This window comes from Astatotilapia calliptera, chromosome 22 (assembly GCF_964374335.1).
Source record: "Astatotilapia calliptera chromosome 22, fAstCal68.1, whole genome shotgun sequence".
Lineage (NCBI taxonomy): Eukaryota > Metazoa > Chordata > Actinopteri > Cichliformes > Cichlidae > Astatotilapia > Astatotilapia calliptera.
This window is the reverse complement of record NC_137442.1, coordinates 31,334,529-31,406,617: the sequence shown is the minus strand read 5'-3', so window position 1 is coordinate 31,406,617 and position 72,089 is coordinate 31,334,529. Positions and strand designations below refer to the sequence as shown.

General features: G+C 46.4%; 1 protein-coding gene and 1 long non-coding RNA gene across 2 annotated transcripts; one reads left to right on the top strand and one right to left on the bottom strand.

The window, feature by feature from the left end:
• Positions 1-20,173: 20,173 nt before the first annotated feature.
• On the bottom strand, positions 20,174-25,763 carry LOC145423729 (uncharacterized). The gene is made up of 3 exons (XR_013904767.1): positions 25,565-25,763; positions 21,433-21,522; positions 20,174-21,212 (listed from the first exon to the last, which is right to left on the bottom strand). It is a non-coding gene; the product is annotated as an uncharacterized LOC145423729 (long non-coding RNA).
• A 27,983-nt stretch (positions 25,764-53,746) lies between these two features.
• LOC113014096 (uncharacterized) lies at positions 53,747-55,711 on the top strand. The gene is made up of 3 exons (XM_026155396.2): positions 53,747-54,332; positions 54,431-54,713; positions 54,846-55,711. Exons 1-3 carry the CDS (start codon positions 54,070-54,072, stop codon positions 55,497-55,499), a joined length of 1,200 nt encoding a protein of 399 aa, XP_026011181.2. The 5' UTR covers positions 53,747-54,069; the 3' UTR covers positions 55,500-55,711.
• The last annotated feature ends 16,378 nt before the right edge of the window (positions 55,712-72,089 follow it).

Here is a 72,089-nt window from a genome sequence, read left to right as displayed (position 1 = left end):
CCATTCAAATGCATGTAACAGTGAGAAACGCATTGTCTTGGCGAAAGAAAGCTTTTTTGTACAACTTCATATAAATAGCTGTAACTTTTGATAGAAGACTCAGACAAACATGTTTATGGCTTTATGTTATAGAACTCAAGGTCCCCGTGCTGGGAAAACGGGTTTTGCAGCTGTTTGAACTAAGATTTCCAAGTTATTCACATAATGAAAACCTATACTTTGTTTCGGTCGAGTTCCCCATTCAAATGCATGTAACAGTGAGAAACGCACTATCTTGGCGAAAGAAAGCGTTTTTGTAAAACTTCATATAAATAGCTGTAACTTTTGATAGAAGACTCAGACACACATGTTTATGGCTTTATCTTATAGAACTCAAGGTCCCAGTGCTGGGAAAACAGGTTTTGCAGCTGTTTGAGCTAAGATATCCAAGTTATTTACATAATGAAAACCTATACTTTCTTTCGGTCGAGTTTCCCATTCAAATGCATGTAACAGTGAGAAACGCACTGTCTTGGTGAAAGAAAGCGTTTTTGTACAACTTCATATAAATAGCTGTAACTTTTGATAGAAGACTCAGACAAACATGTTTATGGCTTTATCATATAGAACTCAAGGTCCCCGTGCTGGGAAAACAGGTTTTGCAGCTGTTTGAGCTAAGATTTCCAAGTTATTTACATAATGAAAACCTATACTTTGTTTCGGTCGAGTTCCCCATTCAAATGCATGTAACAGTGAGAAACGCACTGTCTTGGCGAAAGAAAACGTTTTTGTACAACTTCATATAAATAGCTGTAACCTTTGATAGAAGACTCAGACAAACATGTTTATGGCTTTATCTTATAGAACTCAAGGTCCCCGTGCTGGGAAAACAGGTTTTGCAGCTGTTTGAGCTAAGATTTCCAAGTTATTTACATAATGAAAACCTATACTTTATTTCGGTCGAGTTCCCCATTCAAATGCATGTAACAGTGAGAAACGCACTGTCTTGGCGAAAGAAAGCTTTTTTGTACAACTTCATATAAATCGCTGTAACTTTTGATAGAAGACTCAGACACACATGTTTATGGCTTTATCTTATAGAACTCAAGGTCCCCGTGCTGGGCAAACAGGTTTTGCAGCTGTGTGAGCTAAGATGTTAAAGTTATTCACATAATGAAAACCTATACTTTGTGTCGGGCGAGAACTCCATTCAAATGCATGTAACAGTGAAGAACGCACTGTCTTGGCGAAATAAAGCGTTTTTGTACAACTTCATATGAATAGCTGTAACTTTTGATAGAAGATTCAGATATACGTATTCATGGCTTTATCTTATAGAATTCAATATCCCCGTGCTGGACAAACAGGTTTTGAAGCTGTGTGAGCTAAGATTTTGAAGTTATTCACAAAATGAAAACTACTTTATGTCCGGCGAGAACTCCATTCAAATGCATGTAATAGCGAGAAACGCACTAACGTGGTGAAATAAAGCGTTTCTCATGGTCTTCTTAAAGACAGCTGTAACTTTTGATAGAAGAATCAGAAATACATATTTATGGTTTTATCTTTTCTGACGCAACACAGGCCCTTGGGTAATGTGGAAGGCTAGCAGCACAGGCCCTTTTGTAATGTGGATAGTATCAGCCAGGACCACAGGCCCTGGTGTGGTGATGATGGCCTCACAGGAAGCACTGTCCCTGGTGTAATTTGGATGGCCTCAGCCAAGAACAGGCGAGATCTTGAACGCACACCTCCGGCAGAGCTTCAACAGCATTCTGAGGGAGACTGGGGACATTGAGTCCGAATGGTGAAATGTGGATTATATTGGCCAGCACCACAGGCTCTGGTGTAATGTGAATATCCTCAGCCAGTAGTAAAGGCCCTTGTGTTTTGTGGAACGCATCATCTAGCAACACAATCCCTGGTGAAATGTGGATGGCCTCATCCAGCACCACAGGCCAGGGTGTGTTGATGATGGCCTCAATCGAAGCACTGGCAGTGGTGTAAGGTGGATGGCCTCATCCAACAACACTGGCCCTGGTGAAATGTGGATGGTTTCGGACAGCACCACTTGCCCTGGTATAATGTGGATGGCATCAATGACTAGCACAGGCCCTGGTGAAATGTAGTTGGCCTAGGCCAGTAGTAGGCTCTGTTGTTATGTGGATGGTAGAAGCTGGCATCACAGGCCCTGGTGTAATGTGGATGGCCTCAACCAACAACACTGGCCCTGGTGAAATGTGGATGGTATTGGCCAGCACCACTGGCCCTGGTGTAATGTGGATGGCCTCAGCCAGTAGTACAGAAAGCTTGTATATTGTGGATCACATCAGAAAGCTACACAAGCCATGGTGTGGTGATGATGGCCTCACAGGAAGCACTGGAAGTGGTGTAATGTGGATGGCCTAAGCCAACAACACTGGCACTGGTGAAATGTGGATGGTATTGGCCAGCACCAAAGGCCCAGGTGTAATGTGAATGTCCTCAGCCAAAACCACTGGCCCTGGTTTAATGTGGATGGAATCAACCAGTATCACAGGTCCTGGTGTGGTGAAGATGGCCTCACAGGGAACATTAGCCCTGGTGCAATGTGAATGGCCTCAGCCAGCAACGCAGGCCCTGGTGTGGTGATGATGGCCTCACAGGAAGCACTGGAAGTGGTGTAATGTGGATGGTCTCATCCAGCAACACTGGCCCTGGTGTAAAGTGGATGGCATCAGCCAGTAGCACAGGCCTTTGCATATTGTGGATGGGATCAGCCACCAATACAGGCCTGGTGAAATGTACTTGGCCTCAGCCAAGACCACACACCCTGGTGTAATGTAAATGTCCTAAGCCAGTAGCAAAGGCCCTAGTGTAATGTGCATGACCTTAGCCAACACCACTGGCCCTGGTGAAATGTGCATGATATCGGTCAGCACCACAGGTCCAAGTGTAATGTGGATGGCATCAACGAGCAGCAGAGGCCCTGGTCGGGTGAAGATGGCCTCACAGGAAGCACTGTCCTTGGTGTAATGTGGATGGTAGAAGCCTGCATCACAGGCAGTGATGTAATGTGGATGGCCTCAGCCAAAAGCACAGACCCTGGTGTGGTGAAGATGGCCTCACAGGAAGCACTGTCCCTGGTGTAAAGTGTATGGCCTAAGCCAACAAGAGTGGCCCTGGTGAAATGTGGATGGCATCAGCCAGTATCACAGGCCCTTGTGTTTTGTGGATGTCATCAGCCAGCAACACAAGCCCTGGGGAAATGTGGATGGTTTCGGACATCACCACAGGCCCAGGGGTAATGTGGATGGCATCAACGAGCAGCACAGGCCCTGATGTAATGTGGATGGCATCAGCCAGCAACGCTGGCCCTGGTGAAATGAGGATGGTATCAGCCATTATCACAGGCCCTTGTGTTTTGTGGATGTCATCAGCCAGCAACACAAGCCCTGGGGAAATGTGGATGGTTTTGGACATCATCACAGGCCCAGGGGTAATGTGGATGGCATCAACGAGCCTTGAGGTGAAGATGCCCTCACAGGAAGCACTGTCCCTGATGTAAAGTTTATGGCCTCAGCCAACAACAGTGGCCCTGGTGAAATATCGATGGTATTGGCCAGCACTACAGGCCCTGGTGTAATGTGAATGTCTTCAGCCAGTAGCAGAGGCCCTTCTGTATTGTGGATCGCATCAGCCAGCAACACAAGCCCTGGTGAAATGTGGATGGTATCAAAGAGCAGCACAGGCCCTGATGTGGTGATGATGGCATCACAGGAAGCATTGGCAGTGGTGTAATCTGGATGGCCTGAGCCAACAACACTGGCCCTGGTGAAATGTGGATGGTATTGGCCAGCACCACAGGCCCTGGTGTAATGTGAATGGAATCAACGAGTAGCACAGGCACTGGTGTAATGTGGATGGCCTCATCCAACAACACTGGCCCTGGTGAAATGTGGATGGTCTTGGCACAGGCCCTGGTGTAATGTGAATGTCCTCAGCCAACACCACTGGCCCTGGTGTAATGTGGATGGCATCAGCCAGTATCAAAGGCCCTTGTGTTTTGTGAATGTCATCAGCCAGCAACACAAGCCCTGGTGAAATGTGGATGGTTTCGGACAGCAAAACAGGCCCGGGTGTAATGTGGATGCAATCAATGAGTAGCACAGTCCCTGGTCAAATGTAGTTGTCCTCATCCAGAAACGCAGGCCCTGGTGAAAGGAGGATGGTATAAGCCAGCAGCACAGGCCCTTGTGTGGTGAATATGGTCTCACAGGGAGCACTGGCCCAGGCTTAATGTGGATGGGATCAGCCAGTAGCACAGGCCTTTGTATATTGTGGATGGGATCAGCCACCAAGACAGGCACTGGTGAAATGTAGTTGGCCTCATCTAACAACACTGTCCTTTGTGAAATATGGATGGTTTTGGTCAGCATCACACACCCTGGTGTAGTGTGAATGGCCTTTGCCAACACCACTGGCCGTGGTGAAATGTGTATGATATCCAGCACCACACGCCCAGGTTTAATGTGGTTGGCATCACCGAGAAGGAGAGGCCCTGGTGGCGTGAAGATTGCCTCAAGGGAAGCACTGTCCCTGGTGTAACTTATCCACATTACACCAGGATACATTACACCAGGCTTCTACCGGCCTGTGATACCGGTAGAAGCTGGCATCAAAGGCCCAGGTGTAATGTGGGTGGCATCAACGAGCAGCAGAGGCCCTGGTTGGGTGAAGATGGCCTCACAGGAAGCACTGTCCCTGGTGTAATGTGGATGGCCTCATCAAAAAACACTGGCCCTGGTGAAATATGGATGGTATTGGCCAGCACCACAGGCCCTGGTGTAATGTGAATCTCCTCGGCCAACACCACTGTTGGATGGCCCTGGTGAAATGTGGATGGTATCAACAAGTAGCACAGGCCCTGGTGTAATGTGGATGGCCTCATCCAGCACCACAGGCCCTGGTGTGTTGATGATGGCCTCAATGGAAGCACTGGCAGTGGTGTAATGTGGATGGCCTCAGCCAACAACACTGGCCCTGGTGAAATGTGAATGGAATCAACGAGTAGCACAGGCACTGGTGTAATGTGGATGGCCTCATCCAACAACACTGGCACTGGTGAAATGTGGATGGCATCAGCCAGTATCAAAGACCCTGTTGTAATGTTGATGGCCTCATCTAACAACACTGTCCTTGGTGAAATATGGATGGTATTGGTCAGCATCACACACCCTGGTGTAGTGTGAATGGCCTTTGCCAACACCACTGGCCCTGGTGAAATGTGCATGATATCCAGCACCACACGCCCAGGTTTAATGTGGTTGGCATCAACGAGAAGGAGAGGCCCTGGTGGAGTGAAGATTGCCTCAAGGGAAGCACTGTCCCTGGTGTAACTTATCCACATTACACCAGGATACATTACGCCAGGCTTCTACCGGCCTGTGATACCGGTAGAAGCCGGCATCAAAGGCCCAGGTGTAATGTGGATGGCATCAACGAGCAGCAGAGGCCCTGGTTGGGTGAAGATGGCCTCACAGGAAGCACTGTCCCTCGTGTAATGCGGATGGTAGATGCCGGGATCACAAGCCCTGGTGTAATGTGGATGGCCTTACCCACAGCAAAGGCCCTGGTTTGGTGAAGATGGCCTCACTGTCCCTGGTGTAATGTGGATGGTAGAAGCCGGCATCACAGGCCCTGGTGTAATGTGGATGGCCTCATCCAACAACACTGGCCCTGGTGAAATGTGGATGGTATTTGCCGGCACCACAGGCCCTGGTGTAATGTGAATGTCCTCGGCCAACACCACTGTTGGATGGCCCTGGTGAAATGTGGATGGTATCAACAAGTAGCACAGGCCCTGGTGTAATGCGGATGGTAGAAGCCTGGATCACAAGCCCTGGTGTAATGTGGATGGCCTCAGTCCACAGCAAAGGCCCTGGTGTGGTGAAGATGGCCTCACTGTCCCTGGTGTGATGTGAATGGTAGAAGCCGGCATCACAGGCCCTGGTGTAATGTGGATGGCCTCATCCAACAACACTGGCCCTGGTGAAATGTGGATGGTATTGGCCAGCACCACAGACCCTGGTGTAATGTGAATGTCCTCGGCAAACACCACTGTTGGATGGCCCTGGTGAAATGTGGATGGTATCAACAAGTACCACAGGCCCTGGTGTAATGTGGATTGCCTCATCCAGCACCACAGGCCCTGGTGTGTTGATGATGGCCTCAATGGAAGCACTGGCAGTGGTGTAATGTGGATGGCCTCATTCAACAACACAACCCCTGTGAAATGTGGATGGTTTCGGACATCACCACAGGCCCGGGGGTAATGTGGATGGCATCAACGAGCAGCAAAGGCCCTGATGTAATGTGGATGGCATGAGCCAGCAAGGCAGGGCCTGGTGAAATGAGAATGGCATCAGCCAGCAGCACAGGCCCTGGTGTGATGAATATGGCCTCACAGGGAGCACTGGCCCAGGTGTAATGTGGATGGGATCAGCCAATAGCACTAGCCTTTGTATATTGTGGATGGGATCAGCCACCAAGACAGGCACTGGTGAAATGTATTTGGCCTCAGCCAGTAGAAAAGGCCCTGTTGTAATGTTGATGGCCTCATCTAACAACACTGTCCTTGGTGAAATATGGATGATATTGGTCAGCATCACACACCCTGGTGTACTGTGAATGGCCTTTGCCAACACCACTGGCCCTGGTGAAATGTGCATGATATCCAGCACCACACGCCCAGGTTTAATGTGGTTGGCATCAACGAGAAGGAGAGGCCCTGGTGGCGTGAAGATTGCCTGAAGGGAAGCACTGTCCCTGGTGTAACTTATCCACATTACACCAGGATACATTACACCAGGCTTCTACCGGCCTGTGATACCGGTAGAAGCCGGCATCAAAGGCCCAGGTGTAATGTGGATGACATCAACGAGCAGCAGAGGCCCTGGTTGGGTGAAGATGGCCTCACAGGAAGCACTGTCCCTGGTGTAATGTGGATTTTAGAAGCCGGGATCACAAGCCCTGGTGTAATGTGGATTGCCTCATCCAACAACACTGGCCCTGGTGAAATGTGGATGGTATTTGCCGGCACCACAGGCGCTGGTGTAATGTGAATGTCCTCGGCCAACACCACTGTTGGATGGCCCTGGTGAAATGTGGATGGTATCAACAAGTAGCACAGGCCCTGGTGTAATGCGGATGGAAGAAGCCTGGATCACAAGCCCTGGTGTAATGTGGATGGCCTCAGTCCACAGCAAAGGCCCTGGTGTGGTGAAGATGGCCTCACTGTCCCTGGTGTGATGTGGATGGTAGAAGCCGGCATCAAAGGCCCTGGTGTAATGTGGATGGCCTCATTCAACAACACTGGCACTGGTGAAATGTGGATGGCATCAGCCAGTATCAAAGACCCTGTTGTAATGTTGATGGCCTCATCTAACAACACTGTCCTTGGTGAAATATGGATGGTATTGGTCAGCATCACACACCCTGGTGTAGTGTGAATGGCCTTTGCCAACACCACTGGCCCTGGTGAAATGTGCATGATATCCAGCATCACACACCCTGGTGTAGTGTGAATGGCCTTTGCCAACACCACTGGCCCTGGTGAAATGTGCATGATATCCAGCACCACACGCCCAGGTTTAATGTGGTTGGCATCAACGAGAAGGAGAGGCCCTGGTGGAGTGAAGATTGCCTCAAGGGAAGCACTGTCCCTGGTGTAACTTATCCACATTACACCAGGATACATTACGCCAGGCTTCTACCGGCCTGTGATACCGGTAGAAGCCGGCATCAAAGGCCCAGGTATAATGTGGATGGCATCAACGAGCAGCAGAGGCCCTGGTTGGGTGAAGATGGCCTCACAGGAAGCACTGTCCCTCGTGTAATGCGGATGGTAGATGCCGGGATCACAAGCCCTGGTGTAATGTGGATGGCCTTACCCACAGCAAAGGCCCTGGTTTGGTGAAGATGGCCTCACTGTCCCTGGTGTAATGTGGATGGTAGAAGCCGGCATCACAGGCCCTGGTGTAATGTGGATGGCCTCATCCAACAACACTGGCCCTGGTGAAATGTGGATGGTATTTGCCGGCACCACAGGCCCTGGTGTAATGTGAATGTCCTCGGCCAACACCACTGTTGGATGGCCCTGGTGAAATGTGGATGGTATCAACAAGTAGCACAGGCCCTGGTGTAATGCGGATGGTAGAAGCCTGGATCACAAGCCCTGGTGTAATGTGGATGGCCTCAGTCCACAGCAAAGGCCCTGGTGTGGTGAAGATGGCCTCACTGTCCCTGGTGTGATGTGAATGGTAGAAGCCGGCATCACAGGCCCTGGTGTAATGTGGATGGCCTCATCCAACAACACTGGCCCTGGTGAAATGTGGATGGTATTGGCCAGCACCACAGACCCTGGTGTAATGTGAATGTCCTCGGCAAACACCACTGTTGGATGGCCCTGGTGAAATGTGGATGGTATCAACAAGTACCACAGGCCCTGGTGTAATGTGGATTGCCTCATCCAGCACCACAGGCCCTGGTGTGTTGATGATGGCCTCAATGGAAGCACTGGCAGTGGTGTAATGTGGATGGCCTCATTCAACAACACAACCCCTGTGAAATGTGGATGGTTTCGGACATCACCACAGGCCCGGGGGTAATGTGGATGGCATCAACGAGCAGCAAAGGCCCTGATGTAATGTGGATGGCATGAGCCAGCAAGGCAGGGCCTGGTGAAATGAGAATGGCATCAGCCAGCAGCACAGGCCCTGGTGTGGTGAATATGGCCTCACAGGGAGCACTGGCCCAGGTGTAATGTGGATGGGATCAGCCAATAGCACTAGCCTTTGTATATTGTGGATGGGATCAGCCACCAAGACAGGCACTGGTGAAATGTATTTGGCCTCAGCCAGTAGAAAAGGCCCTGTTGTAATGTTGATGGCCTCATCTAACAACACTGTCCTTGGTGAAATATGGATGATATTGGTCAGCATCACACACCCTGGTGTACTGTGAATGGCCTTTGCCAACACCACTGGCCCTGGTGAAATGTGCATGATATCCAGCACCACACGCCCAGGTTTAATGTGGTTGGCATCAACGAGAAGGAGAGGCCCTGGTGGCGAGAAGATTGCCTCAAGGGAAGCACTGTCCCTGGTGTAATGTGGATTTTAGAAGCCGGGATCACAAGCCCTGGTGTAATGTGGATTGCCTCATCCAACAACACTGGCCCTGGTGAAATGTGGATGGTATTTGCCGGCACCACAGGCGCTGGTGTAATGTGAATGTCCTCGGCCAACACCACTGTTGGATGGCCCTGGTGAAATGTGGATGGTATCAACAAGTAGCACAGGCCCTGGTGTAATGCGGATGGTAGAAGCCTGGATCACAAGCCCTGGTGTAATGTGGATGGCCTCAGTCCACAGCAAAGGCCCTGGTGTGGTGAAGATGGCCTCACTGTCCCTGGTGTGATGTGGATGGTAGAAGCCGGCATCAAAGGCCCTGGTGTAATGTGGATGGCCTCATTCAACAACACTGGCCCTGGTGAAATGTGGATGGTTTCGGACATCACCACAGGCCCGGGGGTAATGTGGATTGCATCAACGAGCAGCACAGGGCCTGATATAATGTGGATGGCAATGGGCCAGCAACGCGGGGCCTGGTGAAATGAGGATGGTATCAGCCAGCAGCATAGGCCCTGGTGTGGTGAATATGGCCTCACAGGAAGCCCTGTCCCTGGTGTAATGTGTATGGCCTCAGCCAACAACAGTGGCCCTGGTGAAATATGGATGGTACTGGTCAGCACCACACTCCCTGGTGTAATGTGAATGGCCTTAGCCAGTAGCACAGGCCCTTGTGTATTGTGGATCGCATCAGCCAGCAAGGCAGGCCCTGGTGAAATGAGGATGGCCTCAGCCAGCAACGCAGGCCCTGGTGTGGTGAGTATGGCCTCACAGGGAGCACTGGCCCTGGTGTAATGTGGATGGCATCAGCCAGTAGCACATGATCTGGAGTAATGTGGATGGCATGAGACAGCAACGCAGGCCCTGTTGCAATGTGGATGGCATCATCCAGTAGAACAGGCCTTTTTATATTGTGGATGAGATCAGCCACCAACACAGGCCCTGGTGAAATGTAGTTGACCTCAGCCATCACCACAGGCCGTGGTGAAATGTAAATGTCCTCACCCAGTAGGACAGGCCCTGTTGTAATATGGATGGCCTCAGCGAACAGCAAAGAACCTTGTGTGGTGAAGATCGCCTCACAGGAAGCACTCTCCCTGGTGTAGAATGTACGGCCTCAGCCAACAACAGTGGCCCTGGTGAAATGTGGATGGTATTGGCCAGCACCAAAGGCCCTGGTGTAATGTGAATGTCTTCAGCCAGTAGCAGAGGCCCTTGTGTATTGTGGATCGCATCAGCCAGCAACACAAGCCCTGATGAAATGTGAATGGTATCAACGATCAGCACAGGCCCTGATGTGGTGATGATGGCATCACAGGAAGCACTGGCAGTGGTGTAATGTGGATGGCCTCAGCCAACAGCACTGGCCCTGGTGAAATGTGGATTGTATTGGTGAGCACCACGGGCCCTGGTGTAATGTGAATGGAATCAACAAGTAGCACAGGCACTGGTGTAATGTGGATGGCCTCATCCAACAACACTGGCCCTGGTGAAATGTGGATGGTATTGGCACAGGCCCTGGTTAAATGTACTTGGCCTCAGCCAAGACCACACACCCTGGTGTAATGTAAATGTCCTAAGCCAGTAGCAAAGGACCTGGTGTAATGTGAACGGCCTTAGCCAACACCACTTGCCCTTTTGAAATGTGCATGATATCGGTCAGAACCACAGGCCCTGGTGTAATGTGGATGGCATCAACGAGCAGCAGAGGCCCTGGTCTTGTGAAGATGGCCTCACAGGAAGCACTGTCCCTGGTGTAACGTGTATGGCCTAAGCCAACAACAGTGGCCCTGGTGAAATGTGGATGGCATCAGCCAGTATCACAGGCCCGTGTGTTTTGCGGATGTCATCAGCCAGCAACACAAGCCCTGGGGAAATGTGGATGGTTTCGGACATCACCACAGGCCCGGGGATAATGTGGATGGCATCAATGAGCAGCACAGGCCCTGATGTAATGTGGATGGCATGAGCCAGCAATGCAGGGCCTGGTGAAACGAGGATGGTATCAGCCAGCAACACAGGCCCTGGTGTGGTGAATATGGCCTCACGGGGAGCAATGTCCCTGGTGTAATTTCCATGGCCTCATCCTACAGTACAGTCCCTGGTGTGGTGAAGATGGCCTCACAGGAAGCCCTGTGCCTGGTGTAATGTGTATGGACTCAGCCACCAACACAGGCCCTAGTGAAATGTAAATGTCCTCACCCAGTAGGATAGGCCCTGTTGTAATATGGATGGCCTCAGCGAACAGCAAAGAACCTTGTGTGGTGAAGATCGCCTCACAGGAAGCACTCTCCCTGGTGTAAAATGTACGGCCTCAGCCAACAACAGTGGCCCTGGTGAAATGTGGATGGTATTGGCCAGCACCAAAGGCCCTGGTGAAATGTGGATGGTATTGGCACAGCAAAACAGGCCCGGGTGTAATGTGGATGCAATCAACGAGTTGCACAGTCACTGGTCAAATGTAGTTTGCCTCAGCCAGCAATGCAGGCCTTGGTGAAAGGAGAATGTTATAAGCCAGCAGCACAGGCCCTGGTGTGGTGAATATGGTCTTACAGGGAGCACTGGCCCAGGTGGAATGTGGATTGGATCAGCCAGAAGCACAGGCCTTTGTATATTGTCGATGGGATCAGCCACCAAGACAGGGACTGGTGAAATGTAGTTGGCCTCAGCTAGTAGAAAAGGCCCTGTTGTAATGTTGATGCCCTCATCTAACAACACTATCCTTGGTGAAATATGGATGGTTTTGGTCAGCATCACACACCCTGGTGTAGTGTGAATGGCCTTTGCCAACACCACTGGCCCTGGTGAAATGTGCAAGATATCCAGCACCACACGCCCAGGTTTAATGTGGTTGGCATCAACGAGAAGGAGAGGCCCTGGTGGCGTGAAGATTGCCTCAAGGGAAGCACTGTCCCTGGTGTAACTTATCCACATTACACCAGGATACATTACAAAAGGCTTCTACCGGCCTGTGATACCGGTAGAAGCCGGCATCAAAGGCCCAGGTGTAATGTGGATGGTAGAAGCCGGGATCACAAGCCCTGGTGTAATGTGGATGGCCTCAGCCCACAGCAAAGGCCCTGGTGTGGTGAAGATGGCCTCACTGTCCCTGGTGTAATGTGGATGGCCTCATCCAACAACACTGGCCCTGGTGAAATGTGGATGGTATCAACAAGTAGCACAGGCCCTGGTATAATGTGGATGGCCTCATCCAGCACCACAGGCCCTGGTGTGTTGATGATGGCCTCAATGGAAGCACTGGCAGTGGTGTAATGTGGATGGCCTCATCCAACAACACAAGCCTTGGGGAAATGTGGATGGTTTCGGACATAACCACAGGCCCGGGGGTAATGTGGATGGCATCAATGAGCAGCAAAGGCCTTGATGTAATGTGGATGGCATGAGCCAGCAACACAAGCCCTGGTGAAATGTGGATGGTATCAACGAGCAGCACAGGCCCTGATGTGGTGATGATGGCCTCACAGGGAGCACTGGCCCAGGTGTAATGTGGATGGCATGAGCCAGCAACGCAGGCCCTGGTGAAATGAGGATGGTATCAGCAAGCAGCACAGGCCCTGGTGTTGTGAATATGGCCTAACAGGGAGCCGTGGCCCTGTTGCAATGTGGATGGCATCATCCAGTAGCACAGGCCTTTTTATATTGTGGATGGGATCAGCCACCAACACAGGCCCTGGTGAAATGTAAATGTCCTCACCCAATAGGATAGGCCCTGTTGTAATATGGATGGCCTCAGCAAACAGCAAAGAACCTTGTGTGGTGAAGATCGCCTCACAGGAAGCACTCTCCCTGGTGTAAAATGTACGGCCTTAGCCAACAACAGTGGCCCTGGTGAAATGTGGATGGTATTGGCCAGCACCAAAGGCCCTGGTGTGATGTGGATGGCCTCAGCCAACAGTACAGGCCCTGGTGTGGTGAAGATGCCCTCACAGGAAGCACTGTCCCTGATGTAAAGTTTATGGCCTCAGCCAACGACAGTGGCCCTGGTGAAATATCGATGGTATTGGCCAGCACCACAGGCCCTGGTGTAATGTGAATGTCTTCAGCCAGTAGCAGAGGCCCTTGTGTATTGTGGATCGCATCAGCCAGCAACACAAGCCCTGGTGAAATGTGGATGGTATCAACGAGCAGCACAGGCCCTGATGTGGTGATGATGGCATCACAGGAAGCACTGGCAGTGGTGTAATCTGGATGGCCTCATCCAACAACACTGTCCCTGGTGAAATGTGGATGGTATTGGCACAGGCCCTGTTGTAATGTGAATGTGCTCAACCAACACCACTGGCCCTGGTGTAATGTGGATGGCATCAGCCAGTATCAAAGGCCCTTGTGTTTTGTGAATGTCATCAGCCAGCAACACAAGCCCTGGTGAAATGTGAATGGTTTCGGACAGCAAAACAGGCCCGGGTGTAATGTGGATGGAATCAACGAGTTGCAGAGTCCCTGGTCAAATGTAGTTGGCCTCAGCCGGCAACGCAGGCCCTGGTGAAAGGAGGATGGTATAAGCCAGCAGCACAGGCCCTGGTGTGGTGAATATGGTCTCACAAGGAGCACTGGCCCAGGTGTAATGTGGATGGGATCAGCCAGTAGCACAAGCCTTTGTATATTGTGGATGGGATCAGCCACCAAGACAGGCACTGGTGAAATGTAGTTGGCCTCATCTAACAACACTGTCCTTGGTGAAATATGGATGGTATTGGTCAGCATCACACACCCTGGTGTAGTGTGAATGGCCTTTGCCAACACCACTGTCCCTGGTGTAATGTGGATGGTAGAAGCCGGGATCACAAGCCCTGGTGTAATGTGGATGGCCTCAGCCCACAGCAAAGGCCCTGGTGTGGTGAAGATGGCCTCACTGTCCCTGGTGTAATGTGGATGTTAGAAGCCGGCATCACAGGCCCTGGTGTAATGTGGATGGCCTCATCCAACAACACTGGCCCTGGTGAAATGTGGATGGTATTGGCCAGCACCACAGGCCCTGGTGTAATGTGAATGTCCTCGGCCAACACCACTGTTGGATGGCCCTGGTGAAATGTGGATGGTATCAACAAGTAGCACAGGCCCTAGTGTAATGTTGATGGCCTCATCCAGCACCACAGGCCCTGGTGTGTTGATGATGGCCTCAATGGAAGCACTGGCAGTGGTGTAATGTGGATGGCCTCATCCAACAACACAAGCCCTAGGGAAATGTGGATGGTTTCGGACATCACCACAGGCCCGGGGTTAATGTGGATGGCAACAACGAGCAGCAGAGGCCCTGATGTAATGTGGATGGCATGAGCCAGCAACGCAGGGCCTGGTGAAATGTAGTTGACCTCAGCCATCACCACAGGCCGTGGTGAAATGTAAATGTCCTCACCCAGTAGGACAGGCCCTGTTGTAATATGGATGGCCTCAGCGAACAGCAAAGAACCTTGTGTGGTGAAGATCGACGGGCGACCGTGGCTCAGGGGGTTTGGAATTGCATCTGTAACCGGAAGGTCGCCGGTTCAATCCCTGGGCTCTCTGTCCTGGTCGTTGTGTCCCTGGGCAGGACACTTTACCCTACTTGCCTACTGGTGTTGGCCAGAGGGGCCGATGGCGCGATATGGCAGTCTCGCTTCTGTCAGTCTGCCCCAGGGCAGCTGTGGCTACAACCGTAGCTTGCCTCCACCAGTGTGTGAATGTGAGAGTGAATGAATAGTGGCATTGTAAAGCGCTTTGGGTGCCTTGAAAAGCGCTATATAAATCCAATCCATTATTATTATTATTATCGCCTCACAGGAAGCACTGTCCCTGATGTAAAGTTTATGGCCTCAGCCAACAACAGTGGCCCTGGTGAAATATCAATGATATTGGCCAGCACCACAGGCCCTGGTGTAATGTGAATGTCTTCAGCCAGTAGCAGAGGCCCTTGTGTATTGTGGATCGCATCAGCCAGCAACACAAGCCCTGGTGAAATGTGGATGGTATCATCGAGTAGCACAGGCCCAGTTGTAATCTGGATGGCATCAACGAGCAGCAGAGGCCCTGGTGTGGTGAAGATGGCCTCACAGGAAGCACTGTCCCTTGTGTAATGTGTATGGCCTTTGCCAAAAACAGTGGCCCTGGTGAAATGTGGATTATATTGGCCAGCACCACAGGCCCTGGTGTAATGTGAATATCCTCCGCCAGTAGTAAAGGCCCTTGTGTTTTGTGGAACGCATCAGCCAGCAACACAATCCCTGGTGAAATGTGGATGGCCTCATCCAGCACGACAGGCCCTGGTTTGGTGATGATTGCCACACAGGAAGAACTGTACCTGGTGTAATGTGGATGGCCTCATCCAACAGTACAGGCCCTGGTGTGGTGAAGATGGCGTCACAGGAAGCACAGGCCATGGTGTAATGTGAATGGCCTCAGACAGCAGCCAGGCCCTGGTGAAATGTAGATGGCCTCAGCCGGCAACATGCGCTCTGGTGAAAGGTAGTCTGCCTCAGCCAGTGGCACAGGCCCTGTTGTGGTGAAGCCAGTAGTAAAGGCCCTTGTTTTTTGTGGAACGCATCAGCCGGCAACACAATCCCTGGTGAAATGTGGATGGTATCATCGAGTAGCACAGGCCCTAGTGTAATGTGGATGGCCTCATCCAACAGTACAGTCCCTGGTGTGGTGAAGATCGCCTCACAGGAAGCACTCTCCCTGGTGTAAAGTGTACGGCCTAAGCCAACAACAGTGGCCCTGATGAAATATGGATGGTATTGGCCAGCACCACAGGCCCTGGTGTAATGTGAATGTCCTCAGCCAGAAGCACAGGCTCTTGTGTATTGTGGATCGCATCAGCCAGCAAAACAAGCCCTGGTGAAATGTGGTTGGTATCAACGAGTAGCACAGGCCCTGGTGTAATGTGGATGGCCTCAGCAAGCACCACAGGCCCTGATGTGGTGATGATGGCATCACAGGAAGCACTGGCAGTGGTGTGATCTGGATGGCCTCAGCCAACAACACTGGCCCTGGTGAAATGTGGATGGTATTGGCCAGCACCACAGGCCCTGGTGTAATGTGAATGTCTTCAGCCAGTAGCAGAGGCCCTTGTGTATTGTGGATTGCATCAGCCAGCAATACAAGCCCTAGTCTAATGTGGATTGCCTCATCCAACAACACTGTTGGATGGCCCTGGTGAAATGTAGATGGTATCAACAAGTAGCACAGGCCCTGGTGTAATGTGGATGGCCTCATCCAGCAACACCACAGGCCCTGGTGAAATGTGGTTGTTTTCGGCCAGCAACACAGGCCTTTGGGTAATTTGGATGGCTAGCAGCACAGGCCCTGGTCTAGTGAAGATGGCCTCACAGGAATCACTGGCCTTGCTGTATTTTCGATGTCATCAGCCATCAATAAAGGCCCTCGTGAAATATAGGTGGCCTCAGCCAGCAACACAGTCCCTGCTCCAATGTTAATGTCCTCAGCCAACACCATTGGAACTGGTGTAATGTGGATGGTATTGGCCAACACCACAGGCCCTTGTATAATGTGAATGGCCTCATCCAAAAACACTGGCCCTGGTGAAATGTGGATGGTATCGGCCAGCACCACAGGCCCTGGTGTAATGTGAATGTCCTCAGCCAGTAGCACAGGCCCTGGTGTAATGTGGATGGCCTCATCTAACAACTCTGTCGCTGGTGAAATATGGATGTTATTGGTCACCACCACACACCCTGGTGAAATGTGCATGATATCGGTCAGCACCACAGGCCCAGTTGTAATCTGGATGGCATCAACGAGCAGCAGAGGCCCTGGTGTGGTGAAGATGGCCTCACAGGAAGCACTGTCCCTTGTGTAATGTGTATGGCCTTTGCCAAAAACAGTGGCCCTGGTGAAATGTGGATTATATTGGCCAGCACCACAGGCCCTGGTGTAATGTGAATATCCTCCGCCAGTAGTAAAGGCCCTTGTGTTTTGTGGAACGCATCAGCCAGCAACACAATCCCTGGTGAAATGTGGATGGCCTCATCCAGCACGACAGGCCCTGGTTTGGTGATGATTGCCACACAGGAAGAACTGTACCTGGTGTAATGTGGATGGCCTCATCCAACAGTACAGGCCCTGGTGTGGTGAAGATGGCGTCACAGGAAGCACAGGCCATGGTGTAATGTGAATGGCCTCAGACAGCAGCCAGGCCCTGGTGAAATGTAGATGGCCTCAGCCGGCAACATGCGCTCTGGTGAAAGGTAGTCTGCCTCAGCCAGTGGCACAGGCCCTGTTGTGGTGAAGCCAGTAGTAAAGGCCCTTGTTTTTTGTGGAACGCATCAGCCGGCAACACAATCCCTGGTGAAATGTGGATGGTATCATCGAGTAGCACAGGCCCTAGTGTAATGTGGATGGCCTCATCCAACAGTACAGTCCCTGGTGTGGTGAAGATCGCCTCACAGGAAGCACTCTCCCTGGTGTAAAGTGTACGGCCTAAGCCAACAACAGTGGCCCTGATGAAATGTGGATGGCCTCAGCAAGCACCACAGGCCCTGGTTTGGTGATGATGGCATCACAGGAAGCACTGGCAGTGGTGTAATGTGGATGGCCTGAGCCAACAACACTGGCCCTGTTGAAATGTGGATGGTATTGGCCAGCACCAAAGGCCCTGGTGTAATGTGGATGGCATCAACGAGTAGCACAGGCCCTGGTGTAATGTTGATGGCATCATCCAGCACCACAGGCCCTGGTGTGCTGATGATGGCCTTACAGGAAGCACTGTCCTTGATGTTGTTACGGCCCTAGCTGGGCCTCCTCCTGAAGGTGCCTGTGTGGGCGTGTCCCACCACCTCTTCTGCCTGAGGTGCCACCTTACCCTCCTGTACAGCTGACTCCCATCAGCAATTAAAGGTATTTAAGCCCAGAGCAGGGTGAGCTCTGGGCCTGAGTGCCATGAGTGTGGTTACAGCTAGTGAGCTGTGTAGTGTGTTGTCCAGCTAGTGAGCTGTGTAGTGTGTTGTCCAGCTAGTGAGCTGTGTAGTGTGTTGTCCAGCTAGTGAGCTGCGCTTTCCTTTTGACTTTTTGCTTTATTTTGACCAACGCCTGAGTTTTGTTTGTGTTTTATGGTGATAACGGCTTGTCCGTCTCTTTTAGTTGAATTACTTCAATAAAACTGTTTTTTTAACTGTTTTGCCTCCCTGACTTCTTTTTCTGACCTGGTCACTTTTGTTGCTTCCCCCTTAACGCCTAGACCCCCCCCCCCCCCCCCCCCAGGGGAACGTAACAGATGTAAAGTGTATGGCCTCAGCGTAATGTGTAATGTGGATGGTATTGGCTAGCACCACAGGCCCTTGTGTAATGTGAATGGCCCCATCCAACAACACTGGCTCTGGTGTAATGTGGATGGTATTGGCCAGTACCACAGGCCCATTGATACCATCCACATTAAACCAGGGCCTGTGGTGCAGGCCCAAACCATCCACATTTCATCAGGGCTTGTGTTGCTGGCTGATGCCATCCCCATTACACCAGGGCCAGTGTTGTTGGCTGAGGAAATACACATTACACAAGGGACAGTGCTTCCTGTGAGGCCATCTTCACCACAACAGGGCCTGTGCTACTGGCTGAGGCAGACTACCTTTCACCAGAGCGCATGTTGCCGGCTGAGGCCATCTACATTTCACCAGGGCCTGTACTGTTGGATGAGGCCAATTACATTACACCAGGTACGGTTCTTCCTGTGTGGCAATCATCACCAAACCAGGACCTGTGGTGCTGGATGAGGCCATCCACATTTCACCAGGGAATGTGTTGCTGGCTGATGCGTTCCACAAAACACAAGGGCCTTTACTACTGGCTGAGGATATTCACATTACACCAGGGCCTGTGGTGCTGGCCAATATAATCCACATTTCACCAGGGCCACTGTTTTTGGCAAAGGCCATACACATTATGGACAGTGCTTCCTGTGAGGCCATCTTCACCACACCAGGGCCTCTGTTGCTCGTTGATGCCATCCACATTACACCAGGGTGTGTGGTGCTGACCAATACCATCCATATTTCACCAGGGCCACTGTTGTTGGCTTCTACCTTCCACATTACACCAGGGACAGTGCTTCCTGTGAGGCCATCTTCACCACACCACTGCCTGTGTTACTGTCAGGGGTAATCCACATTACACGCGGGCCTGTGGTGTTGTCCGAAACCATCCACATTTCACCAGGGCTTGTGTTTCTGTCTGATGACATCCACAAAACACGGGGGCCTGTGGTGCTGGATGAGGCCATCCACATTACACCAGGGCCTGTGGTGCTGGCCAATACCATCCACATTTCACCAGGGCCAGTATTGTTGGCTGAGGCCATCCACATTACACCACTGCCAGTGCTTCCTTTGATTCATTCATCACCACACCAGGGCCTGTGGTGCTGGCCAATACCATCCACATTTCACCAGGGCCACTGTTGTTGGCTGAGGCCATACACTTTACACCAGCCACAGTGCTTCCTGTGAGGCCATCTTCACCACACCGGGGCCTGTACTGTTGGATGAGGACATCCACATTACACCAGGGACAGTTCTTCTTGTGCGGCCATCATCACCACACCAGGGCCTGTGCTACCTACTGATGCCATCCACAATACACCTGGGCCTGTGGTGCTGACCAATATCATGCACAATTCACCAGGGCCAGTGTTGTTGGCTAAGGCATTCACATTACACCAGGGTGTGTGGTGCTGACCAATACCATCCACATTTCACCAGGGCCAGTGTTTTTGGCTGGGGCCATCCACATTACACCAGGGACAGTGCTTCCTGTGATTCCATCATCACCACACCACGGCCTGTGGTGCTGGCCAATACCATCCACATTTCACCAGGGCCACTGTGTTCTGTTATTTTACAGTCAGCCATAATGCTTTAATTTAGACATTGCTGGTGTAACTTCTCTTAGCACACAATATCCCGGGTTTTGTTTGTGGTAACAGTAGTTACATTCTTTACATCCATGCATGTGTTTTAAAGCAAACACTACTAACCATCAGATCATCTGAATTCTCTTCTGTTTACAGGCACATGTCTAGTAAATTATGTTTCTTTATGTTGCTTTGGTTATACTTACCATGGTGTCCATGTTGTGCTTGCAGGTCCTATATGTGAGACAGGTGTATGGGAAGGGCCGCCCACTACTTCCTGTTTATATAGGGTCATGAGGTCAATGATTGGATCACTGGGTGTAACCAAATGGAGGGTTTTTCATTTTGTATAGTATCGTTTGTTTTCTTTAAAGTAGCCTTTTGAGTTATATTGTATGCAGTGTTTTACTTTACAAACTATTTAGTTGAGTAAATGAGTTTGTCAGTTTCATGCATGACTTTATTCCTGTTCTTTGTTTAGAATTGTATTATTTGGTTTGACCTATTTTGTTCAATGGTAGGGACTAACGAGGTCAGGTGTGGGCAAAGTCTTGTATAAAGCCAGTGGGATTTTTGCATGCCTGATTGATTGTTTTATGGTAAAAGGGAGATGCTAGCAATAAAGTATGCTTAAAAAGAACTTCAATTGTCTGCTAATGCTATTTACTTATCACCTTCCTTGCTGCTTAAGCTATGCTACATCACAAATGGTGGCAGCAGTGGCTCCAGGCCAATAGGTTATAGCAATGCAGAAATCAGCCAAGTCAAGGAAACCTCAAGGGCCAACAGATTTTCCCCCAGAGGAGGCCCAAGATGATGGCAACCTGCCAGAAGCTACGGGTGAGCACAGCACGGAAGCACAAAGTCTCTCAGAGCTCTCAACTTTATTAAAAGGCCTGATGCAACAGCATGCTGACCGTGAGGCAAAATGGGAGCAGGACAGACAACGCCAGGATGAACGGTGGCATAGAATGCAACACCAGTTCAGCCAACTGCAGCAGGAGGTCCAGTCGGAGCGCCGGGAGCATCAGATGCTGTGGGAAGGTGCAGTAGCTGATTCCGGAGTGCCTCTGAGTTCCTCAGTGCGGCAAAAGGTGCAGCAACCTGTTCAACAGCGAGGAAACCCCCCCTGAATCTTCCACAGCACCACATTCATCCAATCTGGGCAGAGTAAGCGGTTGGAAAGGCCCGAAGATGCAGCCCTATGGTGAGGATGAAGATATTGAACATTATTTAACCACTTTTGAGAGGATTGCAACAGGATGTCAGTGGCCACAAGAAGAATGGGCACTGCATCTGGCTCCACTTCTTAGTGGTAAAGCACGTGCGGCATATGTTGCTATGGACACTGAAGAAACAATGGACTATGATAAGGTAAAAACCGCCGTTCTTGAAAAATTTGAAATAAGTGCTGAGACTTACCGAACCAGATTCCGCAACATGACGGTGAAGGACGATGAGACACCCAAAGAGCTGCGAACCCGCCTTAAAGACCTATATGAAAAGTGGATGCTTCCAAAGGAGAAGACAAAGGACCAAATAGGAGATGTCATAGTGATGGAACAGTTTCTCAGAGTTCTTAACCCAGAGCTGAGGACCTGGGTGAAAGAGCGCAACCCCATCACTTCAAAAGAAGCTGCAGAGATGGCAGAGGCTTTTCTTGCAGCCCGACGCCCACAAAAAGGGTACATGGTAGGAAAACCCAGTTCAGCCAATGTTTTTGTGGGTAGGTCAGGGGGTGGGAATGGGTACAAAGCTAAAAGCCCTAAACAAAGTTCCTCAATCACTAGCAGTAGCCGCGCTAGAGAAGTAAAGCAGAGAGGCCCGTTGGTGTGTCATGCCTGTGGTCAAGCAGGTCACTTTAAGGCAGATTGCCCAGGTCAGCAAGTCAGTAAGACTTACATGTGTCTTTCACCACAGTATTTTGACTTGCTAGAGGAAGAAACAGAGTCTCTAGTACCCTCCAGTGATCAGGAGCACACCATCTGTGTTTTCATTGAGGGAAAACCGTGTGTTGCCCTCTTGGATTCAGGCAGTAGCCGCACACTTGTCAGGCAAGATTGCCTCCCTAGCGACACCACATTTTGTGGTAAAGTTAAAGTCTGGTGTGTTCATGGTGATAATGTTGATTATCCTATTGCCAATGTTTGCCTGCAAGTTAATGAAAAGGAGTACGTACTTACAGTTGGAGTAATGGATAAACTTCCCTACCAGATTGTGTTGGGCCGGGACATGCCAATTCTTGGGGAGTTATTAGCAAGGACAGAGAAGGACAGAGAAGAGAAGAATCTGCATGTTGCATGTGAAGGTCTGCTAGTAGTCACTAGGTCTGGTAATAAAGCTTCTCAGTCAGAGCCAGGTTTGAGTGAGTTGCCCTATGCAGACAGTGAAATTCCAGATATTGACAGACCAAGTAGGCCGCATATAAAGAAAAGTAAAATGCAGAGAAGACAGGAAAAAGTGAGGGGGACAGAAATTGCTGAGTCACTTCCTGAACCAGAGATCGATGAGCTCCTGGTTGGCCCGAGCAATATTGTCCAACTCCAAAGGGAGGACCCCTCTTTAGCACCCCTGTTTGCTAAGAGCACCCAAGAATCAGCACAGATTACAGACAGAGTACGGGAAGTATTCATTGTTAAGAATGAACGACTATATCGTCGTAGCAAAGTTGGTGACCAGTTGGTTGTTCCCAAAAGCTTAAGGCCTGTAGTCTTGCAGTTGGCTCATTCAGTTCCTTGGGCAGGCCACTTAGGACATCTTAAAACCTTTTCCAGAATGGTAACTCGTTTTTTTTGGCCACAGCAATTTTCAGACACTGCCCAGTTTTGCAAATCATGTCCACAGTGTCAGTTGACAGCCCCAAGTAGGAAAGGAGACAGAGCCCCACTCATTCCTATGCCTGTAATAGATGTCCCCTTTTCTCGTGTTGCCATGGATATTGTTGGCCCATTGGAGAGAAGTGGTTCAGGGCATAGGTACATTCTAGTGATTTGTGACTATGCAACAAGGTATCCTGAAGCTTTCCCATTGAGAAGGGTCAAAGCCCGCCAAATAACTAATTGTCTGATACAGATGTTTTCAAGGGTGGGTATTCCCAAAGAAATCTTGACAGACCAAGGCTCAAACTTCACTTCCAACCTGTTGAAAGAAGTCTACAAACTTCTGGGAATTACCGGAATCAAAACGAGCCCTTATCATCCACAAACTGATGGACTTGTTGAGAGGTTTAATAAAACCCTGAAATCAATGCTGAAGAGGTTCGTAAGAGAATCGGGAAAAGACTTGGACCAATGGCTTCCATTTTTGCTTTTCGCCTATAGAGAGGTACCACAAGCATCAACTGGATTTTCTCAGTTTCAGCTCTTGTACGGCCATAATGTCAGAGGTCCACTGGATGTACTTCTGGAAGCTTGGGAGGAAGCTAGCCCTGAAAAACAGTGCTCTTCCCTTTCTTATGTGTTGAAAATGAGGGACAAGCTTGAACAGTTTCAGGAACTGGCTCATTGTCACCTAGTAAGTGCCCAGCGACGTCAAAAACAGAACTATGATAAGACAGCTCGCAGGAGGACCTTTAAAGAAGGACAAAAAGTGTTGCTCCTTTTGCCAACCACTGAAAGCAGTCTCTTAGCCAAATGGCAGGGGCCATTTGTGATAAACAGGAAAGCAGGTCCTGTCACTTATGAGCTCAACATGCCGAATCGTCGGAAAAAGCAACAGGTGTTTCATGTCAACATGTTGAGGGAGTGGATTGAGAAGCCAGAGCAATCACTTCAGTTGTGAGCTCGTGTTGTACTGCAGGAAGAAGAGCCTCAAGAGCAATTCTTTCCCACCAGTACTGAAGAAAAGCTATTTCCGGATTTGAGCCATCTATCACCAGAACAGCAGGAGGAGCTCGCGGCCATAATGCCACAGGAGCTTTTCAGCACAAAGCCAGGCTACACCCATCTTATTCAGCATGACATACACCTGCGTTGTTCGAATCAACCACCCATCAGGGATACCACCTCCAGAGTTCCAGCAAAGCTAATGCCAGCATTGAAACAGGAGGTGGAAGAAATGCTTGCAACAGGGATTATAGAGCCATCTAGAGGTGAGTGGTGTAGCCCTGTGGTACTCGTCCCCAAGAAAAATGATGCAAGACAGAGATTTTGTGTTGACTTCTCAAAACTTAATGCTGTCTCTGTTTTTGATGCATATCCTATGCCAAGAGTGGATGAATTGATTGAGCGCTTGGGTAATGCCAAGTACCTCACAACACTTGACCTTTGTAAAGGTTATTGGCAAGTCCCCCTAACAGAGTCCTCAAGGGATTTAACTACATTCAGGGTTCCCAGCGGACTTTATCGTTTCAGAACTATGCCTTTCGGACTACATGGAGCTCCAGCCACGTTCCAGAGGCTGGTGGACTTGGTTCTGAAAGGAGCTGATGGCTATGCAGCAGCGCATATTGACGACATTGTGGTGTTCAGCGAGACATGGTAGGACCATGTGAAACATCTGGCTGATGTCCTGCAACGCATCAGAACAGCTGGACTAGTCATCAACCCTGGGAAGTGCCACATTGCACAGACCGAGGTGGAGTACCTGGGTTACGTCATTGGGGGTGGGGTCATCCGCCCTCAGGTGAGTAAGGTCGAGAACCTTGTCTCTTGTCCTCCTCCAGCTACAAAGAAAAAGTTGAGATCCTTCCTGGGTTTAGCTGGCTGGTATCGTCGTTTCATCCCTAATTTCTCTACCAGATCAGCTATTCTTAGTGATTTAACTCGTAAATCATGCCCCAACAAAATTAAATGGACTCCAGAGTGTGAGGCTGCATTCGTGGATTTGAAAAACTGTTTGTGTAATGAGCCTGTGTTGCAGTGTCCAGACTTTACGTGCCCGTTTATTGTACAGACTGATGCTTCAGGAGTTGGGCTGGGAGCTGTGTTGCTGCAAGGTGATGGAGAGGACCAAAGACCTGTGCCGTAAGCTCTTCCCCAGAGAAATGAAGTATTCCACAATTGAAAAAGAAGCTTTGGCAATAAAATGGGCTTTGGACACTCTGAGATACTATCTACTGGGAGGTGAATTTGTGCTTGAAACCGATCATTGAGCTTTACAGTGGATGAGCAGAATGAGAGACACCAACGCAAGAATCACGAGGTGGTATCTTTCACTGCAGCCATATTGTTTTAAGATTCTGTATAGAGCAGGGAAAAAGAATGTTGTGGCAGACTTTCTTTCCCGTTCCTATGAAGAGTAACGGACTTAAGGGGGGGGGGAGAATGTGACAAAGTGGCTAGGACAGAATTCATTTGCCATTTGTCACTTGCGTATATTGTTATTCTGTGTTCTGTTATTTTACAGTCAGCCATAATGCTTTAATTTAGACATTGCTGGTGTAACTTCTCTTAACACACAATATCCCGGGTTTTGTTTGTGGTAGCAGTAGTTACATTCTTTACATCCATGCATGTGTTTTAAAGCAAACACTACTAACCAACAGAATTCTCTTCTGTTTACAGGCACATGTCTAGTAAATTATGTTTCTTTATGTTGCTTTGGTTATACTTACCATGGTGTCCATGTTGTGCTTGCAGGTCCTATATGTGAGACAGGTGTATGGGACGGGCCGCCCACTACTTCCTGTTTATATAGGGTCATGAGGTCAATGATTGGATCACTGGGTGTAACCAAATGGAGGGTTTTTCATTTTGTATAGTATTGTTTGTTTTCTTTAAAGTAGCCATTTGAGTTATATTGTATGCAGTGTTTTACTTTACAAACTATTTAGTTGAGTTGATTTTAGTTTAGTTGCATGCCTGATTGATTGTTTTATGGTAAAAGGGAGATGCTAGCAATAAAGTATGCTTAAAAAGAACTTCAATTGTCTGCTAATGCTATTTACTTATCACCTTCCTTGCTGCTTAAGTTATGCTACATCACAAGGCCATACACATTACACCAGGGACAGTGCTTCCTGTGAGGCTGTCAGGGTCCTGGGTCTCCTGACCCAGCGTTTTAGTTCTTTGTGATTTTTGTATCATTGTACTTGGTGTGAGTTATTCTATAGTTTCTAGTTTCGATCCCTTGCCCTTCTCGTTTCTCTGTGTACCCTCTGCTCTGTAAGTCTGTGTCTGCATGTTTGAGTTCCCCTCCGTGTCTATCGGTTCTTAGAGTCCTCTGCCTTATGGTTTATGTCTCTATGTTTCTTAGTTGCTGTCTCCACGGTGTCAAGTTCGCGTCTCTGTGTGATCCTTCCTGTTTTACTTTGAAGGTCCGTGACTTATGTGAATGTGTCCTGCTTTGCTTGTCTCGTCAGTTCTAATTTCCCCCAGCTGTGCTCTCCTTCTGTGTCTCATTCTCCTCATTACTTCCCAGTGTATTTAGACCCTGTGTTTCTCTGAGTCAGTGTTGCGTCGTACCCTCAACAAGCTGTGTGTGTTTTGCCTCCGTGTTGCCAGTGTTTTGTTTCCAGTTCCAGTTCAGTGTTTTGTTTCCAGTTCAGTGTTTTCTGCTTCAGTGTTTTAGTCCACCAGCGTTTTTGTTTGTCTTTTGATGCCTTTAGTTAGTAAGAGGGTTTCCAGCAATAAAGCTGCGCTTTAAGTTGAACTTCTGTGTCTGAGTCCTGCATTTTGGATCCACCACTCCTGCTTGCCCGCCTGCCACACAGCCAACCATGACAGAACGACGCAACCATCAAATGGATCCTGCGGACTCACAGTCTCAGTATCTCGCGCAGTTGTGGAATTACTGCCGGGGCGTAATCCACGCTGAGGACACCCCCAAGAGACTCATTCAGGTGGTCTTTTTCGACAACTTTTTGTCTTCCACCCTCTGCACAGCTGGTTTTTTGGACATTAACAGATTAAAACAACTAATAACAGCTCTGAGGGCCAGGATTTGCTTCGAACTGTTTGGCATGGGTGGTCCAGGCAAGGAAGGGTCAGCTACCCTCCTGGAAGCCCTCGCTGCTTGGTATTCTCAGCATCAGCATCCTTTCCCATCAAGATTTATCACTAAATCATTCGATCCTCCCTTAAGAGAGAAACTGCATCCTCGCTGCCTTCACCCCAGTACACCTGTGTCTCCAGTAGCTCAGCTCCCAGTGTCACCTGCCCCGCAGCCTCTCTCAGCTCGGTTAGCCGCCCCGCAGCCACTCTCAGCTCGGTTAGCTACCCCGCAGCCACTCTCAGCTCGGTTAGCTACCCCGCAGCCACTCTCAGCTCAGTCTCCAGAGTCACCAGTGTCACTGTCAGTTCAGTCACCAGAGTCACCAGTATCACTGTCAGCTCAGTCTCCAGAGTCACCCTCAGTTCAGTCTCCAGTGTCACCCTCAGTTCAGCCTCATGACAGAGGCCATCTTCACCACACCAGGGAGTGTGCTTTTGGATGAGGCCATACACATTACACCAGGGCCTGTGGTGCTGGCCAATACCATCCACATCTAACCAGGGCCACTGTTCTTAGCTGAGGCCATCCACATTACACCAGGGACAGTGCTTCCCTTGAGGCCATCTTCACCCAACCAGGGCCTCTGCTGCTCATTGATGCCATCCACAATACACAAGGGCCTGTGGTGCTGACCAATATCATGCACATTTCACCAGGGCCAGTCGTGTTGGCTGAGGACATCCACATTACACCAGGGACAGTGCTTCCTGTGAGGCCATCTTCACCACACCACTGCCTGTGTTACTGGCACAGGCCATCCACATTACACCCGGGCCTGTGGTGTTGTCTGAAACCATTCACTTTTCACCAGAGCTTGTTTTTCTGCCTGATGACATCCACAAAACACAGGGGCCTGTGATACTGGCTGATGCCATCCACATTACACCAGGGACAGTGTTGTTGGCTGAGGCCATCCATTTTACACCAGGGACAGTGCTTCCTGTGAGGCCATCTTCACCACACCAGTGCCTGTACTGTTGGATGAGGACATCCACATTACACCAGGGACAGTTCTTCCTGTGAGGCCATCATCACCACACCAGGGCCTGTGCTACTTGCTGATACCATCCACATTACACCTGGGCCTATGGTGCTGACCAATACCATCCACATTTCACCAGGGCCAGTGTTGTTGGCTGAGGCCATCCACATTACACCAGGGACAGTGCTTCCTGTGATTCCATCATCACCACACCAGGGCCTGTGGTGCTGGCCAATACCATCCACATTTCACCAGGGCCACTGTTGTTGGCTGAGGCCATACACATAACACCAGGGACAGTGCTTTTGGCTGGGGTCATCATCACCACACCAGGGCGTGTGGTGCTGGATGAGGACATCCACATTACACCAGGGACAGTGCTACTCGTTGTTGCCATCCACATTACACCAGGGCCTGTGGTGCTGGCCAATACCATCCACATTTCACCAGGGCCACTGTTGTTGGCTGAGTCCATCCACATTACACCATGGACAGTGCTTCCTGTGAGGCCATCTTCACCACACCACTGCCTGTGTTAGTGGCAGAGGCCATCCACATTACACGCGGGCCTGTGGTGTTGTCCGAAACCATTCACATTTAACCAGGGCTTGTGTTTCTGCCTGATGACATGCACAAAACACAGGGGCCTGTGATACTGGCTGATGCCATCCACATTACACCACTACCAGTGCTTCCTGTGAGGCCATCATCAGCACACCAGGGCCTGTGGTGCTGGATAAGGCTATCCACATTACACCAGGGCCTGTGGTGCTGGCTGAGGCCATCCACATTACACAGGGGCCACTGTTGTTGGCTGAGGCCATACACTTTATACCAGCGACAGTGCTTCCTGTGAGGCCATCTTCACCACACCAGGGCCTGTACTGTTGGATGAGGACATTACACCAGGGACAGTTCTTCCTGTGAGGCCATCATCACCACACCAGGGCCTGTGCTACTTGCTGATGCCATCCACATTACACCTGGGCCTGTGGTGCTGACCAATATCATGCACAATTCACCAGGGCCAGTGGTGTTGGCTAAGGCTATTCACATTACACCTGGGCCTGTGGTCCTGACCAATACCATCCACATTTCACCAGGGCCAGTGTTGTTGGCTGAGGCCATCCACATTACACCAGGGACAGTGCTTCCTGTGATTCCATCATCACCACACCACGGCCTGTGGTGCTAGCCAATACCATCCACATTTCACCAGGGCCACTGTTGTTGGCTTAGCCATAAACTTTACACCAGGGACAGTGCTTCCCTTGAGGCCATCTTCACCCAACCAGGGCCTCTACTGCTCGTTGATGCCATCCACATTACACCTGGGCCTGTGGTGCTGACCAATATCATGCACATTTCATCAGAGCCAGTGGTGTTGGCTAAGGTTATTCACATTAGACCAGGGTGTGTGGTGCTGGCCAATACCATCCACATTTCACCAGGGCCACTGTTGTTGGCTGAGGCCATACACATAACACCAGGGACAGTGCTTCCTGTGAGGCCATCTTCAACACAAAAGGGGCCTGTACTGTTGGCTGAGGCCATCCACATAACACCAGGGACGGTGCTTCCTGTGAGGCCATCTTCACCCGACCAGGGCCTCTGCTGCTTGTTGATGCCATCCACATTACACCAGGGCCTGTGCTACTGGCTGATGCCATCCACAATACACAAGGGCTGGTGCTACTGGCTGATGCCATCCATATTTCACCAGGGACAGTGTTGTTTGATCAGGCCATCCACATTACAACAGGGCCTGTGATACTGGCTGAGGACATTTACATTTCACCAGGGCCTGTGTTGTTGGCTGATCCCATCCAAAATATACAAAGGCCTGTGCTACTGGCTGATGCCATCCACATTACACCAGGGCCAGTGCTGCCTGTGAGGCCATCTTCACCACATCAGGGCCTGCGTTGCTGGCTGATGTGATCCACAATTCAAAAGGCCTGTGCTACTGGCTAAGGCCATTCACATTAAACCAGGGTGTGTGATGGTGACCAATACGATCAATATTTCACCAGGGCCACTGTTGTTGGCTGAGTCCATACACATAACACCAGGGACAGTGCTTTTTGCTGAGGCCATCATCACTACATCATGGCGTGTGGTGCTGGATGATGCCATCCACAATACACAAGGGCCTGTGCTACTGGCTGATGCCATCCACATTACAAAAAGGCCAGTGGTGTTGACTGAGGACATTCACATTACACCTGGGCCTGTGGTGCTGAACGATATCATCCACATTTCACCAGATCAAGTGGTGTTGGCTATGGCCATTCACATTACACCAGGGCCAGTGCTCCCTGTGAAGCCATCTTCACCACACCACTGTCTGTGTTGCTGGCAGAGGGCATACACATTGCAACAGGGCCAATGCTCCCTGCGAGGCCATATTCACCACACCAGGGCCTGTGCTGCTGGCTGATACCATCCACATTTTACCAGGGCCTGTGCTTTTGGCTGATGCCATTCACATTACACCAGGGCCAGTGGTGTTGGTTGAGGACATTCACATTACACCTGGGCCTGTGGTACTGAACCATTTCATGCACATTTCACTAGATCAAGTAGTGTTGGCTAGGGACAGTGCTCCCTGTGAGGCAATATTCACCACACCAGGGCCTGTACTGTTGGCTGAGGCCATCCACATTACACCAGGGCCTTTGGTGCTGGCCAATACCATCCACATTTCACCAAGGCCTGCGTTGCTGGGTCATGCCATCCACATTACACCAGGGCCTGTGCTACTGGCTGAGGCCAATCACATTTCACCAGGGCCTGTGCTACCCGTTGATGCGATCCACATTTCACCAGGGCCAATGTTGTTGGCTGAGGCCATCCACATTACACCAGGGCCAGTGCTCCCTGTGAAGCCATCTTCACCACACCACTGCCTGTGTTGCTGGCAGAGGCCATACACATTGCACCAGGGCCAATGCTCCCTGTCAGGCTATATTCACCACACCAGGGCCCGCGTTGCTGGCTTATGTGATCCACAATTCACAATGGCCTGTGCTACTGGCTAAGTCCATTCACATTACACCAGGGCCAGTGGTGTTGGCTGAGGACATTCACATTACACCTGGGCCTCTGGTGCTGAACGATATCATGCACATTTCACCAGATCAAGTGGTGTTGGCTATGGCCATTCACATTACACCAGGGTGTGTGGTGCTGACCAATACCATCCATATTTCACCAGGGACTGTCTTGTTAGATCAGGCCATCCACATTACAACAGGGCCTGTGATACTGGCTGAGGACATTTACAGTTCACCAGGGCCTGTGGTCATGGCTGAGGCCAACTACATTTCACCAGGGCCTGTGTTGGTGGCTGATCCCATCCACAATATACAAAGGCCTGTGCTACTGGCTGATGCCATCCACATTACACCAGGGCCAGTGCTCCCTATGAGGCCATCTTTACCACACCACTACCTGCGTTGCTGGCTGATGTGATCCACAAGTCACAAGGGCCTGTGCTACTGGCTAAGGCCATTCACATTAAACCAGGGCTTGTGTTACTCGTTGATGCCATCCACATTACACCAGGGCCTTTTATGCTGGCCAATACCATCCACATTTCACCAGGGCCAATGTTGTTGGCAGACGCCATACACTTTACACCAGGGACGGTGCTACTGGCTGATGCCATCCACAATACACAAGGGCCTGTGCTACTGGCTGATGCCATCCACATTACACCAGGGGCAGTGGTTTCGGCTGAGGACATTCACATTACACCTGGGCCTGTGGTGCTGAACGATATCATCCATATTTCACCAGATCAAGTGGTGTTGGATGAGGCCATTCACATTACACCAGGGTGTGTGCTACTCGTTGATACCATCCACATTTCACCAGGGTTTGTGTTGCTGGCTGATGCGATCCACATTTCACCAGGGCCAGTGTTGTTGGCTGAGGCCATCCACATTACACCAGGGCCAGTGCTCCCTGTGAGGCCATCTTCACCACACCAGGAACTGTGCTGTTGGCTGAAACCATCCACATTACATCAGGGCCATTGGTCCTTCCCGATGTCATCCACATTTCACCAGGGCCAGTGGTGTTGGCTAAGGCCATCCACATTACACCAAGGTCTGTGGTGCTGGCCATTACCATCGACATTTCATCTGGGACAGTGTTGGTAGATAAGGCCATTCACATTACAACAGGGCCTGTGCTACTGAATGAGACCACCCACATTATACCACAGCTAGTGCTCCCTCTGAGGCCCACTTCACGACAGCAGGGCCTGCGCAGGGCCTCACGAGGGCTTGTGTTGTTGGCTGATGCCATCCCCATTACACCAGGGCGAGTGGTGTTGGCTGAGGACATTCACATTACGCCAGGGCCTGTGGTGTTGGCCAATACCATCCACATTTCACCAGGGCCAGTGTTGTTGCCTGAGGATATACACATTACACCAGGGACAGTGCTTCCTGTGAGGCAATCTTCACCACAACAGGGCCTGTGCTACTGGCTGAGGCAGACTACATTTCACCAGAGCGCATGTTGCCGGCTGTGGCCATCTACATTTCACCAGGGCCTGGCTGCTGTCTGAGGCCATCCACATTGCACCATGACCTGTGCTTCCTGTGAGGCCATCTTCACAACACTAGGGCCTGTACTGTTGGATGAGGCCATCCTCATTACACCAGGTACTGTTCTTCCTGTGTGGCAATCATCACCAAAACAGGGCCTGTGGTGCTGGATTAGGCCATCCACATTTCACCAGGAATTGTGTTGCCAGCTGATGCGTTCCAGAAAACGCAAGGGCCTTTACTACTGGCTGAGGATATTCACATTACACCAGGGCCTGTGGTGCTGGCCAATATAATCCACATTTCACCAGGGCCACTGTTGTTGGCTGAGGCCATACACATTACACAAGGGACAGTGCTTCCTGTGAGGCTAATCTTCACGACACAAGGGCCTGTGCTTCTGGCTGAGGCGATCCACATTACATCACGGCCTGTGATGTCGGTTTCTACCATCCACATTACACCAGCGACAGTGATTGCTGTGAGGCCAACTTCACCCCACCAGGGCCTCTGCTGCTCATTGATGCGGTCCACATTACACCAAGGTCTGTGGTTCTGGCCATTACCATCCACATTTCACCTAGGCCAGTGTTGGTAGATGAGGCCTACCACAGAGGCCTAGGCCTCTGCTACTCGATGATACCATCCACATTTCACCAGGGATTGTGTTGCCGGCTGATGCGTTCCAGAAAACGCAAGGGCCTTTACTACTGGCTGAGGATATTCACATTACACCAGGGCCTCTGGTGCTGGCCAATATAATCCACATTTCACCAGGGCCACTATTCGTGGCTGAGGCCATACACATTACACAAGGGACAGTGCTTCCTGTGAGGGCATCTTCACCACACCAGTTCCTGTACTGTTGGCTGAGGCCATCCACATCACACCAGGGCCTTTGGTGCTGGCCAATACCATCCACATTTCACCAGGGCCACTGTTGTTGGCTGAGGCCGTACATTTTACACCAGGGAGAGTGCTTCCTGTGAGGCGATCTTCACCACACAAGGTTCTTTGCTGTTCGCTGAGGCCATCCATATTACAAAAGGGCCTGTCCTACTGGGTGAGGACATTTACATTTCACCAGGGCCTGTGGTGATGGCTGAGGTCAACTACATTTCACCAGGGCCTGTGTTGGTGGCTGATCCCATCCACAATATAAAAAGGCCTGTGCTACTGGATGATGCCATCTACATTAAACCGGGGCCTGTACTGTTGGATGAGGCCATCCACATTACACCAGGTACAGGTCTTCCTGTGTGGCAATCATCACCAAACCAGGGCCCGTGGTGCTGGATGAGGCCATCCACATTTCACCAGTGATTGTGTTGCTGGCTGATGCGTTCCACAAAACACAAGGGCCTTTACAACTGGCTGAGGATATTCACATTCCGCCAGGGCCTGTGGTGCTGGCCAATATAATCCACATTTCACCAAGGCCACTGTTGTTGGCTGAGGCCATACACATTACACAAGGGACAGTGCTTCCTATGAGGCCATCTTCACCACACAAGGGCCTGTGCTTTTGGCTGAGGCAGACTACATTTCACCAGGGCCTGGCTGCTGTCTGAGGCCATCCACATTACACCATGGCCTGTGCTTCCTGTGAGGCCATCTTCACCACACCAAGGCCTGTACTGTTGGATGAGGCCATCCTCATTACACCAGGTACAGTTCTTCCTGTGTGGCAATCATCACCAAACCAGGGCGTGTGGTGCTGGATTAGGCCATCCACATTTCACCAGGGATTGTGTTGCTGGCTGATGCGTTCCACAAAACACAAGGGCCTTTACTACTGGCTGAGGATATTCACATTACACCAGGGCCTGTGGTGCTGGCCAATATAATCCACATTTCACCAGGGCCACTATTCGTGGCTGAGGCCATACACATTACACAAGGGACAGTGCTTCCTGTGAGGGCATCTTCACCACACCAGTTCCTGTACTGTTGGCTGAGGCCATCCACATCACACCAGGGCCTTTGGTGCTGGCCAATACCATCCACATTTCACCAGGGCCACTGTTGTTGGCTGAGGCCGTACATTTTACACCAGGGAGAGTGCTTCCTGTGAGGCGATCTTCACCACACAAGGTTCTTTGCTGTTCGCTGAGGCCATCCATATTACAAAAGGGCCTGTCCTACTGGGTGAGGACATTTACATTTCACCAGGGCCTGTGGTGATGGCTGAGGTCAACTACATTTCACCAGGGCCTGTGTTGGTGGCTGATCCCATCCACAATATAAAAAGGCCTGTGCTACTGGATGATGCCATCTACATTAAACCGGGGCCTGTACTGTTGGATGAGGCCATCCACATTACACCAGGTACAGGTCTTCCTGTGTGGCAATCATCACCAAACCAGGGCCCGTGGTGCTGGATGAGGCCATCCACATTTCACCAGTGATTGTGTTGCTGGCTGATGCGTTCCACAAAACACAAGGGCCTTTACAACTGGCTGAGGATATTCACATTCCGCCAGGGCCTGTGGTGCTGGCCAATATAATCCACATTTCACCAAGGCCACTGTTGTTGGCTGAGGCCATACACATTACACAAGGGACAGTGCTTCCTATGAGGCCATCTTCACCACACAAGGGCCTGTGCTTTTGGCTGAGGCAGACTACATTTCACCAGGGCCTGGCTGCTGTCTGAGGCCATCCACATTACACCATGGCCTGTGCTTCCTGTGAGGCCATCTTCACCACACCAGGGCCTGTACTGTTGGATGAGGCCATCCTCATTACACCAGGTACAGTTCTTCCTGTGTGGCAATCATCACCAAACCAGGGCGTGTGGTGCTGGATTAGGCCATCCACATTTCACCAGGGATTGTGTTGCTGGCTGATGCGTTCCACAAAACACAAGGGCCTTTACTACTGGCTGAGGATATTCACATTACACCAGGGCCTGTGGTGCTGGCCAATATAATCCACATTTCACCAGGGCCACTGTTGTTGGCTGAGTCCATCCAAATTACACCAGGGACAGTGCTTCTTGTGAGGCCATCATCACCACACCAGTGCCTGTGCTGCTGGGTGATACATCCTCATTTCACAAGGCCCAGTGGTGTGTCTGGCTGATGCCATTCACAATACTCAAGGGCCTGTGCTACTGGCTGATGCCATCTACATTAAACCAGGGCCTTTACTGTTGGATGAGGCCATCCACATTACACCAGGTACAGGTCTTCCTGTGAGGCCATCATCACCAAACCAGGGCCCGTGGTGCTGGATGAGGCCATCCACATTTCACCAGGGATTTTGTTGCTGGCTGATGCATTCCACAAAACACAAGGGCCTTTACAACTGGCTGAGGATATTCACATTCCACCAGGGCCTGTGGTGCTGGCCAATATAATCCACATTTCACCAAGGCCACTGTTGTTGGCTGAGGCCATACACATTACACAAGGGACAGTGCTTCCTGTGAGGCCATCTTCACCACACAAGGGCCTGTGCTTTTGGCTGAGGCAGACTACATTTCACCAGAGCCTGGCTGCTGTCTGAGGCCATCCACATTACACCATGGCCTGTGCTTCCTGTGAGGCCATCTTCACCACACCAGGGCCTGTACTGTTGGATGAGGCCATCCTCATTACACCAGGTACAGTTCTTCCTGTGTGGCAATCATCACCAAACCAGGGCGTGTGGTGCTGGATGAGGCCATCCACATTTCACCAGGGATTGTGTTGCTGGCTGATGCGTTCCACAAAACACAAGGGCCTTTACTACTGGCTGAGGATATTCACATTACACCAGGGCCTGTGGTGCTGGCCAATATAATCCACATTTCACCAGGGCCACTGTTGTTGGCTGAGGCCATACACATTACACAAGGGACAGTGCTTCCTGTGAGGCCATCTTCACCACACCAGGTCCTCTGCTGCTCGTTGATGCCATCCAGATTACACCTGGGCCTGTGGTGCTGACCGATATCATGCACATTTCACCAGGGTGTGTGGTGCTGACCAATCCCATACATATTTCACCAGCGACAGAGTTGTTAGTTGAGGCCTTCCACATTAACACAGGGCCTGTGCTACTGGCTGAGGACATTTACATTTCACCAGGGCCTGTGGTCATGGCTGTGGCCAACTACATTTCATCAGGGCACGTGGTCATGGCTGAGGACATTCACATTACACCATGGCTTGTGGTGCTGGCCAATACCATCCACATTTCACCAGGGCTAATGGTGTTGGCTGAGGACATTCACATTACACCAGGGCCTGTGGTGCTGGCTAATACCATCCACATTTCACCAGGGCCAGTGTTGTTGGATGAGGCCATCCAAATTACACCAGGGACAGTGCTTCCTGTGAGGCTATCATCACCACACCAGGGCCTGTGGTGCTGGCTGATACCATCCACATTACACAAGGGCCAGTGCTGCTAGCCTTCCACATTACACAAGGGCCGTATTGCTGTCCGAAACAATCCACATTTCACATGGGCCAGTGGTATTGCTGGCTGATGCCTTTCAAAATACACAAGGGCCTGTGCTGCTGGCTGATGCCATCTACATTAAACCAGGGCCTGTGGTGCTGGCCAATACCACCGACATTTCACCAGGGCCAGTGTTGTTTGCTGAGGCCATCCACATTACACCAGTGACAGTGCTTCCTGTGAGGCCATCTTCACCACACCAGGGACTGTGCTGTTGGCTGAAACCATCCACATTACATCAGGGCCATTGGTCCTTGCCGATGTCATCCACATTTCACCAGGGCCAGTGGTGTTGGCTAAGGCCATCCACATTACACCAAGGTCTGTGGTACTGGCCATTACCATCCACATTTCACCTGGGCCAGTGTTGGTAGATGAGGCCATCCAAATTACAACAGGGCCTGTGCTACTGGCTGAGGCCATCCACATTATACCACGGCATGTGCTCCTTGTGAGGCTATCGTCAACACACCAGGGCCTGTATTGCTGGCTTAGGCCATCCACATTGCACCAGGGCTAGTGCTCCCTCTGAGGCCAACTTCACGACAGCAGGGCCTGCGCTGCTGTCTGAGGTCATCTACATTTCACAAGAGCCTGTGTTGCTGGCTGATGCGTTCCACAAAACACAAGGGCCTTTACAACTGGCTGAGGATATTCACATTCCACCAGGGCCTGTGGTGCTGGCCAATATAATCCACATTTCACCAAGGCCACTGTTGCTGGCTGAGGCCATACACATTACACAAGGGACAGTGCTTCCTGTGAGGCCATCTTCACCACACAAGGACCTGTGCTTTTGGCTGAGGCAGACTACATTTCACCAGAGCCTGGCTGCTGTCTGAGGCCATCCACATTACACCATGGCCTGTGCTTCCTGTGAGGCCATCTTCACCACACCAGGGCCTGTACTGTTGGATGAGGCCATCCTCATTACACCAGGTACAGTTCTTCCTGTGTGGCAATCATCACCAAACCAGGGCGTGTGGTGCTGGATGAGGCCATCCACATTTCACCAGGGATTGTGTTGCTGGCTGATGCGTTCCACAAAACACAAGGGCCTTTACTACTGGCTGATGATATTCACATTACACCAGGGCCTGTGGTGCTGGCCAATATAATCCACATTTCACCAGGGCCACTGTTGTTGGCTGAGGCCATACACATTACACAAGGGACAGTGCTTCCTGTGAGGCCATCTTCACCACACCAGGTCCTCTGCTGCTCGTTGATGCCATCCAGATTACACCTGGGCCTGTGGTGCTGACCGATATCATGCACATTTCACCAGGGTGTGTGGTGCTGACCAATCCCATACATATTTCACCAGCGACAGAGTTGTTAGTTGAGGCCTTCCACATTAACACAGGGCCTGTGCTACTGGCTGAGGACATTTACATTTCACCAGGGCCTGTGGTCATGGCTGTGGCCAACTACATTTCATCAGGGCACGTGGTCATGGCTGAGGACATTCACATTACACCAGGGCTTGTGGTGCTGGCCAATACCATCCACATTTCACCAGGGCTAATGGTGTTGGCTGAGGACATTCACATTACACCAGGGCCTGTGGTGCTGGCTAATACCATCCACATTTCACCAGGGCCAGTGTTGTTGGATGAGGCCATCCAAATTACACCAGGGACAGTGCTTCCTGTGAGGCTATCATCACCACACCAGGGCCTGTGGTGCTGGCTGATACCATCCACATTACACAAGGGCCAGTGCTGCTAGCCTTCCACATTACACAAGGGCCGTATTGCTGGCCGAAACAATCCACATTTCACATGGGCCAGTGGTATTGCTGGCTGATGCCTTTCAAAATACACAAGGGCCTGTGCTGCTGGCTGATGCCATCTACATTAAACCAGGGCCTGTGGTGCTGGCCAATACCACCGACATTTCACCAGGGCCAGTGTTGTTTGCTGAGGCCATCCACATTACACCAGTGACAGTGCTTCCTGTGAGGCCATCTTCACCACACCAGGGACTGTGCTGTTGGCTGAAACCATCCACATTACATCAGGGCCATTGGTCCTTGCCGATGTCATCCACATTTCACCAGGGCCAGTGGTGTTGGCTAAGGCCATCCACATTACACCAAGGTCTGTGGTACTGGCCATTACCATCCACATTTCACCTGGGCCAGTGTTGGTAGATGAGGCCATCCAAATTACAACAGGGCCTGTGCTACTGGCTGAGGCCATCCACATTATACCACGGCATGTGCTCCTTGTGAGGCTATCGTCAACACACCAGGGCCTGTATTGCTGGCTTAGGCCATCCACATTGCACCAGGGCTAGTGCTCCCTCTGAGGCCAACTTCACGACAGCAGGGCCTGCGCTGCTGTCTGAGGTCATCTACATTTCACAAGAGCCTGTGTTGCTGGCTGATGTGATCCACATTGGAAGGGAGACTCGGCTTCGCACCCTTCATTCACCCGTAGCTAGCCAGGCCCCTGTAACTGGTGCAGCCGAAGATAGCGTAGGCCCCGCTAGCTGTTCCCCGGCAGACCCCAAGCAGCTGGGGACAGAGGGCGACTGGGTGACGGTGAGGAGGAAGCATAGTCCTAAACAGAAGCCCCAGGTACACCACCAACCCGTTCATGTGTCTAACTGTTTTTCCCCACTCGTCGACACGCCCGCCGGGGGTCAAACTCTGGTAATTGGTGATTCTGTTCTCAGACATGTGAAGCTAGAGACACCGGCAACCATAGTCAATTGTCTTCCAGGGGCCAGAGCAGGCGACATTGAAGGAAATGCAAAACTGCTGGCTAAGGATAAACGTAAATTCAGTAAAATCATAATTCACGTCGGCAGTAATGACACCCGGTTACGCCAATTGGAGGTCACTAAAAGCAATATTGAATCGGTGTACAACTTTGCCAAAACAATGTCAGATTCTGTAGTTTTCTCTGGTCCCCTCCCCAATCAGACCAGGAGTGACATGTTTAGCCGCATGTTCTCCTTAAATTGCTGGCTGTCTGAGTGGTGTCCCAGAAACGATGTGGAATTCATAGATAATTGGCAAACCTTCTGGAGGAAACCTGATCTTGTTAGGAGAGACGGCATCCATCCCACTTTGGATGGAGCAGCTCTCATTTCTAAAAATATGGACAAATTTATTAAACCCCCCAAAATATGACTATCCAGAGTTGGGACCAGGAAGCAGAGTTGCAGTCTTACACGCATCTCTGCAGCTTCTCTCCTCCTGCTACCCCCCCATCTCCTTACACAGAGTTTCTGTCTGATTTCTCAGACTTTTTATCTGATTTAGTGCTCAGCTCAGATAAAATAATTATTGTGGGTGATTTTAACATCCATGTAGATGCTAAAAATGACAGCCTCAACATGGCATTTAATCTGTTATTAGACTCAATTGGCTTTTCATAAAAAGGAAAAGAACCCACCCACCACTTTAATCACACTCTAGATCTTGTTTTAACATATGGCATAGAAACTGAACATTTAACAGTGTTTCCTGAAAACCCTCTCCTGTCTGATCATTTCCTGATAACATTTACATTTAAAATAATTGATTACACAGCAGTGGAAAGTAGACTTTATCAAAGTAGATGTCTTTCTGAAAGTGCTGTAACTAAGTTTAAGAATATAATCCAACCACTGTTATCATCTTCAATGCCCTGTACCAACATAGAGCAGAGCAGCTATCTGAATACTACTCCCACAGAGGTCGATTATCTTGTTAATAATTTCACCTCCTCACTACATACGACTCTGGATACTGTAGCTCCTGTGAAAACCAAGGTCTCAAATCAGAAGTACCTGACTCCGTGGTATAATTCTCAAACACGTAGCCTAAAGCAGATGACTCGTAAGCTGGAGAGGAAATGGCGTGTCACAAATTTAGAGGATCATCATTTAGCCTCGAGAAATAGTGTGTTGCTTTATAAGAAAGTCCTCCGCAAAGCCAGAACATCTTACTATTCGTCACTGATTGAAGAAAATAAGAATAACCCACGGTTTTTCTTCAGCACTGTAGCCAGGCTGACAAAAAGTCAGAGCTCTTTTGAGCCAACCATCCCTTTAACGTTAACTAGTAATGACTTCATGAACTTCTTCACAAATAAAATTTTTATCATTAGAGAAAAAATTACCAATAATCATCCCACAGATGTAATATTATCTACAGCTACTCTTAGTACCATTGATGTTATATTAGACTCTTTTTCTCCAATTGATCTGTCTGAGTTAACTTCAATAATTACTTCCTCCAAACCATCAACGTGTCTTTTAGACCCCATTCCTACAAAACTGCTCAAAGAAGTCCTGCCATTAATTAATTCTTCAATCTTAAATATGATCAACCTATCTCTAATAATCGGCTATGTACCACAGGCCTTCAAGCTGGCTGTAGTTAAACCTTTACTCAAAAAGCATCTCTAGACCCAGCAGTCTTAGCTAATTATAGGCCAATCTCCAACCTTCCTTTCATATCAAAAATCCTTGAAAGAGTAGCTGTCAAACAGCTAACAGATCATCTGCAGAGGAATGGCTTATTTGAAGAGTTTCAGTCAGGTTTCAGAGCTCATCACAGCACAGAAACAGCTTTAGTGAAGGTTACAAATGATCTTCTTATGGCCTCTGACAGTGGACTTATCTCTGTGCTTGTCCTGCTAGACCTTAGTGCAGCATTCGATACTGTCGACCATAATATCCTATTAGAGCGATTAGAACATGCTGTAGGTATTACAGGTACTGCACTGCAGTGGTTTGTATCATATCTATCTAATAGACTCCAATTTGTACATGTAAATGGAGAGTCCTCTTCACACACTGAGGTTAATTATGGAGTTCCACAGGTTCAGTGCTAGGACCAATTCTGTTTACACTATACATGCATCCTAGGCAGCATCATTAAAAGACAGCATACAATTTCACTGCCATGCAGATGACACCCAGCTCTATCTGTCCATGAAGCCAGATAACACACACCAATTAGTTAAACTGCAGGAATGTCTTAAAGACATAAAGACCTGGATGGCCGCTAACTTTCTGCTTCTTAATTCAGATAAAACTGAGGTTATTGTACTCGGCCCTGAAAAGCCTAGAAATATGGTATCTAACCAGATTCTTACTCTGGATGGCATTACCTTGGCCTCCAGTAACGCTGTGAGGAACCTTGGAGTAATTTTTGACCAGGATATGTCCTTCAACGCACGTATTAAACAAATATGTAAGACTGTGTTCTTCCATTTGCGCAACATCTCTAAAGTTAGAAAGATCCTGTCTCAGAGTGACGCTGAAAAACTAGTTCATGCTTTTATTACTTCCAGGCTGGACTACTGCAATTCATTATTATCAGGATGTCCAAAAAAACTCGCTGAAAAGCCTTCAGCTAATCCAAAATGCTGCAGCAAGAGTCCTGACAGGGACTAGAAAGAGAGAGCATATTTCTCCTGTTTTGGCTTCCCTTCAAACCCAGAATTGAATTCAAAATCCTGCTCCTCACATACAAGGTCTTGAATAATCAGGCCCCATCTTATCTTAATGACCTTGTAGTACCATATCACCCCATTAGAGCACTTAAAGCACTGATCCTGAATCCTCCCGTAGTTATGCTGCGATAGACGTAGGCTGCCGGGGATTCCCATGATGCATTGAGTTTTTCCTTTCCAGTCACCTTTCTCACTCACTATGTATTAATACAGCGGTCCCCAACCCCCGGGCCTCGGTACCGGTCCGTGAGTCGTTTGGTACCGGGCCACGAGAGTTGAGAGTTGAGGCTCAGGTGTGAAATGTATGGTTTTCAGGATTTTTATCGTTTTTTTAGCGTTATTTTGTTATCGTTTTTATCGTTAACTCTGTTTTCCTGGGTCTTTTCACGTGTGTTATGAATAAATCTTCTTTTTTACGGTACCGGTACTAGGCCGGTCCGTAAAAATATTGTCGGGCATGAACCGGTCCGTGGCGCTTAGGGACCGCTGTGTTAATAGACCTCTCTGCATTGAATCATATCTGTTATTAACCTCTGGCTCTCTTCCACAGCATGTCTTTTATCCTGTCTTCCTTCTCTCACCCCAACCGGTCGCAGCAGATGGCCCCGCCCCTCCCTGAGCCTGATTCTGCTGGAGGTTTCTTCCTGTTAAAAGGGAGTTTTTCCTTCCCACTGTCACCAAAGTGCTTGCTCATAGGGAGTCATATGATTGTTGGGTTTTTCTCTGTATCTATGAAGCCCCTTGAGGCGACTTTTGTTGTGATTTGGCGCTATATAAATAAAATTGAATTGAATTGAATTACGGACTAAACCTGGGACATTTGTGGCCCCAGTGCATGTGCCCTATCTGCCTTGTTGGTGTCCTTGATTTTTTAAAAGTAAAATGTCTTATTATGCTATAAATAAAGCCAGAGAGTGAAATCTGTGCTGATCCTAATACAAATACCTGAAGACAAAGTGCCTTGGTTGTTTTCGATTGTTCTTTTCATCAGACATAATAACTACTCAGATCTCCTGGACTTCTTTCTTTCTTTCTTTCTTTCTTTCTTTCTTTCTTTCTTTCTTTCTTTCTTTCTTTCTTTCTTTCTTTCTTTCTTTCTTTTCATTCCTCAAGACATGCACATCTTCAGGAACAAAGCTACTGTCATGATATGAGTGAACAGTTGTTGTTTAAGGTGCAGTTCATGTGGAAGCCACCGGAGGGTAGTGTGGAGATAATAAAAAAGTGATGGCTAAAACCCAAGACGGTGTCATGTCTGCTCCCTGAAGTAATATCGTAACATGGTGTCAGAAGTGAACTGATAAGGCTATAGAAGAGTGTCGCACACATGGAAGGGCTTAAGCCGCCAGCTGGACTTGATTTGCTGCAAGGGAACCTCTCGGAAAATTGGAGACAGTTTCGGCAACGGTTCGAGCTGTATCTCGCGGCTACAGGAGGTGCTAGCAAGCCACCCAAGGTACAGTCTTCACTATTTCTTCACGTTGCTGGAGAGGAAGCGGTTGAAGTGTATAATACCTTCACGTTTGCGAAAAATGGTGATGAGCATAAGCTGACGAAAATAATCGAGAAATTTGAGGAATACTGTAGCCCAAAGAAGAACATAACCTATGAAAGGTACAAGTTTTTCACGTGTGTGCAAGGGGATATGCCAATTAGCCAGTACATCACGGAGCTAAAGCTAAGTGCCAAGTCATGTGAATTTGGACAACTGCAAGAATCCCTCATCAGAGATCGCGTAGTGTGTGGAATTACATCGGATGCAATGAGAGAAAGGCTGTTAAGAGAAGATGATATTACTCTCTAAAAAGTAGTTCAGCTTTGCATTGCAGCTGAGACCACAAAAGCTCAAATCAAGCAAATGCATGAGGAGGATCACAATGCTCAAGTCTCTGCACATGAAAGTAAAGATGTAGATGCAGTGAGACATAAGCAGACATGCAAAAAAGACAGACAAAGTAAGATGAAACTGAACGACAAAGACCAAGCAAGCACGTTTAATTGCAAACGATGTGGAACTAAGCATGCATTACGCCAATGCCCTGCTTATGGCAAACAGTGCAAGAACTGCGGGAAAATGAATCACTTGGCAGAAGATAGGTGTGGACCTATTTACTTTTGACCAGCAGGAATATCTCCTCTTAGTGGATTACTATTCCAAGTTCATTGAGGTTGAGTGGCTGAAGTCAGACACAAGAAGTGCAACAGTTATCACTCATCTTAAGTCACAATTTGCCAGACACGGGATTCCTGAAACGGTGATTTCAGACAACGGACCACAGTTCAGCTCCCGTGAATTCCAAGACTTTGCAAAAGAGTGGGAGTTTTGTCACAACACTACGAGCCCCCACCATGCACAGTCAAACGGAATGGCAGAGAGAGGAGTACAAACAGTGAAACTCTTGTTAAAAAAGGCAAAAGCCGAGGGGAATGACCTGTATCTATCATTAATAAATCTGAGGAGTACACCGTTGGAGGACATTGGAGCGTCACCAGCCCAGCTGCTAATGGGTCGACGCATAAGAACAAGACTTCCAACAACATCGCAAAGATTGAAACCCCACATGGTCACTAAGACAGTGCAGCAGTTGTTAGAAACAAGACAACAGAAACAGAGAGAATACTTCAACCAAGGAACCAAAGCACTTAAGCAACTGCAGGTTGGTGACACTGTCAGAATGTGGCAACAGGGTGTATGGAATCCAGCTCAGGTGACAGGTTTATCTGAACATCCAAGATCTTATGTTGTTCAGATTCCTGATGGACAGACATATAGAAGGAACAGAAAGTTTCTAAGGCAGTCAAGGGACAATCAAAACGTGACACAGCAGAATGAGTGTGATAAAACACAGGGACAAAGTGAGATGGACATGCAAAGTACAAATGTCACTCCCACAGAGTTTCCAAGTTCCCCACCCAAAACTGCAAGTGGACGTATTGTTTCCAAGCCCAGAAGGCTTATTGAGGAATACAATGAACATTATGTTTTGAGCACATGCTTTGATATAAAAAAAAAAAAAAAAAAAAAACTGGGTAGAAAAAATATGTTCACTAGAGAGAAATGTGAGTATGCCAAGAAGCATTTATTTTTTTTCTCCCTTTCTTTTTTCCACTGGTCGTGGGCCTTGAGTGGAGTTGTGAGTTACTTTGTTGTTTGCCCCTGTTGTTGAAAAAAAAAAAAAAAAAAAGGGGGATGTCATGATATGAGTGAACAGTTGTTGTTTAAGGTGCAGTTCATGTGGAAGCCACCGGAGGGTGGTGTGGAGATAATAAAAAAGTGATGGTTAAAACCCAAGACGGTGTCATGTCTGCTCCCTGAAGTAATATCGTAACAGCTACAACCCAGATGACATTGTCAAAAGTGCCTTTAACTGAGCTTTGAGAAAAGGTGGACTGCTGAATGAAAGTAAGATTTGCATTTGGTTTGGAAATCAAACTCCTCGACCAATACTTAATATTCCTTTTCCATATTTTCTAACACACACACACACACACACACACCAACAGATATTGTGTATATATAAATGGTGAATGCTCATATCGAACATGGGCCAAGTTTCAAATAATGAGGTCAGTATATGTACAAGTAATCCCTGCTCCAAGCACAGAAGTACCACCCACCTGCTATTCAAAACTTCTGAGGAGCAGCCAATAAGACAAAGGTTGGCTCAAAGAGAGGACAGCTAAACTGGCATATTTCAAATGGAAGATAAATTGAAGGACTGCACCAAGACTCAGTATAGGATAAATAAGCATATTTTCAGCAATGAATCACACAAATTTGCTGTAGTGCACAAATTAAAGTATGGAGCTGGAAATAAACATAATTAGCTCTCTTTAAGGGACTAAAACATCTCTAGATTGTATTTTGAATAGATCATGAGTGGTCCATTTTTTTTGTCATTTGCTATAATAAAATCCCCCTCATAATGTAGTGAAGAGTTGCCAAGGCCATCTATCTGCAGCCGTGGTTTTTAAGATGCGGTACTTTTTAAAATACACACAGTGGGACACTGCCATAGACTGGTGACCTGTACAGGGTGTACCTTGCTCAGTCTGTGACAGCTGCTCCAGCCCTTCATGACGCTGAATCAGATACACCATTAAAAAGGGGGTGGATGGATTGACAGGGGATCAGAGGTATGGTGGACTGTAACTAAATAATTAAATAGAAAAAAATTAACTGTAAAAATAAATCTGTTAGGGTGCCTGGGTTCGTTGACCCAAAATTTTGAGTTTTACATTATTATTGAACTTTGATTTTGCCATTATTTATCATTTCTAGTCTTTTGGTTTCTTAGAGTTCTGTCTTCTGGTTTCTGTCTCTGTGTTACATAGTTGTTCTGTCTCCCCCTGTCTGCTGTATCCCCTCGTCAAGTCCGCGTTGTCTGTGTTATGTTTCCTGTTTTACTTTGAAAGTCCATGTCTCATGTTAATGTATCTGGATTTGCTTCCCTTGTCTCGCTACCCTTATTTGTACCAGCTGTGTTTCTCTGTTGTCTCCCATTCCCTGATGGCTCTCTCTGGGTATGTAAGCCCTGAGTTTTCTTTGGTCTTTGTTGCGATCTCCCTCATCCTACGCTGTGTGTTCTGTTTGGCTGCCTGTGTAAGTTTCTTTTGGTATTCTTGCTTTTGTTATATTTGTGTTTAGCGTTAAAGCTGTTTTGAGTTCACACTTTTATCTCTAAGTGTCTGCACATTGGGTCCACGGTTCCTGCCTGCACACAGCACATGACAAAATCATTGTGTAAAAACAAAACAAAATGCTGTCTTTTTTATTGACCATTTACTGTCAAACACATTTCAACTATAAGCTTTCATCAGTGCAAACCAAAGCCACATCCCCAGATATAGAACCATGGGAGGTTTAAACACTAATTAGTGTGAATGCTTGAAAAGTTAAATCAGAAGAGCAGGCTGTCTTTACACTGTCACCACGTCCATATAATAAACTCCACAGGCATGAAAAATGAGAATTCAGTAGACATGACATATGTGAGTGAAGTTGGCCCCCCCACCTTCTTCAAATCCAACAAAAGTGGTATCAAACGTTTGTGCTGGTTTATGCTGCAAAAATTGTCATTTGTGCTGCTATCATTTTAAAGATATTAATCAAAATTTCTAGAGGTCATCAGAGGTCAACCAGCCCCCCCACATTAATTAAATCAAACAAAATGGGTGTCAATCAACTGTGCTACGTTTGTGCTGGTTTGTGCGGCTTCTGTTTTAAAGATATTAATGAAAATGTAAAGGTCAACCAGCCACACACACACACACACACACACACACACACACACACATTAATGGAATCGAACAAAATTGATGTCAAACATTTGTGCTACGTTTGTGCTGGTTTGTTCTGCAAAAATTGTCGTTTGTGCTGCTATCATTTTAAAGATATTCAAGAAGATTTGTAGAGGTCAACCAGCCCCCCCACATTAACGGAATCAAACAAAACTGGTGTCAATCAACTGTGCTGTGTTTGTGCTGGTTTGTGCTGCTAAAATTGTCGTTTGTGCTGCCTCTGTTTTAAAGATATTAATGAAAATGCAAACGTCAAAAGGTCAACCAGCCCCCCCACATCACCCAAATCAAACAAAAGTTGATGTCACAGGTTTGTGCTGCAAAAAATTTTGTTTGTGGTGCTATTATTTTAAAGATATTAATAAAATTCCATCCATCCATCCATCCATTTGCTTATCCTTTTAAGGGTCGCAGGGGGTGCTGGAATCTATCCCAGCTGTCATAGGGCAAGAGGCAGGGTACATCCTGGACAGGTTGCCAGTCTGTCACAGGGCCAAACAACCATTCGCACTCACATTCACACCTATGGGCAATTTGGATTAACCAAAAACTATCACCACAAGCTGCATGTCTTTGGAGAGAGCCCGGAGAGAACCCACGCAAACATGGCGAGAGAACCTGCAAACTCCACACAGAAAGACCCTGCGTGATGGTGGAATTGAACTCAGGACCTTCTTGCTGTGCGGCAACAGTGCTAACCACCGTGCTGCCGTAATAATAACATTAAATAACATTTATGAAGAAATTAAAAGGGGCATGCCAGTAGGTGCGTATCAGTTTATAATTGGATAAGGTGTTTTGAGCCATTAAGCATGTGAGTGAAGTTGGCCCCCCCACCTTCTTCAAATCCAACAAAAGTGGTATCAAACGTTTGTGCTGGTTTGTGCTGCTAAAATTGTCATTTGTGCTGCCTCTGTTTTAAAGATATTAATGAAAATGTAAAGGTCAACCAGCCCCCCAACATTAATGGAATCGAACAAAATTGATGTCAAACGTTTGTGCTGGTTTGTGCTGCAAAAATTTACGTTTGTGCTGCTATCATTTTAAAGAAATCCATACAAATTTCTAGAGGTCATCAGAGGTCAACCAGCCCCCCAACATTAATGGAATCAAACAAAACTGGTGTCAATCAACTGTGCTACGTTTGTGCTGGTTTGTGCTGCAAAAATTTACGTTTGTGCTGCTATCATTTTAAAGATATTCAAGAAAATTTCTAGAGGTCATCAGAGGTCAACCAGCCCCCCCACATTAATGGAATCAAACACAACTGGTGTCAATCAACTGTGCTACGTTTGTGCTGGTTTGTGCTGCCTCTGTTTTAAAGATATTAATGAAAATGTAAAGGTCAACCAGCCCCCCAACATTAATGGAATCGAACAAAATTGATGTCAAACGTTTGTGCTGGTTTGTGCTGCTAAAATTGTTGTTTGTGCTGCTATCATTTTAAAGAAATCCATACAAATTTCTAGAGGTCATCAGAGGTCAACCAGCCCCCCCACATTAATGGAATCAAAATTGATGTCAAACGTTTGTGCTGGTTTGTGCTGCTAAAATTGTCGTTTGTGCTGCCTCTGTTTTAAAGATATTAATGAAAATGTAAAGGTCAACCAGCCCCCCAACATTAATGGAATCGAACAAAATTGATGTCAAACGTTTGTGCTGGTTTGTGCTGCTAAAATTGTTGTTTGTGCTGCTATCATTTTAAAGAAATCCATACAAATTTCTAGAGGTCATCAGGGGTCAACCAGCCCCCCCACATTAATGGAATCAAAATTGATGTCAAACGTTTGTGCTGGTTTGTGCTGCTAAAATTGTCGTTTGTGCTGCCTCTGTTTTAAAGATATTAATGAAAATGTAAAGGTCAACCAGCCCCCCAACATTAATGGAATCAAACAAAACTGGTGTCAATCAACTGTGCTACGTTTGTGCTGGTTTGTGCTGCAAAAATTTACGTTTGTGCTGCTATCATTTTAAAGATATTCAAGAAAATTTCTAGAGGTCATCAGAGGTCAACCAGCCCCCCCACATTAATGGAATCAAACACAACTGGTGTCAATCAACTGTGCTACGTTTGTGCTGGTTTGTGCTGCCTCTGTTTTATAGATATTAATGAAAATGTAAAGGTCAAAAGGTCAACCCCCCCCCCCCACATTAATGGGATCGAACAAAATTGATGTCAAACGTTTGTGCTGGTTTGTGCTGCTAAAATTGTTGTTTGTGCTGCTATCATTTTAAAGAAATCCATACAAATTTCTAGAGGTCATCAGGGGTCAACCAGCCCCCCCACAGTAATGGAATCGAATAAAAGCCTTCAGTTTTCAGGCCCCTCTTCTGTGGAACCAGCTTCCAGTTTGGATTCAGGAGACGGACACTATCTCTACTTTCAAGATTAGGCTTAAAACTTTCCTTTTTGCTAAAGCATATAGTTAGGGCTGGACCAGGTGACCCTGAATCCTCCCTTAGTTATGCTGCAATAGGGGGATACCCATGATGCATTGAGTTTTTCCTTTCCAGTCACCTTTCTCACTCACTATGTATTAACAGACCTCTCTGCATTGAATTATATCTGTTATTAACCTCTGTCTCTCTTCCACAGCATGTCTTTTATCCTGTCTTCCTTCTCTCACCCCAACCGGTCGCAGCAGATGGCCGCCCCTCCCTGAGCCTGGTTCTGCCGGAGGTTTCTTCCTGTTAAAAGGGAGTTTTTCCTTCCCACTGTTGCCAAAGTGCTTGCTCATAGGGGGTCATATGATTGTTGGGTTTTTCTCTGTATCTATGAAGCGCCTTGAGGCGACTTATGTTGTGATTTGGCGCTATATAAATAAAATTGAATTGATTTGAATTGAATGTTTCATTAGAGTGGGTGTGGCACACTTAATCAAAATGATTTGCCAGTGGGACTGTTTGAGAAAAAAGCCTACGTGCGATCAATGGCACAACTTGTCAAGTCCCAATCCTTGGAAGAAGCAAAGGTCCGAACACGCAGCATTGCTATTGTGGCATTAAGTGAGACAGAAGGCTGTGACAGTTTTGGAAACCCCATTATGTCAGAAGTGTCCAAATCAAATCTGAAAAGAAAAATTGCAGATGAGACTATGTCTGTTTCTGATGACAAGGAAGAAGAAGACATTAGATTGGATCCATGCACAGAAATAAACACCGACTTAAGGCAGTGGGTGGCAGATATTTGTGAGGGGAGCAGGTGCCATGCTGAAGATCATGGTGATCGAGACAATATGCACTATCTACCTGAGCTCGTCCCACACCTAATTAGATTGGGAGGATACCTACCACTCTGGACTGGAGAAATGGTTCCCCTATTTCAGAGCGAAAAACTCACTGCAACTTCAGCTAATGTTGAACCAGAGTTCAAGAACATTAAACATGGTCTGTTCAAGCATGAAAATCTCCCTATAAGGATAGATAAATTCATTGCACGTCATCTTGGTTTTATTGAAGGGAACATGCGGATCTGTTCTGCAAAACAAATACGAAAAGAAGCAGAGGTTGCCAGACAGGATGGTACAGTGAAGCGTCAGTATCCACACAAAGCCTTTGTGGAGCAGGAAGTGGATGATAACCCCTCTCAGGAGCCCAAAATTGACACAGACACAGACATACAGGAAGGGCACGAAGTACTGCAGTGCGTTTCACGTTGATATCAGGCGCCTCCTAAAAAGGGAAAAGAAAAGTTCATTTAACGCAAAGTTTTCAGGTGTCATTCTTTGGGGAGAATACATGTTTATGAAACTGCATGACATCAGACTCTACCAAATTTTGGAGACTTTTCTTTTAAGATACAACCTTTCTGTCTCTTGTGACAGAGAGTCTGTTTCTTAATCATTTGACAAAAACCCTACACAGTATTTTAAAATAGTGTTCTCCAGATCAGAGCTGTAATCTATATAGAACATGGGGTTCAAAGCAAGGAAAAATTGTGTTTATCAGTGAAACCTTTAATTTGTGTTAATTTTATCATTATCAATATATGAAATCTTCACCTTAAGGGACTTAATGAATGGTTTCTTCTAAAAATTAGAAATGATTGAGTCATTTCACATCATATGAAAATATTAATTTTTAATACAAATTTGGCCCTACAAAAATGGAAACTCAGTAACAAAGATAATGGAGATTCTCTAAACACGAGCGAATGTCACAGTAAAATTGTTGATTGTGATTTACACATTGGATGTATCCTCAGTGATTTGGTACAATTATACAACATTTTATAAGAACTGAACAACTGATGAAACTAATTATAGGCCAATCTCCAACCTTCCTTTCATATCAAAAATCCTTGAAAGAGTAGTTGTCAAACAGCTAACAGATCATCTGCAGAGGAATGGTTTATTTGAAGAGTTTCAGTCAGGTTTCAGAGCTCATCACGGCACAGAAACAGCTTTAGTGAAGGTTACAAATGATCTTCTTATGGCCTCTGACAGTGGACTCATCTCTGTGCTTGTCCTGCTAGACCTTAGTGCAGCATTCGATACTGTCGACCATAATATCCTATTAGAGCGATTAGAACATGCTGTAGGTATTACAGGTACTGCACTGCAGTGGTTTGTATCATATCTATCTAATAGACTCCAGTTTGTTCATGTAAATGGAGAGTCCTCTTCACACACAGGTTAATTATGGAGTTCCACAGGGTTCAGTGCTAGGACCAATTCTGTTCACATTATACATGCTTCCCTTAGGCAGCATCATTAGAAGACACAGCATACATTTTCACTGCTATGCAGATGACACCCAGCTCTATCTGTCCATGAAGCCAGATAACACACACCAATTAGTTAAACTGCAGGAATGTCTTAAAGACATAAAGACCTGGATGGCCGCTAACTTTCTGCTTCTTAATTCAGATAAAACTGAGGTTATTGTACTCGGCCCTGAAAAGCCTAGAAATATGGTATCTAACCAGATTCTTACTCTGGATGGCATTACCTTGGCCTCCAGTAACGCTGTGAGGAACCTTGGAGTCATTTTTGACCAGGACATGTCCTTCAACGCACATATTAAACAAATATGTAAGACTGCGTTCTTCCATTTGCGCAATATCTCTAAAATGAGAAATATCCTGTCTCAGAGTGACGCTGAAAAACTAGTTCACGCATTTATTACTTCCAGGCTGGACTACTGTAATTCATTATTATCAGGATGTCCAAAAAACTCACTGAAAAGCCTTCAGCTAATCCAAAATGCTGCAGCAAGAGTACTGACAGGGACTAGAAAGAGAGAGCATATTTCTCCTATTTTGGCTTCCCTTCATTGGCTTCCTGTTAAATCCAGAATTGAATTCAAAATCCTGCTCCTCACATACAAGGTCTTAAATAATCAGGCCCCATCTTATCTTAATGACCTTGTAGTACCATATCACCCTATTAGAGCACTTCGCTCTCGCTCTGCAGGCCTACTTGTTGTTCCTAGAGTATTTAAAAGTAGAATGGGAGGGAGAGCCTTCAGTTTTCAGGCCCCTCTTCTGTGGAACCAGCTTCCAGTTTGGATTCAGGAGACAGACACTATCTCTACTTTCAAGATTAGGCTTAAAACTTTCCTTTTTGCTAAAGCATATAGTTAGGGCTGGACCAGGTGACCCTGAATCCTCCCTTAGTTATGCTGCATTAGACATAGGCTGCCGGGGGATACCCATGATGCATTGAGTTTTTCCTTTCCAGTCACCTTTCTCGCTCACTATGTATTAACAGACCTCTCTGCATTGAATCATATCTGTTGTTAACCTCTGTCTCTCTTCCACAGCATGTCTTCTATCCTGTCTTCCTTCTCTCACCCCAACCGGTCGCAGCAGATGGCCGCCCCTCCCTGAGCCTGGTTCTGCCGGAGGTTTCTTCCTGTTACAGTTTTTTACAGTCGCTAACAAGCGTTTGTCCAAACAGTTGTCACATTTGCAAAACTCTAAACACAATTAGCACAGGATCGGTCTGTTGTGGCCATACCATTCACACATTTCAGGTCGTGTTCACCCAATATGCAGTCAGTGAACACATTTCCACAATGCTTACATTTTCTTTAACAGACAAGTTATACCTCCCAACAAAACTATGGACTGTTCTTGTAGTATCTACGAATGTTAACACACAACATCCCACAATAGCAAAAACAATATTCCAAACCGTAGATACAGTATAAAAACCTCTGCCCCTGCAATGATATCAGTACAAAAACAATATCAATATCAAAAATATATCTCAGCTGTAAACAAACAAACAATTGAATAATTGACACACAGCTGATTTATGTTGGGTAAATTGGGCCAACCACACCTTCTTCCATTCTGGCTTAGACTCAGTGGGGTTCATAAGGCAAGACCTTGAGGAGTGATGTTTTTGGAAACAAAAAAAAGACAAACACTGTAATGTCTGGTCGAGGAGGAGTAAGAGCAAGGGGCCCAGAGAGAAGAGCAGGCCCAAGGAGAGGGCAAGGTATAGGTGTAAGAATGCGTGGTGGTGGCATTCCAAGGGCTGCAAGAACAGTAGTCAGTGATGAAATCCGTGCCACTATCATTGACCATGTAATCAACCATGGTCTTTCACTAAGAGAGGCTGGTGAAAGAGTGCAGCCCAATTTGAGGCGGTCAACGGTTGCCTCCATTATACGCACCTTTCAACAAACCAACAGGTAAGTATTGCATTTTACATGGATTGTTCCTATTCTCACTTGACATGTCAATATGGTCATACAGTAATGCATATGTTGAATTGTCTGTCTTTCTAAAGAATGCAACGTCTTCCACCCTCTGGGGGAAGAGGAAAGCTCCTCAGTAATGATCAGGAGCTTGCCATTGTGGAAATGGTTACTGCAAATAATGCAATAAAACTGCGTGAAATACAAACCAGAATTGTGGCGGACCATGAGATATTCGACAATATCGATAGAATCAGCCTCACAACCATTTCGCGGACATTGTCCAAACATAGAGTGCGGATGAAGCAGCTCTACACTGTTCCCTTTGAGAGGAACAGTGAGAGGGTCAAGGAGCTACGACGACAATATGTCCAGGTACAGTGTATATTCAATCCAATGTCCAGTTCTATAAGCTTTGCACTTTGCAAGTAGGTAACCTACACAATACTAGGTTACAGTACAGTATGGTATACAGTACTAACATGACTTACATAAACTTTGTTTCAGAGAGTTATGGAATTGGAGGCCAACCAGGCCCCTCATGAATTCATATACATCGATGAGGCAGGATTCAATCTGGCCAAAAGGCGTCGACGTGGACGGAATGTAATTGGAAAAAGGGCCACAGTTGATGTGCCAGGACAGAGAGGGGCAAACATTACCATGTGTGCAGCAATTGCAAATGCAGGATTACTCCTTCACAGATGTCAGGTTGGACCCTATAATACAGAGCGCTTGCTTGCCTTTCTCAATGATCTCCACCAGCGCCTGGTTCCAGAGCAGGGTCAGGAGGGTGAAAACATGAGGACCTTTGTAATTACCTGGGACAATGTGGCTTTCCATCACTCGCAAGCAATAACAACATGGTTTGAAGTCCACCCAAGACTGGTGAGTCTCTTCCTTCCACCCTATTCACCTTTCCTCAACCCCATAGAGGAGTTCTTTTCTGCATGGCGGTGGAAGGTTTATGACCATCAGCCACATGACCAGATGTCCCTCCTTGAAGCCATGGATGCTGGCTCCAGGGACATCACAGTTGACGATTGCCAAGGGTGGATCCGACATACCAGGCGGTTTTATCCCAGGTGCATCGACTTGGCTGACATCAGATGTGATGTTGATGAAAACATGTGGCCTAACCCTGAAGATCGCAGAGATTAGATGCAACTTTTTTGCCTTTTTTTAGCCCCCCTCCCCCCCTTTTTATCTTGGCTTTTTGCTGTTGTTTTTTTGTTCAGAATGCTCTTGTGTGTTTCATGGATATTTTGTTCACTGTAAGCAATACTGTAAAACTTTCTCTGTCCTATCATACCGTGTTTCTACTGTACCTCCTGTGGTAAACAGTAAAGAAACAAAAACTTGTTTGCTTTTTACTGGAATGCTTTTGAATGTGAACATTACTGTACATGTGGACATACAGTTACCAACCAAGACATTTCTGGTGTCAATATGGTGGATTGCATGTTTCGCATGCAAATACCTGTGAAACTGAAACATAAAAGTCTATGCAGTTTTTGTAATGTCAATAATAGCCAGTATTTTGAAACCTGGTGTACTTTGATTGACTGCATGTACCTTGTGAAGTGAAAACAAGTGTTATTCTTTGACAGACTAATTTCATTTTGAGTCAGATTTATAGTGTTTTTGTACAGTTAGTGTGTGCAGAGAAAGATGTGTTCTAATTTTGAAATGAGGAGTTAGTATATATTTAACAAAGTGTATTTTTGGGAAGGATATTATCCATTTGGCCAATTGTGTTTTGTAGGTGTGGGTCTGTGTTAAGAGTTTAGAAAAAGTATCTGAAGTATGGGTAGGCGCTTGTTAGCGACTGTAAAAAACTGTAAAAGGGAGTTTTTCCTTCCCACTGTTGCCAAAGTGCTTGCTCATAGGGGGTCATATGATTGTTGGGTTTTTCTCTGTATCTATGAAGCGCCTTGAGGCGACTTATGTTGTGATTTGGCGCTATATAAATAAAGTTGAATTGAATTGAAAAAGTTGAATTGAATTGAATTGAATGAAACAACTTACTTATGTGACCACATATGAAGTGTTATAACTTACCACAAAAGGTGAACTGTGCCACTGACCCTTGATAGATCTGCACATGATAAAAAAAAGAAAAAGGCATTATAAATACTAACATAGCTATTAATAATTAAACTGGTGGGGTACATTTAAGATGTTAATGTCACAAAATAAAATAGACTGGTAGAAAGAAGTACAAGGAAATGGTAATGGGGGGAGCCATGAAAATATATCCTATCAACATGATTCAGTGTGACAAAGCCAGGGCATCATTTAAAAAAAAACAAAAAAACAAAACAGGTTGTCACGGTCCTGGGTCAGTGACCCAGTGTTTTGAGTTTCTTGTGCCTCTGAGTTTTTTGTATTATGTTCTTAGTTCTCTTTGTTGTCCCAGCGTATTCTTTAGTGTAGTGTCTTAGTTTGGTTTTCTTGTATTCTGTTTAGTTCTGAGTATTTGGTAGCTGCCCTCTGTGTTTCTTAGTTGCTCTGTCTCCCCTATTGTAGTTTGCATCTGTGCTAATTCCTGTTTTACTTTGAAGGTCTGTGTCTCATGTGAGTGTATCCTACTTTGCTCCCTTGTCTCGTCAGTTCTGATTTCTCCCAGCTGTGCTCTCCTTCTGTGTCTCATTCCCCTCGTTACTTCCCATTGTATTTAAACCCTGTGTTTCTCTGAGTCAGTGCTGCGTCGTCCCTTAAGCTGTGTGTTTCTTTGTGTGCCTCTCTGCAAGGTGTGAGTTTATATTTTCCCAGTTTAATTTTGTATGCTCGTTTTCTGTGACTAGCAATTAAAGCTGTGATTTTGAGTTCATCCCCTGAGTCTGAGTCCTGCATTTTGGGTATCTATAGACTTTATCAAAGTAGATGTCTTTCTGAAAGCGCTGTAACTAAGTTTAAGAATATAATCCACCCACTGTTATCATCTTCAATGCCCTGTACCAACATAGAGCAGAGCAGCTATCTGATTGCTACCCCCAATTTCACCTCCTCACTACATACGACTCTGGATACTGTAGCTCCTGTGAAAACTAAGGTCTCTAATCAGAAGTACCTGACTCCGTGGTATAATTCTCAAACACGTAGCCTAAAGCAGATGACTCGTAAGCTGGAGAGGAAATGGCGTGTCACAAATTTAGAGGATCATCATTTAGCCTGGAGAAATAGTTTGCTGCTTTATAAGAAAGCCCTCCGCAAAGCCAGAACATCTTACTATTCGTCACTGATTGAAGAAAATAAGAATAACTCCCGGTTTCTCTTCAGCACTATAGCCAGGCTGACAAAAAGTCAGAGCTCTTTTGAGCCAACCATCCCTTTAACGTTAACTAGTAATGACTTCATGGACGTCTTCACAAATAAAATTTTTATCATTAGAGAAAAAATTACCAATAATCATCCCACAGATGTAATATTATCTACAGCTTGTTGGGTTGATTGTTGATTGTTGGGTTTTTCTCTGTATCTATGAAGCGCCTTGAGGCGACTTATGTTGTGATTTGGCGCTATATAAATAAAATTGAATTGAATTGGGTCCAACTCCTGCCTGCCGCACAGCGATTCATGACACGGGTCTTTTAACCTAAAAATGTTTTAATGGCCATGAAGAAAGGACTCTTCAATAGATCTTTCAACTCACCTGTGTTTACTGTCTCCACCTGAAATTAATTGCAGTCTGAATTTTTTTTTTTTCTTCTGTCCTTTTGTCTTCGGTCTTCAGCTTTGGAAGGAAAAAATAAAAATATTGAAAACCTTATTAGCACACTAAATATACAAAACCTTGCTATATTTCAATTGTTTTAGATTGAAGTTGCCACTGCTAGCTAAGTCAGTTTTGAATCATGCTAATGAGAAGAAGAAAAAAAAAACCTGCCGAACAATGAGGCTGCTGTTGTAAAAACGCCAACTTTCTTGCGTTGGCAAGTGGTCGTTAAAATATCATTAAGACCCTTTCTTTTTATGTAATTCTTAGTAAAACTCTTTTAATCGGTTAAAACTGACGACATAATCTATGTTTGAAAAAGAGCGCGAACAACAGCGAACCACTATTCACCACCTGGGTCTGTGCTTTTTAACACAACAGCGCATTCGAAATCGAAGTTCTTACCTGTAACATATTAATATACTTGCTTTTTTACGGAAAAAATAAACATAACAAAGGTTCCGTTTTACTTACAAGTTTCTCCAAATGTGCTCTCCAGTCGCTCGAGAAGGGCAGCCATATTGAACAGAATTTTCTGTCAACGTCGTTCAGGTTAGAGAGAAAAAGTCATGACGTAGTTCACATACACATGCGGAGCTCAGAAAAAAAACATTTACTCAAAAATCATAATTAAGAAAGCAGTATTTACTCTTAACTTCTAAGCCATGTACAATTATAACTGTTTGAATCGTTAACAGAACAAAAGTTTTAAGTTGTTTCAACTTTGAGGAATTTCAATTGTTATATCCACAAACTTTATAAGTCAGGTAGACTGTTGGGGTTTACAGTGCAGTAAAACTTGGCAAAGGACAATACTGTGTCATGAACACCTGTGCCTTTGATGCCTTCTGTCAAAGTCTGTGCTGCGCTTACTGTGACAGTCGTACTGCTCAAAACATGTTGAATAGTTCAGAGGAGAACAAAGTATTCCAGCTTGTGAAATCCCTTGCTTCAAAGGGTGTCACTCAACATGCCTATTCATTGAGGGCAGAGGTGCTGAGCTCAATATTCTGCCCTGTTCAGTTGAAGACTGGTGTTCATCGTGTTGATGCACAGTGCCATGTGTCCACAGTAATTCAAAAAACAATGACGGAAAATCCAAGTGTTCACTTCACAAGACAGTGTTCCTCCCAGTACTGCAAACTTTACACACCAAACACAAGGCAAATACCTTTTGTTTCCATTGATCTGTCAGTCCTCTCAGCTTCTGGCATAGCTCACCTTCAGTCTGCTGTTGAACAAGGGCTCAACCTTCCAGCATCGCCATGCCTAAGACCAATCGAAAGTCCTGATGCATCTCCAACAGCATTTAAAACAGATTCATCAGGAAAGCAACTTTGCACAGGGACTGTTTGTCACAGTTTCACCCTGAGAGAGCTTGTATGGATTGACACAGACCTTGGAAAATGCTCTACAGAAACTCTGGAGCACAGTTTTCACAGTCCAAAAAGGTTTTTGCTTACTGAATTCCCATCCACTCTGCTACTTCAAGGAGAGAAATTCACACTGAAAGCAGTCATTACATTTCAGGAGGGCCCAACACCAGAAACACTCGGGCATTATATGACATTCTGTAACAGGACCCCGTACATCTGGGAGATGTATGATGACCTAAGAAAGGATGTAACCATAGCATCTGAAAACACCAGCGCATGTCCGCACGCTGTGCTCTACACAAAGGAATGATGGCAAGATCTCATGAAAGAAAGTCCTTTTCTAGTTTGTGAGTTAGATGATGGAAATAGCTGTTATTTTTCAGTTATTGTATTAGACTTGTGAGGCTCAGACAGTTCAATGTATTTACCTTTTCTAACAGGAAACATATATACTACATTGTTCTCGTAGTTTTGTATTTTGTTACCAGCAAATAAGGTTTTTTCTCTAACCGAATGCATTAATTATTTTAAATGCTATATTTGTGTGGATGCTTTAAGCATCCACACTATTGAGTTCCTCTTGGGACTTCCGTACACTTTTTGGCACTTAACTACTTCCACAATTTTCAGCCGATTTTCACCGTTCAAATTTTAAACTATTCTGCTATTTCTGCTAATTATGGCTATGTCTTTTGGTATTTTTCACTATTATACTTTTTAAAATATTAAGCTTAATTTGTCCCATTGAAATGAATGGGAAACTTCTGCAATTCTGCTAAAATTTGCTTGTTTTTGAAACTTAACTACTTCCTCATATTTTCACGTAGAACAACCATTCAAACTTTAAAATGTTCTCAAGTTATTGGGCTATTCAGGTATAAATCAGCTTTTTCAAATCTTTTACCGTTTTACTTTTATGCCTCTTAAAGTTTTCAGTTGCAAAATTGTGATTTTTCACAAAATACATGCGTTGTTATGGTTGCTATGCACTTGGCTTCCAGTGTGCCACTGAAGGTTTTGCAGTCTTCTCTTCATGTCCGAACAACTTCTTGCTACTTGCTCAATTTTCACTCAACTTCCACAAATTATACATCAAAACGTAGGTATTTTTGCTGGCTTTCAGGAAATGTCACTATCATTGTTGTGGAATTTATAGAATTTTGGCAAATCTCCTCAGACCAACACAATGTCACAAAACTCTCCATAGAAAGTCAATGGAGAGCTTGTTCAAAATCACCGCTTGATTTCTGTAATGAGAGGCATATTCGAATTGTCATATCTCCTTAACGAAGCAAAGTTAAGACATAAGGCTCATATTTTAATAATAAATTGTCAAGACTGGAAGATTCCCCCATCTCTTCTGAACAAAACGGTGTAAGAATGACCGTTCTAGCCCCTATGGTTAGGAAATTATGGTCATTTGTTGGAGGGGAGTCCTCACTATGAGAAATAGACTGCAAAAATCCTGTGTCTCTCTGTGCTGCGTGCACCTGTTTTGGCGGGAAAAAGTACACAGCCTCTCTGATTGGTGGATTCAAATTTAGCTGCTCCCAGACCTAGAAACTTGCTTCTCTCGCCGTGTGTGTGTGTGGGTGTGTGCAAGACACACACACACACAGAGAGAGAAAGCCTTTTACAGTATTCTGCAAACTTTTATGATTTTACCAGCTTTTCTAATATGGACCTCAGATTCTTGTTAACACTCCATGGCACAAATACTCTTCCCTTTAGGCTCTGTGTATGTGTGTGTGTATCAATATTTCTCCCATTTTAAAGTATTACTCCTCCATAATTGTATTTCTGTTAAATCAAAGTGCTTTTACTACATCTTAGTACTTCTGCTCAATCATAGTATTTCTGCTAAATCATAGTATTTTGCCAAATCTTGGTTTTTGTGCCAAATCATAACATTTGTCTTATGTTATAGTATTAAAACTAAGTGGAGGAATTTCTGTCATGTTACAGTATATGTGCTGATTACAGTATTTCTGCTAAATCATAGTATTTCTACTATATTATATTTTTCTTTCTAAATATAACATTTCTGCTATATAAGTGTATTCTGCTATGTTATAATATTTGTGCTAAACCGGAGTATTTGTGCTGTATCATAGTATTTCTGCAAAATGATAGTATTTCTGCCAAATTATAGTATTTGTGCAAAAACATAGTTTTCATTTAAAATTACAATATTCATAGCTCATCACAGTGTCTCTGGTAAATCACAGTATTTCTGCTATGTTGCACTATTTTTCTAAATCATAGTGTTTCTGTAATGTTTAAGTATTTTTGGCTAAATATATTCTTTCTGTTATCTTAAACTATTTCTCCTAAATTCTTGTATTTTTGAGAAGTTATCATGTTTCTGGTAAGTTACAATATTTCTGCTAAGTTCTGCTATGCTATTGTATTTCTGCCAAGTATTATGTTTCCTCTAAGATATTGCAGTTCTGCTAAGTTATTCCATTTTAGCAAAGTTCCTTTGCTTCTGCAAAGTTTTTACAATTTCTGCAACTTTTCAGCTTTTTCAGCTAGTTTTTGCATACAGCTTCAGCTTTAAAGCATCCACACTGCATTTTCGCAGGAAATGCAAATTTTTCTAGTTAACCTAGTTTTTAAATAAGTTATTGCAGTTTGATTACTAGGTTTAAGAGTGTGATCATAAGAAAAAAATATCCAATGCTGGTTAATATCTCTCAATTTCTTTACGGTAAAGAAAGTGGCTGGTTGAGCTTTAGAAACTTTTGGTAATATCTTTAAAATGAAAGCGGCACAAACGACAATTTTAGCAGCACAAACCAGCACAAACGTAGCACAAACATTTGACATCAATTTTGTTCGATTCCATTAATGTGGGGGGGCTGGTTGACCTTTTGACCTTTACATTTTCATTAATATCTTTAAAATGAAAGCGGCACAAACGACAATTTTAGCAGCACAAACGTAGCACAAACGTTTGATACCACTTTTGTTGGGTTTGGGTAATGTGGGGGAGCTGGTTGACCTCTGATGACCTCTAGAAATTTTGATTAATATCTTTAAAATAAAAGTAGCACAAATGAAAATTTTTGCAGCACAAACCAGCAAAAACGTAGCACAAACGTTTGATACCACTTTTGTTGGATTTGAAGAAGGTGGGGGGGCCAACTTCACTCACATGACTTTTCTGTTCATTTTAAGCAGCAGAAGTGAGGCGCATGTCTGTGTGCGTGTGTATGGAGCCATTGGGTGCAGTCACTATAGCAACCAGGCTCACACCTGCCTGCTTAACTAGCTCTGTCTCTCACTCTGCCAAGATTCATCTTAAACACTTCTCTTTCAACTGCTGCTGTGTCCTCAGTGTTTGCTCTACAGGTATGATTTTACCCTCAAAACGTTGCCATCGTTGTTCTCTTTCCAACACCTTGTCTTTCAAAGCTCAGACATTTAAAATTTTTAAACTGTGTGGATCCAAGTGGAGGGATCACATTTTAGTCATTCAGTGACTCAAAGAATATGAACTTTTAATATTCATTCAGAGGTTTTCTGACTCTAAATTTTCTTTTCTCATTTCTAAGGTTTTTCTAATTTACAATTAAAACATTTTCAGCTTTTTTCCAACTTCTTCTTCTGTGTAAACGTCAGCTTTTAGCACTTCAGCACTTTTGTTTTCAGATTAAATTCTTTTTCTTTTTATCTCATTCAAACTTTTAACTTAAAATTCAGCAATTAATTCATTTCAATGCATACATTCAGATTCAAGCATTCACACTGCAGTTTCTTCAGAAAATGCACTTTCTAGTTGACAACTAGAATACATACTTACATCATGTATGGACCAATGAAGAGGAAGCCATGAATCAAGCCAAAGTTAGAAACTTAAGAAAACTTTTTTTTTCCTTTTCTTTTTTTTTTTTTTTTTTTTACCAATGTTTGTAATTAGGGTGTAGATAGGTACACAAAGCTACATCATCTGGGGCTGGAAAAGAAAAGCAGCACTGAGGTGCTGAAAGATGCAGTTCCAATAGTGGCCACTTGAGGCTGGGAATCATGGGTGTCCCATGTTAAAATGTCCAACTTTAAACATGGATAGTTTCTGTCTATGATAACTGAACTCCTTCTCAGAACTAAACTGCTTCAGTTTTGCTGAGGCTTAAAGTTTGGGTGCATGTCCTCTTTGATGAACTCTTTGGCTTCCACTAATACACTGTGGCTGAACTGAACCTCTCAACTGTGTTTGTGCTCATGGTGCGTTTTGGAGTATTTTTTTTTATGACAAATAGTCTGGCCTGCTAACTGCTACAAACCATCCACAAACCATCCACTTCAGTTTTGCTGAGTAAAATGCTAGTATTTTATTCATCTGTTTCTTTGCTTTAAAAGAGTCTTCACGTGACATCAGAGCTACTGGGACATGCACACATGAAAGTCAAAACAGTAGTGCAGTCCTTTGCTCTCCAGCCATCTTATGAACGTCTTTGAGTTTAGCCAAAATGCCGGATAGCTGCTGCCTTTTCGTGTTTCTTTACAGCGGCCAGAAGGGCGTAGAATATGGCACCAACATGTGAACACACCCCTCCTGACCCTGCCTTACAGGTCAAATCACGCCAATCCCTGCATTTCCACAGTAACCTAGTCTGTCAATGGAGGCTCATTTAAACTGTAGGACTGATTCACTGTAAAATTCCAAGTCAACAAAATATAAGATTTACACGTGATCATTCATTTCAGCAAACAACAATTTCTTGTTCTTCACCTCTCTGATGACAACCATATTTACCCATCCAGATCGAAAACGCATGTAGATGTCCATACTTTGAAAGCTTTGATCTTGGTACCAGTGTAAGGTGATCGAGCCATATAAGACGCCACCGAACTGGAGCTCTGGGAGAGACATTGATTTAATTTAAATGTAGATAAAGCTGCCAGCGAAAAGTATGGCTCACAAGTCCCAAAATCCATAGTTTCTCTGAATGCAGCTTGCTAACGTTAGCCCAGATTTGTGACTCCAAAAATCCAACATGGTGGCCATGTTGTTTTCTTTGCAGGGTCCTGAAAACAGTGTGAGATGTCCATGTGGCTACAAACACATCATAGTCTATGAATGATAGAAAATAAAATCTAAACCATAGCAACATTACATTACACCTGTGATATCTTTAGCATTGAAGGTGTCTTTATTTGGTATTCATTAAATGTATCTCCTCATCTTTGTTAATGCTACATTTTTTTTAACTACCATTTGTTGTTACCATGGCAATGATTCCCTTCAATAAAGATTGTTGTCGTTGTTGTTGTTGTTGTTGTTGGCATCATCCAGCACCACAGGCCCTGGTGTGCTGATGATGGCCTGACAGGAAGCACTGTCCCTGATGTAAAGTATATGGCCTCAGCCAACAACAGTGGCCCTGCTGAAATGTGGATGGTATCATCGAGTAGCACAGGCCCTGGTGTAATGTGGATGGAATCATCCAAAAGTACAGTCCCTGGTGTGGTGAAGATCGCCTCACAGGAAGCACTGTCCCTAATGTAAAGTGTATGGCCTCAGCCAACCACAAAGGCCCTAGTGAAATGTGGATGGTATTGGCCAGCACAACAGGCCATGTTGTAATGTGAATGTCCTCACCAGTAGACCAGGCCCTTGTGTACTGTGGATCGCATCAGCCAGCAACACAAGCCCTGGTGAAATGTGGATGGTATCAACGAGTAGCACAGGCCCTGGTATAATGTGGATGGCCTCATCCAGCAACACCACAGGCCCTGGTGAAATGTGATTGTTTTCGGCCAGCAACACAGGCCTTTGGGTAATTTGGATGGCTAGCAGCACAGGCCCTGGTCTGGTGAAGATGGCCTCACAGGAATCACTGGCCCTGGTGTATTGTGGATGGCATCAGCCAGCAACACAGTCCCTGGTCTAATGTTAATGTCCTCAGCCAACACCATTGGCCCTGGTGTAATGTGGATGGTATTGGCTAGCACCACAGGCCCTTGTATAACGTGAATGGCCTCATCCAAAAACACTGGCCCTGGTGAAATGTGGATGGTATCGGCCAGCACCACAGGCCCTGCTCCAATGTTAATGTCCTCAGCCAGTAGCACAGGCCCTGGTGTAATGTAAATGTCCTCAGCCAGTAGCACAGGCCCTGTTGTGATGTGGATGGCCTCATCTAACAACTCTGTCGCTGGTGAAATATGGATGGTATTGGTCAGCACCACACACCCTGGTGAAATGTGCATGATATCGGTCAGCACCACAGGCCCAGGTGTAATGTGGATGGCATCAACGAGCAGCAGAGGCCCTGGTGTGGTGAAGATGGCCTCACAGGAAGCACTGTCCCTTGTGTAATGTGTATGGCCTCAGCAAACAACACTGGCCCTGGTGAAATGTGGATTATATTGGCCACCACCACAGGCCCTGGTGTAATGTGAATATCCTCAGCCAGTAGTAAAGGCCCTTGTGGAACGCATCAGCCAGCAACACAATCCCTGGTGAAATGTGGATGGCCTAATCCAGCACCACAGGCCCTGGTTTGGTGATGATTGCCACACAGGAAGAACTGTACCTGGTGTAATGAGGATGGCCTCATCCAACAGTACAGGCCCTAGTGTTGTGAAGATGGCCTCACAGGAAGCACAGGCCACGGTGTAATGTGGATGGCCTCAGACAGCAGCCAGGCCCTTGTGAAATGTAGATGGCCACAGCCAGCAACATGCGCTCTGGTGAAATGTAGTCTGCCTCAACCAGTAGCACAGGCCCTGTTGTGGTGAAGATGGCCTCACAGGAAGAACTGTCCCTGGTGTAATGTGTATTTCCTCAGGCAACAACACTGGCCCTTGTGAAATGTGGATGGTATTGGCCAACACCACAGGCCCTGGCGTAATGTGAATGTCCTCAGCCAACACCACTGGCCCTGGAGTAATGGGGATGGCATCAGCCAGTAGCACAGGCCCTTGTGTATTGTGGATCGCATCAGCCAGCAACACAAGCCCTCGTGAAATATAGGTGGCCTCAGACAGCAGCGCAGGCCCTGCTGTCGTGAAGTGGGCCTCAGAGGGAGCACTAGCTATGGTATAATGTGGATGGCCTCATTCAGTAGCACAGGCCCTGTTGTAATGTGGATGGCCTTATCTACCAACACTGTCCCAGGTGAAATGTGGATGGTAATGGCCAGCACCACAGACCTTGGTGTAATGTGGATGGCCTTAGCCAACACCACTGGCCCTGGTGAAATGTGGATGACATCGGCAAGGACCAATGGCCCTGATGTAATGTGGATGGTTTTAGCCAACAGCACAGTCCCTGGTGTGGTGAAGATGGCCTCACAGGAAGCACTGTCCCTGGTGTAATGTGGATGGTGTGATATTATTCTGTTATCATATGTTACCTTATATCTGTAATCAAAGTAGTTGAAGTATGATACTGCTGTAGATCATATTATACCCTTTAATATAGAGTGTGTGATCTGTATGTAGTTTAGTTCTCATTATACTTTTGAGTTAAAAGAACATATTCACTTATTAGTTTATTAGACAAGTGTGCATCACTCTGTATCCTTGATCTGCTGTGAATGTATTACATGCTTAATTGTTGAATCATGAAGAGAAGGTTGTAAGCAGGAGACTCTGTGTCTAAGACAGGGGAGATAGACAGACCACATTCCACACCCCCACCTTACAGAAAGCAGAGAAACAACTGCCGAGGTCATAACTTAGGCGCCGTAAGAGAGAAAGAATGTTAATGTTTGGTCTTTTACGACTAGGTGGGGGCCACTAGAGACTATAAAAAGCTGAGCAACCCGTCACCATTTTGAGACTTGCTGTGACCCTCTTCAGGCATGTCTCCCCATCATGATGGTCCTTATGCTCTTAAGTGTTGAATTGTATGGAAATAAATGATTGTTGATTGAGCATAAATACACCGAGTATTGTCCTTCCTTCAGCCCAAAGATTCAAAGAATTGGGAGATTTCAACAACTTGGTGCCGTGTGACCCGGATCTTTGGTGTGCTGAGGAGGTTCAGATTTGGCCTTTGGTGAGATCGTGGGGCGAGGCGAACAGAAGGCCGGCCTAAAACAGAAAGGTAAGCACAGCCTGTTGTATTACAAATACCAAATGTGCATATTGGGCTTTCCAAATTAATCTGTTCGCTGAGTCACATGTATCTTCACATTAAATTTGTCGGTGTCTGGTTTTTGGCGCAAGATACTAACAACATAAGTTGAGGCTGAATTCCAGTGTGTTAAATAAACTGCTTCTACCGAGATACTAATAACATACTACGTTGGACTAGTTGCAGCCACTTTACCTTCCACATTTAATTTTGTCTAAGACTGGCTTCTGTAGCAATAATACATTAGAATCTCTTCTGGAGACGCGGCCATTAGTTCAGTACATTGAAGTCGAGGTTTTGAAGTTTGTTTATGGTGTCGGTTAAGTCCTGGCTCTTGCCGGCTATGAAATAGAAGTTGATTTAAGGAAAAGCAGATGCTGGCTCACGGTGCGGTTAAACACTGGCAACGCGAGAGCGAAACACGTCCGTAGGTTTGGTTTATGATACGGCCGTGTTCCGGTGGTGCGGCCGTGAAGTCCAGTAGTGGTTGGTGCTGGTTTCAGTACATTGAATAGAGGTTTGACGGTGGTTTATGGCGTCAGTCGAGTCTTAAGGGCTGCGGTCATAAAACAAAGTAAAATTTTACTTGCCAAGAAGTACATAGAGCAAAACCTGGTTTATGGTGTCGGGTATAACTTCAGGAGACGCAGGCATCACTTTTATGATGCGATTTTGCCCCGTTGTGGCGGCCATAAGTGCAGAGAAAGGGGTATTTTGGTCTATGGTTGTTGTGCTTCAGAAGAGTCTAACAGTTGAGCTCAGAGGTTTCTGTGCAAATTTCTGCTGATGAGAGGCGCTCTCTGTGTGTCTCACTGATGGTGTAACGTGCTGTGTGTGTAAGGCGCGCTCTGGCTGTGTGTGAGGCGCGCGCTGAGTGTGTTTCTGTGTGTGAAGTCTGAACACAGTGACAGTGACGGTTGATATGTTTGATTAGGAGGACGCTAGAGCAAAGACACATTTTAGGATCAAAGGTGTGCCTAGTGTACCTGTGGAAATAATTTTGTTCAAGGTGTGGCGACCCTCCTGGTCGTGGACGCGCGGCCAGGCCCAGCGGCGTCTGGATGCCAAGGTGGCAACTTGGGAACTGAGGACTCCCGCATTAGCTACAGAATAACACTGGAACCGCAGTGTAATCACGGGTTCACATTTATTCTGGACTAGAACAAGACACATTTTGCGAACAAAGGTTGAGTCTAGATTAGTAAAGAAATATAAAAAGGTTGAATTCCTCGTTTCAGTGGTTTGAAATTGTTGTGTGCCTGTCCCCTGACGAGTGTGAAATTAAATTAAGAGGGAATTGGGAGCCACATAGAGATAGACGGGCATAATTGGGTGTATTACTCTGTGGTGTAATAAAAATAAAAATAAATAAAAAAAGAGAGATAGTAAGAGGTGTGTAGTGGAGAATTATGGAGGAGTAGAGAGAGGAATGTGTTGGGAGACTGGCGTACAGTTTACGCTGTCGAGGTAGGCGTGTTGCCTGCTTATCTGTCTAACAGTGATGAAAATGAAATTAAATAAATCTCTTAGTGTGTTAATACAGGAAGCTGCGGACCTGGACCAACTGCCCCCACAAGCACAGCGGCCGAAGCAAAATTATAAGTAATGGGAACCACACCCAGCATGAATCAGCAGCTGTGAAACAGACAGCAGCGAGGAGAGAATTAGAGGAGAAATGAAGGTTTTAAGAGCAAATGAAATCAGGTTGAATTTTGGGGCCAACAACTTGTGGAGGTTGGGAAGGGGTCCGGAGCATCACAACAAAAGGTGAAACAAAAACACACACAAGCAGAGAAATGTGAGAGAAAGGCTCCTTTTAAGGTAACGCCTAGTTTGAGAAAAAGTTAAAATTAACCTGCCTGCCTACAAATGCACACACACGCAATGAAGAAACAGCTTACACTCATGAACACGTGAAGATTTTCCAGCAAGGCTAAAGCAGCGAAACTTAACATACACCTGTTGTTAAAGGATAAATACATTACTGACAAATAAACTCTCTGGGTTGCAGGACAACAATTTAACTTCAAAGAAAAAGACACTGGTCTGACCAACCAGTGAAGACACGACAAATTTAGGGGTTAAAAGATTCAAATTGTGACATGTTTTCTGCTGATTGATTGATACAAGTGAATACTGAATGAAAGAAAAGTCCATTTTTGGGCTTTTAAACATAATCTTAAGAATTTTAACAGGTGCATGTTGTCCTGTCAACTTGGTGGATTAGGAGTTGATTATATCGGGAGAGAAAAAACAAAAAAAGGGGGAGAGAAGGCTGACACAGGGCCTGGTCCCGGTGTTTCTCCCCTCTCGTTGTAATACAGCCAACACAACATCATTTTCCTGTTCGTTTGCTTTTGTTTTTGTCTGTTTTTGTTTTTTGTTTTTCTCTATATATGTTTAATTACAGGCTACTTTGCCGGCCCTGAAAGCCGAGGCTGACTGGACTCCTGCTCTCCCCCATACGTGACCCTGACCAAATGCTGTAACAGCTAGACCCACAACAACAACCTGAAAAAGTCAACAGTGCTGCAGGAATGCAATCTCATGCAGCAGAGACGGAGAGCACTAAACCTAAGGCCCGTTTCACTACACGGGGGAAAATTCCCAGACTGCGTCAGCTGACAGAGCTGTGACGAGACGCCCGCCGAGCCCGAAGGAAAAGTAAGGCCGAGCAAAAGAATGCTGACCTTGATAACTCTGCATTTACACTGTGCAGGACAGTGATTGACCAACACAGAGGATCGGGCAGCAAAAAGGGCGTGACCGGGACAGGAGGAGTAACTGAGGTCAGAAGGCACCTCAGAATGGACAAAAAACACAGGAGAAGATGCAGGTTTCACCTGCGGTGAGCATGGACACTGGAGAAAGGACTGCCCCAATTGGGGTCAGAACCAGGGCGGACTGAAATTTGAGCAGCAGCAGCAGCAATGGTCGCAAACAAACTGAAAAGGAGGAGGGCAGGACCCCAGGGCATGCTTCAGGCCGTGGTTTACCCAGAACACCAGAACAGGAAAGTGATGAACACACACACACACACACACACACACACACACACACACACACACACACGTCTACAAACACACAGATTCAGAATGAAGTGAAATATACACATGAACACATGCACTCGTTGAGTGAGTGAGAAATCACACACACACACACACACACACACACACACACATTGGAATGCTGATTCACTGAGAAGTGATACACACACACACACACACACACACGCTGATGCAATGAAGAATGCTTTGCTTATGCTGATATGCAAAATGCTGCACACAAACATCCCAATGCATAATTTTTATGAGGAGCCATTGATTACCATTGATTACTTAGAATGTGTTATATGTCACTCAGAGGGCATTTATGTAGATTTTAGGAATAAGCTCTAAAACGGTTTGGTTATGAAAACAATGTCTGTGCGTGATGTCTGTTTATGGCTCAAGGCCTTGACTGAATTCTTTGCTGTGCTTCACACAGCCCTGATGAGGAACAGTGGCACAGAGTGAAAATGATGAATTAATAGTGTAAGTTTAGGTTGGAGTACGGCATTTTCTGTGATTGAGATTTAATTCAAGGAGGAAACAAAAGGTGTTACGGCACCTGAGCTTCTCATTCCCACACAATATTGTCCCGGCAGGAAGCAAAACGTTCCTGTGAATTTCTGGTTGATTTTTTGGTTTTGCTTAGCGCTAGCTTGATGTTATCAGTGAGCTTGGGCTTGTGTTCTTTCTCGTAAGCGAGAGAGGGATAGTTTTATGCTTGGACATGTCTGCAACGGGCCCTAGTTTGTGTTATTTTAGTAGTATTTTGTTGGTTATGTCTGTTTTCGTTTTTGTTACAGTGCACTGAGATAAGAAAATCTGAGAGGTGTGATCCACCGGTGGTGATATGTTGATATTTTGTGAGTTTATGATTTAACAATCAGCTCTTTAAACCAGGCCTGAAAGATTGAAATTTAAAGCGCTATGAAATATTCTTACAAAAACAGTTGCAAAGTGTGTCTCTCCATGATTGTAATTGGCTTGGGAGAAATTCACTTATATGGGACATTGATCATATGAGTCCTGAGTCTAAAAGGATTGCAGCGAGTCAATCCAGAACAAAAGAACAAAGAATTGTTTTCTTTTAAAATGATGACGTCATCTTGCTGGTGATGGAGGCTCGAATAGGTTGCGCGGGAGACTCCGTTATCAGCAAAATCTGGTATGAATGTGTGTGGATGAATGCATGTGAATGGACTGTGATGGACTGACGACTAAAAGTTTTGACTGACTTGATACTGAGACAATGACTGCATCAACTTTAGGATTAATAAATGCCAATAAACAATTCACCCAGCGGACAAGAGAAGGGTGGATGCTTCGCTTTGTTTTGTTTTTTCAGGAGCAGGAGGATAAGAGAGACTGGAGGAGGAGACTGTAGCTTCACATAAGTATGAACTGCAGACTTAACACTTTGGTTGCTGAGTCTGAGTTACTGATGTTTGCATTAAGACAACTGTGCTATATTAGCTGTGTTTTGATTAAGGTATCGTGTTATATTATTGGGAATGCCAAATG

Coding starts and splice junctions, on each gene's coding strand:
- LOC113014096 (XM_026155396.2), top strand. CDS start 54,070: ATGTCTGGTCGAGGAGGAGTAAGAGCAAGGGGCCCAGAGAGAAGAGCA. Junction 54,333..54,430: donor ACCTTTCAACAAACCAACAG/GTAAGTATTGCA, acceptor GTCTTTCTAAAG/AATGCAACGTCTTCCACCCT. Junction 54,714..54,845: donor TACGACGACAATATGTCCAG/GTACAGTGTATA, acceptor ACTTTGTTTCAG/AGAGTTATGGAATTGGAGGC.